Source organism: Gossypium hirsutum, chromosome D11, assembly GCF_007990345.1.
Source record: "Gossypium hirsutum isolate 1008001.06 chromosome D11, Gossypium_hirsutum_v2.1, whole genome shotgun sequence".
Classification (NCBI taxonomy): domain Eukaryota; kingdom Viridiplantae; phylum Streptophyta; class Magnoliopsida; order Malvales; family Malvaceae; genus Gossypium; species Gossypium hirsutum.
Window position 1 is genome coordinate 62088444 of NC_053447.1, and position 71012 is coordinate 62159455.

At 32.4% G+C, this 71012-nt stretch overlaps 6 protein-coding genes, 2 non-coding genes and 1 pseudogene across 24 annotated transcripts; 5 read left to right on the plus strand and 4 right to left on the minus strand.

Moving 5' to 3' along the window:
- The first annotated feature begins 2285 nt into the window (after positions 1 to 2285).
- On the plus strand, positions 2286 to 3266 carry LOC107927280 (wall-associated receptor kinase-like 20). Its single transcript, XM_016858341.2, has one exon. The coding sequence runs from the start codon at positions 2407 to 2409 to the stop codon at positions 3016 to 3018; it is 612 nt and encodes a 203-aa protein (XP_016713830.1). The 5' UTR covers positions 2286 to 2406; the 3' UTR covers positions 3019 to 3266.
- A 685-nt stretch (positions 3267 to 3951) lies between these two features.
- LOC107927219 (probable protein phosphatase 2C 5) lies at positions 3952 to 7618 on the minus strand. 2 transcript variants are annotated; one of them, XM_041104695.1, is made up of 8 exons: positions 7377 to 7618; positions 6392 to 6637; positions 5961 to 6132; positions 5652 to 5869; positions 5427 to 5534; positions 5214 to 5339; positions 4898 to 5130; positions 3952 to 4484 (listed from the first exon to the last, which is right to left on the minus strand). In XM_041104695.1, the coding sequence occupies exons 2-8, from the start codon at positions 6575 to 6577 to the stop codon at positions 4265 to 4267; spliced, it is 1263 nt and encodes a 420-aa protein (XP_040960629.1). In that variant the 5' UTR covers positions 6578 to 6637; positions 7377 to 7618; the 3' UTR covers positions 3952 to 4264. The 2 variants fall into 2 exon arrangements, with proteins under 2 accessions (XP_040960629.1, XP_040960628.1); XM_041104694.1 differs by having other exon boundaries at positions 6392 to 6699.
- A 1877-nt stretch (positions 7619 to 9495) lies between these two features.
- LOC107927185 (kinesin-4-like) lies at positions 9496 to 15651 on the minus strand. Its single transcript, NM_001327273.2, has 19 exons — positions 15412 to 15651; positions 14827 to 14993; positions 14586 to 14726; positions 14258 to 14503; positions 14103 to 14174; positions 13736 to 13804; positions 13132 to 13206; positions 12865 to 13038; positions 12689 to 12770; positions 12507 to 12602; positions 12231 to 12407; positions 12020 to 12126; positions 11712 to 11890; positions 11457 to 11618; positions 11103 to 11356; positions 10846 to 11009; positions 10509 to 10694; positions 9888 to 10366; positions 9496 to 9781 (listed from the first exon to the last, which is right to left on the minus strand). The coding sequence occupies exons 1-19, from the start codon at positions 15530 to 15532 to the stop codon at positions 9676 to 9678; spliced, it is 3057 nt and encodes a 1018-aa protein (NP_001314202.2). The 5' UTR covers positions 15533 to 15651; the 3' UTR covers positions 9496 to 9675.
- Positions 15652 to 33403: 17752 nt separating this feature from the next.
- Positions 33404 to 37637, plus strand: LOC107927257 (uncharacterized). Of its 12 annotated transcripts, none has more exons than XM_016858290.2 (5): positions 33420 to 33575; positions 33934 to 33963; positions 34170 to 35384; positions 35471 to 36437; positions 36626 to 37637. In XM_016858290.2, the coding sequence occupies exons 2-5, from the start codon at positions 33961 to 33963 to the stop codon at positions 36685 to 36687; spliced, it is 2247 nt and encodes a 748-aa protein (XP_016713779.2). In that variant the 5' UTR covers positions 33420 to 33575; positions 33934 to 33960; the 3' UTR covers positions 36688 to 37637. The 12 variants fall into 12 exon arrangements, with proteins under 12 accessions (XP_016713778.2, XP_040960633.1, XP_016713779.2 ...); XM_016858291.2 differs by having other exon boundaries at positions 36637 to 37637; XM_016858285.2 differs by having other exon boundaries at positions 33421 to 33575; positions 36657 to 37637.
- A 678-nt stretch (positions 37638 to 38315) lies between these two features.
- On the minus strand, positions 38316 to 40803 carry LOC107927258 (protein DEHYDRATION-INDUCED 19 homolog 3). 2 transcript variants are annotated; one of them, XM_016858292.2, is made up of 5 exons: positions 40471 to 40803; positions 40151 to 40293; positions 39754 to 39831; positions 39386 to 39636; positions 38316 to 38701 (listed from the first exon to the last, which is right to left on the minus strand). In XM_016858292.2, the coding sequence occupies exons 1-5, from the start codon at positions 40544 to 40546 to the stop codon at positions 38593 to 38595; spliced, it is 657 nt and encodes a 218-aa protein (XP_016713781.2). In that variant the 5' UTR covers positions 40547 to 40803; the 3' UTR covers positions 38316 to 38592. The 2 variants fall into 2 exon arrangements, with proteins under 2 accessions (XP_016713781.2, XP_040960636.1); XM_041104702.1 differs by having other exon boundaries at positions 40151 to 40272; positions 40471 to 40782.
- A 2004-nt stretch (positions 40804 to 42807) lies between these two features.
- On the plus strand, positions 42808 to 46178 carry LOC107927165 (syntaxin-43). Of its 4 annotated transcripts, XM_016858188.2 has the most exons (9): positions 42808 to 42987; positions 43116 to 43328; positions 43941 to 44220; positions 44667 to 44756; positions 44899 to 44970; positions 45131 to 45208; positions 45309 to 45374; positions 45452 to 45532; positions 45615 to 46178. In XM_016858188.2, exons 2-9 carry the CDS (start codon positions 43120 to 43122, stop codon positions 45720 to 45722), a joined length of 984 nt encoding a protein of 327 aa, XP_016713677.2. In that variant the 5' UTR covers positions 42808 to 42987; positions 43116 to 43119; the 3' UTR covers positions 45723 to 46178. The 4 variants fall into 4 exon arrangements, with proteins under 4 accessions (XP_016713677.2, XP_016713676.2, XP_016713678.1 ...); XM_016858187.2 differs by having other exon boundaries at positions 42857 to 43328; XM_016858189.2 differs by lacking the exons at positions 42808 to 42987; positions 43116 to 43328 and adding an exon at positions 43694 to 43839.
- A 145-nt stretch (positions 46179 to 46323) lies between these two features.
- TRNAT-AGU (transfer RNA threonine (anticodon AGU)) lies at positions 46324 to 46397 on the plus strand. The gene has a single exon. It is a non-coding gene; the product is annotated as a tRNA-Thr (tRNA).
- Positions 46398 to 47427: 1030 nt separating this feature from the next.
- Positions 47428 to 51423, minus strand: LOC107927218 (importin subunit alpha-like; annotated as a pseudogene).
- Positions 51424 to 56709: 5286 nt separating this feature from the next.
- On the plus strand, positions 56710 to 56783 carry TRNAT-AGU (transfer RNA threonine (anticodon AGU)). The gene has a single exon. It is a non-coding gene; the product is annotated as a tRNA-Thr (tRNA).
- Positions 56784 to 71012: the final 14229 nt, after the last annotated feature.

Here is a 71012-nt window from a genome sequence, read left to right on the forward strand (position 1 = left end):
AAATTTCTGATCACGCTACCGTTTCCGAAATAACCTTAATCTTTAATTGATTTTAATATCTTAAACAAGCATGCATCAAAATTTTTATAATAAAAATTAAAACCGAATTTCATAAAACCAAACTTAAATCAAATTATTTAAACACATATCATGATAAACATCAATTTGCATTAAAACAATGTTCATCAAACCAATTCGACCAAAGTTTATAACCGTGCCGCTAAAATCAATCTCAATTTATGTAAAATAAAATCATACTTTATTCTCTTAAATTCATTGATATGTATATACATATAATAAAAATATTATCGACTTACTTTGCATCAACATATTACTCCAAAATTGCATTTATAATTAAAACGATTAGCGTAAAAAAACATGAATACTTATAAAAATTTTGTAACCACCAAATATATATATATATATATATATTAAAGCAGCAACATGCTAAAAGATTCATAAATTCATAGCTTATATTGGCAAGACCAGTATCAAAAGCATGACGCATCAAACAAATGGTAAGATATAATGTATGGATTCATACAAGTAAACTAAGAGTAAAATCAAGAACTTCCAAAAGAAGTAAAAAAGGTGATGAGATGCAATAGGGGTTTCCCAAAGCAATATCCAACAAAAGCACCCCCAAAATAAAACACTTCAAAGCCAATGTATTTGTTCTTTTTACAGATCCCCGAAATTTCTTTAGACGACAATGTTTGACCAGAAAATATCAAAACTTTGTAACAAAACACGACTAAAGATAATAAACCCTCAAAATATCTAATTTAAACCGATGATTTAGTAACTTAGACACGAAATTTTGCATCAGTACTTGGGAAAACGATGAAACAAATTCAACTTAAACTAATAATAGAAACAAGATTATTCACCAGAGAACTGATTAGAAGTAAATTCATAACAAGCCCAACCTACGCATACTTTCCAAAAAGAAAGAAATTTAATCAATTCCCAACGATTCAACATGACCAGGCTCGGATGTCACTTATTAAAACCGTAAAAACAATATTTGATATAAAACTTTATTAACCAGGATCTATCATGTCAATTTATCAAGAACAAAACTCAATGCGGAAGCGTATCTAAATCCATTAATTTCTTAGAATCTTTGATCTTGTGGTTTTGATCTTCCAAATTAGCACATAAGTAATTCAAAGAACGTGGCTCTCTTTTCTAAAGATAGGATATTAGAAAAGTTAGGTGTGTGTAATTTGCGGACCATAACTCTAATATATAACTTTTGCACATTAACCTAATTTCTAATAAGCTCATCATTAATTAGAAATTAGTTACTAAAGTATCTACACATATTTGACCCTTACTTTTAATTTGGGCTGACCTTTTATATTAGTAAATAATAACATGTAATTATTCTTGTTATATATGTTATGTCCATATTTTCTAACACTTTCATCTTCTCATGTCTCATTCTCATCTTGATGGTAAGAGAGGGTATTTTTAGAGGAAGGTCAACTTGTCGTGGGTCTCAACCATTGCACACTTTACCTCCAAAATGTAGAATGTAAAGTGGCAAATGTTAACTTAAAGACATTATAGAAGTTGACTTGAAGGGATTGGACGAAACATTCATCAGATCATGGAGGTGAAGAATTTATGGGTGCTATCAAAAGCTGTTCCCTACATATATCTTGTAAGGATCATTTAGGTTCGCCTTACATGATACGGTCTTTTGACGAGACTATTCTCCTCACGAGTCTGTAAGGTGGCTTATTGAATTTTTTTTTTATCTACAAGATTTATTACTTCAACAAGATGTACATGAGGATATGACAGTATTTAAAACTTTTAATCAACGTACATTATGTATTTCACGGTCACCATATATATATTATCAGTGTAAATGTTTTTTTAATGCATATGTAATTATTAGTAGTCATAACAATAAAATATCCTTAGCGGCACTTAACAGTAATCCTTGTCGGCACATTAATATTCTGGTTTCCCTTTCGGTATATGGAATTAGAAGTTAGAACTAGAAGCTTATTATATTCTTATAAATGCTAATCATGGATTGGTTGCAGAGACACCAATCTTCAAATGTACATTAAAATCCATTCATGTTATTCGACCTTTAGCACATATTTAGCAAATCATCTTCAAAGTTCATGCAGGTCACACTTAGCTTTATATATTTTATATATTCAATCCCTCTATAATACTCTTCTAAATACAGCAGATACATGTACACGTTTCGAGCTCATGTTGGATCATAATGCGCTCAAAAATGGATGCACTTTTTATTTATTTATTTTTAAGTTCAGCTTTGGGTGCCACTTTTTGTATATAAATAAGCATCCAGTTCTCAGGCTTTTCATTGCTCAATTATATTCCTTGTTTCTAAGTTTGTCAAACCCTGAACTGATAACAATGGTGCATGTCATAGTTGTTTTGTTTATTTTAGTAACCCAAGTGTCAGCTTACCGTCCTTGTCCCAAATGTGGGAAGATAAAAGTTCCATATCCACTTAGCACTGATGAAAACTGTGGAGATCCCAGGTATAGAATCTACTGCAACAATGGTGCCTTGGAGTTCATGTCAGCTCCAGGGTTTTACTATAAGATTCTCAGCATTAGCCCTAAGGCTAATAAGCTTATTATAAAGCCACCTTTGATCCAGGAAAACACTTGTTACTCATCTGATCTCGATCAAGGAGGGTTGATGCTGGATGAGAACTTGCCTTTCAACATATCCACTCGTAACACTGTCATGTTATTCAACTGCTCCGATAACATTCTATTATCCCCATTGAATTGTTCTTCCAGCAGTTTCTGTAGGGAGTTTGAGGAAGTGGGGGAAGGGTGTGGGTGCAAAGGAACACTTTGCTGCCATTTCTTGAAAGATTCATCGATGACATCGCATAGGATCAGGGCCAGGCTGGGAGGCTGCACTGCTTATACTTGTGTGGTTGATAAACAGCCTGGTGAACCCCTTGAATCTTGGAACTTTGGCATTGAGCTGCAATGGTTGCCTCCTTTCTGATTAGCTTCTTTGACAAAGCTATACTATTCCTGGTTCTTGGAATAGAGTGATCTTTGGTTTTTATGTCATGTGTATCTGTTGGAGTATGATGGTTATGTTGTGGCTTTGGTTGCTTAGTTTCATTGTCATGTCAATTAATAAAGTTTCATGTTAGATTACTTTCCATTGTTCAGTGAAAACAATTTAGCTGAAGTTGCCTGTTCTTTGTGACCCAATGAGATCATTTGAGATGATTTTCCCTTGCTTTATACTTTCTTTTTGACTCACCTTTTTAGCTTTTACGGTAAGGGCTATTAAAACTGTGATTAGCCTTTCTTTACAATATCCCCAAGTTACATGGCACTTAAACCTTCTTGTCAATTTTTGGGTTAAAAGTTCCTCAAGCGATCAACAAAGGAAAATCACACCATGAGTGCTAATATATTTACTAAAAAATCTCTAATTAGTTGAATTTCAATTTGGGGATGGAGTGAGATGATTCCCTTGAAATTTTCATCATAATTCAAGTTCACCCGCCTTTAACGCTCTATTAATTTTATAATAGTCTACAACTATTTTTTACTTTTAAAAACCAATAACTTGTAACTACTTTAATTTTTTTTAAATATATTTTGATGTCAAATTCTTTAATTTATAAGATTTTATAACATATTTAATTTATTTTTAAAAAATAAATAAGCATTTTTATAAAATTTTGGATGAGCCGAAGGAAGATGTCAAAGTTGAGTGATAAAGTATTAAATAAAGTTCAAGGCGGACAAATTCTGTACAAGTAAAAATCAAGTCTGAGTCTGAGCAGGAGAAGGCAAAAAATTGCAGTGCAATGTGGTAATATGTAACAGCAGAGAGTGCAGTTCACAAGCATCAATCAAGTTTAATGATTGACTGAATCACAATAACGTTAGGAAATTGAGAAGATGATGATGTCCTTACTGATGCAGAAAGGAAAGCTGAAATGCATATATTACTTGCAATCTTCACTTCTAATTACAAATTCAAGCTGTTAGCAATCAAACTATGATACCAAATATCTATCACATACCATTCTTTGTTCCAAGTTGGTCAGTAAAACAGCCGAGCACAAACATAAACTCGAAAACAATAACCGCAAAAACACCTAACTCGTTATCTCTACCTTGATTCTTACACGCATCTATGGCACTCATCAGGTAATGGGAAACAAAGCATATTCGCACTGCCACGGAAAAAAAACAATTGCATATTTACTTTGTTACATAACATGATATTATGCGAGCACTGTGGGTCTGCTTGACCTTTTTCCTTCCATGGCGTCTTTCTTTTTCCGACAGTTGGTGCAGAGGAAAGGTCCTTCCCATGGCTTTGAAGCAGGTGAGAAAAATGGCCCAGAGTTCACTGTTAAACCCTCAGCTGGAGGTTGATCGACTTGACAGACCGCGCATTTGAAGAGTCCTGAGTTTGTATTCATGGGAAAATCCTTACCCAACCTGCAAAGTTTTATTACAAAAATCAGTGGGACTAGAGACTCATATATTTCATTTTGTTGGTCAACTAACAACCTCATAATTGTTGCCACATGATATGAAATCTATTCAAACAACTAAAGTGCCATCTTGCAAAGAATCACTGCTTCTTTTGCCTAATAAACAGGCATTTAGGTGCAAATTTGATATGAAATTATGGAAAGAAAAGATTAATTGGTTGCGAGTAAAATGTCAAACATGAAATCTACTTATGGATACACGCTACTAGCACATTTATAAAAAAAGATTGGGGAAATTGATTAGTAACTTCAGCCAGTTTATTCGAAGACAACCCATATTCTTTCCCTACATGCATGTTATAAAGCAAAAGACAACAAAAATAAATAAATTAGAAGGAAAAGTTCCGATGAATGAACCTTTCAGCGAGCATGGCAGAACCCTCCTCAAATAGCTCTTCAACAACTCCAACAGCAGAGAGTTTATTCGTAGTTTTATTTGTAGAAGTTTGAGTTCGCTTCCCAAAAAGAAAAGAACTAAGCGCATTCTGCTTCTTCATAGGTGTTGAAGGTAGGACAGGCTGGTCAGAAGGAATAATATCAACAACCAGGCACGTTGTATCATCCTTCAGGCCCCTTGACCTCAAAGCTTCCTAAAAGAGTGTAAAAAACAGGAATTAATATCAAGGAAAATTGAGTGGATACTATAATGAGAAGGCACCAATCCGGATATCACCTTAACAACCAGCTTTGCTGCAAGCTCTGCCGGTAACCCCCGACAAGAATTAGCAGCCATGTCTGAAGACAAAGCATCCCAAATACCATCTGAAGCAATAATAAGTCGCCCTCCAGAATTTGACAACTAAGACAAAATAGAAAAGAAGTTTTAGGATTTCAATGGTCAGAAGAAAATTAATAAATCATCTGCTATAAGACACAAAGATGTAACCTTCACTTGCTTAACGTGCGGTATGGGGACAATAAACTCTCCAACATCTGTGTCACCAATTGACCTAGAGAGGCATAATCCACCAGGCCAGCAACGGAGGGGACCAACCTACAGATATTCAATCCATAAAGATAAGGAGTTATAAACATCCATAACTTTCACAACCAACCCATCCTCCTACCCAAAAAAGGATGAAAACTCCTTTTGTTGTAAGAGTAAAAATACCTCATTGCCCCCAAAAACATTAAGTCTTCCAACTTCACCACCACTAGCAGTGACACGTTCCCTTTCTTCTGCATTCTCTTCTAGCCTGTGATCTACAGTCAGGAGAGAAACTACACCCCCTTGGGTATCCAATATACATCGAGAATCACCAACGGAAGCAACAGTGACAGTCCATCCATCAATCACAACAAACGTAACAGTTGTCCCAGAAGTTTCCCCTGTCATCAATACAAATGACTACAAAGATAAGCATGCAACAGAATTTGACTGAGAGAAAACAAGTGTGATGAAATAGAAATGAATACATGCCTTTCTGCTGAAACTCAATGTCTGTTTTCACAAAACCTGCAACCAGAGCCCGAGGAAGGGCTTGAAGCCACTCCTCCCTATTGATGCCCTGTGGAATTGCACTCAAGACATTGCCCAATAAGTTCTCCTTTGCAAAAATGGCAGCTGATATACCATTATGCCCATCAAAAATCTGTGAATAAAACCAATATTAGGAATCTCAACAAGCACCAAAAGTAACGTCACATTTTTACATGCTCAACTTGAAGACAAACCATAAGACTTCAGTACTAATCTCTATCCATACAAATTAAACAACATAAATTGCCGTACTAAGCTCCGTTCCAACTCAATTTAGCCCTTTTTTTTATTTGTTACTTCATAACCAAACAAGAGGAATCCATCATGTGTGAGAGAGAGAAGGAAAGGGGTTCGCAGGAGGAAGAAATTACCGCAAATACCGAAAAAGATGTTTCCGGATTCCCAGGAACCCTCTCACAATCAGGTTTAATCAGAAAATAATCTTCTCCTTTTTTGGCCAAAGCAGCCTGTCCAAACTTCACAAAAGGCTTCTCAACTTTTACATTCCTCAATTCACGACCAAGTAAGGTCGCAAGTGGAACAAGAGGTGGTTTCATCCTTTATACTTCAGCCTGGCTCAAATTGGTTAAGGTATCAACATTCCCCAAACTCCACTGCTGCAGCCTCAGCAATCCAAATGAAACAATTTAGCATTACCACATTCAAAGGTCACAAAAACCTGCAAGGCAGATACATAAATTCTTAAAATAACAGTTTAGTTTGACATGGTATATTCCAAATCCTTAACCTTTAGATCACATTTTTACCACACAATCAGCTAAAAGAAACTAAATATGAATCAAACAATTCTAGAGCTTCCCAAACTATTTCAACATTATAGAGATGACACAACAAAGCCAAAGGGATCAAACATAAATACATATACACACAAAATAATCTCAAGCTTTAACAAAAATTAAAGCTTCCATGCAAAAACCACAGTCTAACAAGACCAATTAACAAAAATCCCCTTATACATTTCACCACTTCAATTCATAACATGGAAAAGAGAAAAAAGAATCCCAGAAACTGATCTGAAAATTTTCCACATATAACCTTAATTTAGTTAAATTTACATCAATACCCACAAGCAATGAAGCTGATCAAGAAATAATGAATCAAACAAAGACAATGTACAAATTTAATATTCAAAGCTAAATTATTTATCCATTAAAAAATTAACCCCAAAAACTGTCATTTTTAACCCATCATTTCATCAGAAAAGAAACAACCCATTTTCAACCGTTGGCTTACAAACACAAAGTTCAGTTCAAGATCCACAAAGGAAGAAATTAAGCTGAAAATTGAACACTCGAAACTCCAAAAAAGTGAAAATTGAAGGGGGGGGAAACTCACAATTGAAGACGAAGAGGGAGAAAACCTCAGATCGAGCAGATATAACTATACATTGGGTATTTCTTCATTTCTGTGCATGTACAAAAGAACATTGTCCTTCCAGTGCTTTTCTCGGTTCCGAAAATCAAAGCCCTAAAACAGTGATTTGATTGGAAGAGAAATCTAGAGCGAGAGAAACGCGGGTTTCAATTCAGGTGCTCAATTTTGGACCAAAAAATCTTTTAATGACACTTATGTCCTAAACCTTACTTAATATTTTTTTGATTGTTATTTAAATAGGAATACCTATGAAATGACAAAACAGCCATTGGTAATAGAATATTTAAAATGCTTTTTTTTTAAGAAAATAAAATTTAAATATTGCCCCCCTTTTTTTCTTAATTAGTAAGAATTGTTTAGTGTGATAACATAAATACTTTTTCTTCTAATACCAAATAAAAAAAATTGATTATGCGTTTCAGCGCATTCAAACTCATATCTTTCTATACTGACAATAATATTCATGTCAATCAAATTAAGGGCCAGTTCTTCATTGCTTTTGAAAAGTGCCGTGAAAAAGTGTTTTTAAGAAGTGCTTTTGAAAAGTTTGGTTTAAAATTTGAGTGTTTAGCATTGCTGTCAAAAAGTACTTTTGAGACGTAAAATGTCCATTTTAGACATGTTATTATCAAGTAATAAATATGCATTTAAATAATATTTAAATTAGTTAATATTATTATATTTTAGTAAGAATATAAAAAAATTATTATAACTTGTTGTTAATATTTTAATATATGAAATATAAATTTTAAATATTTTTAAGCAATAAATATTAATTATTTATAAAATTTAATTAGAATATATAAACTATATTTTAAATATTTAAATATAACCATTAAATATTTGTAATTAGTATTTTAAAAAATATTTTTTTATTTTTAATTAATGATTTTAACACAATTGTAATTAAGCACCAAGAAAAAAAAATACTATGTTATTGGAGGGTTAAAAAAGTAATTAAGCACCAAAAATGCTTTTTGGAAATGAAAAGCGAAAATTTTTAGCTTCTCCTTTTCAATTCCTTTTCAGAAATGCTTTTCAAAAGCATTTTTGAAAAGCTAAAAATTTTAGCCAAAAGCAGCTTGTTCTTCACATCTTTTTTTTCAAAAGTAATTTTGGAGTCAAAAGTATTTTTTTTAAGCAATGAAAAACTAGCCCTAAGACTTAATCGACGTAATTATGATATATTTAACTATTTATGTTAACTACCGATTCATCTTACCCTTTTTTTACAACTAATAATTATAATGTAAAAAAGGTAAGATAGTAGGTATAATAAAAGGAGAAAGTGGTATTTGACTTTTGATTTTATTTTATTTTTCATATCTTCTTACAAGGAATAATCTATCTGGCTATATGATGAAAGAAAATTACCTGTCAAAATTTCAGGGTCTAAAAGGAATTTTAGGTTTGACTTATGTGCTCATTCATCCACAAAAGTAATTGTTTTTCGTAGAAGGAAAATTGAAAAAGAAAATCAATAGAAATTTGCTGTTTTTTGGCTGGCAGAAACAATGGGGGGGTAAATTTTCAGGTCATAGGAAAAAGAATATCAAGGAGTTTGCTGGTGTGGCCATGTGTTTATGGGACCTACTTAGGTTTAGCCACTCATTTGAAAGGTAATGTTGACATGCATGGATGATTATTGTGCTTCAATTGTGGCTAAAATCACTCCCCTATGTTCATCAATTCAATATATGATTAAACGATAAGAATTTTATACGATTTTTGAAAGATAATAAAGTTTGAATCTTTATCTAACGAGTTAAATAGGGTATCTGACAAAAGTTCTATACACCATTTTAAATAGTTATTTTTTGAATAATAGATTTCGAAAGATGAAAATATGAATGTTAATGTATTCATAAAAGAAGTAGAAACATTAATACTTAAAAATCTTCATATGGCAAAAAGTAAACCAAAGATGCCAAAGTACTCCATATAATACAATTTCCTCCTTCAAGTCCTTAATGCTACAAGAACAATAGAGGGAGAAAGGGAGAAAAATAAAAGAAAAAAAAAACAAAAGAATTTCCGAATCACATCAAGAAGGTAGATGATCATCATAGGGATTATGATTACCTGCACTAAACACAAGGCAACCCAAAATTGTTGCCACTTTTTATATATGTCGGTATCTCCTTTTCAGTGCAACTAAGTGATAGTACAAGTAAGAAGGGCAAGAAAAGGGATACAAATTTCACAAAGAAAGAAAAAGAAATGAAATGAGGAAGCCAGTTCTCTTAACATTGTAGTTTAATCACTTTGAATATCCAGTTTTCCGCTTTGGCTTGTTCGTATTTGGATTGGCTCCATTAGACGGTTTCCGGGTTGATGGTGAAGGAATTAGTGATGGAATTGCACTCCTGGTTGCATACAAAGAAAAAATGAAAAAAGTGAAGGACTCAGGTAGTAAAGAATGAAAAATGAATGTGTATATGTGAACATTGATGAGTGGTAAAGGCAGCTTACTTGAAATCTGTGCTCTTAGGCTTTGCTACATGATTGTATTGCTGTTTCTTTGGTTTAGATGCCAACCCATTTGGACTATTATTGTTGGTGACTTTCGGAATGCTGGATTGCCAAACTGAGTCGATCTCCGAACACTCATCAAGATCAGAAGAATCATCGGTAGAGCCAATTTCGGGCCGAATTCGTTGCTGATCATGGTCTTGGTTGCCCTTTGTGTTTTTGTTTGCAGTGAGTTTATTCAAGTTTTGTTCCGGGTATACCTTGGTTGGATTCCATCGAGCATTGCCTGCCGCTGGAATTGGATCCTTCTTGTCATTCTTGTTCACCATGAGTGTTTCATTCCACCTGCCAGAAGCTGAATCTTTATTATCCTCCTTAGCACTTGAAGCTGGCTTTCCAAGAGGTGGCCAAAGTGATGGATTTGCCAACATCTCTTGGATTTCCAAACTATCTCTCCTAGATGTGGTTGAAGACTCATTCTGAATCATCAGGCGAAGTAGATCCAAGTTAGGCAAATATTTTCATTGGTGTATACATATATTAATCAATAAAATCAGTTTTAAGTTCTTCACAGTTGAGGTAGGTGATCATTTCCTACGAACTTAGGCAGTTAAAGCATACCTCTGCATTAGTGACACTGCTAGAGTGGTCACTGGAACTTTGCGATTTTGGAAGAGAAGGGGATGTTCCAAGACTTGGTATGATTATTTCTGGGCTACTGGATATGGATATGGTTTGGCTACGTTGCAGTTGCTCAGGCTCTCCTTCCTTTTTCGCTGTGGTTAAGGCAGCTTTTAGACTAGATATCTGCAAACAGTTGAAAAGAGAAAAATAAGGAAAACTATGGTTATGCAAAACAAATGAGTAACTATGAACAGAGGTTTGACAACAGCAGGCAGCCCCAACAGTTTCAAGTTAAAAATGTAGGCTCAAATGAAAGAAAAAAAAAAAAAAAAACCTGTCCTTTAAGCTCTTTCACTTCTCCACTATCTTTGTTTACTTTAGCAGCACCGAGCTCAACTGTGGCAACCCTTTCTGCAAATTTAAGCGTGCTAATTGTTTCTCCAGAAGCTTCGTACTCGGGAGCAATGTGAACAAACATAAGTGTTTTGGCTTGTCCTCCTGACAGATTGGGCAATAACATGATCAGCAAAGAATACTGCATTGGATAACGAAAAGAAACAGTACTTATGTAGGAGTTCACCGTAATCTTACCAAGTGAATCTTGGAGCAACTGAGTGAGTTTACTGTTTCTATAGGGAACATGTGAACCTTTTGAAGCAAGAGCCGCAATCACATCACCTAAAGCAGAAAGGGATTTGTTGATGTACTGTGCCTCTTTTAACCGATCTCCCATCACCTCAGATTTATCCACCCTTTCACTTCCTGCCAGGTCAACCAGATGCATACAGCCATGAATAATGTTTCCTGATGTGAGGTCTTTTCCTTGAACGTGAACTGTCAAGCAGCTGCATTGAAGGACACCACATTATAAACTTAGCATGTTCTAGAACAAAACTAGAAATGATTTCAGTCTGGTGAAACTAAAACCAGCACATTTAAATGGACCTGTGAGATCGACTACTCCTGTCATTCATGGCTGTGGAGAAAACTGTACGATTTTTTTGCCCAAGGTTCATCAAGTTTATGACATCAGATGTTGATGATACACGCACAAGGTGAGCTTCAGGTACATTAATCCCATTTTGAGAGCTGTTACGGATTTCTAGTGTATGTAGGAGTTAAAGAACACTAAAGGGTGTGTGAGGCAGAATAAACAAGATATTACATTCTAGATAAACATATGGCTGATATAAAGGATATCTTTTATTTAGGCCATCAGATGCGAGGAGATCCCTAACTTGCTCATTGTAAATTTCAAGCATTTGCACCGAAATTTCGTAGGAAATAGTTTCTTTCCTCTGGTTTGAGAGTTCAAATAGATCACCCAATGCCCTGTAGTTTACACCTAAGCCTTCCTCTGTGAGCTCTGTAGGCCCAGACTGGATTCACAAATGAGATGAATTAGAGTTACTTATTTGACTGACTACAGTGCATTAGTGAAGAACAAGCTTTTGTTAATCAACTTATTAGCAAATATCACTGCAGTGACAAAATGCTGCATTTCTTACCATAGTATAAGTTTTCCCTGATCCCGTTTGACCATAAGCAAATATACAAACATTATAACCATCTAGAACAGATCGAATCAAAGGTTGGGTATCAGAGAAAACCTCCGCTGCAAGGAATGAGAATTCATGCTCAGGAAAGACTGACAAACTAAAAAGAAAATAACATGTATAGAAACATAGATGGAACAAGTTTTCTTTCAGAATTGCCAACCTTGGGTTACAGAAGGACTGAATATCTTGTTAAAAGTAAATGATTTTCGTCCCTCTTTGCCGGTTTTTGTAGGGGTGAGAACTGTGATAGTTGTGTCATCTATGTGCTCTACACAACTCAAATTGTTCGATTGCCCACTCAAAGATGGCCTTACTCGGCAGTATACTCTTATAGACCCTAAAACATAGTTATCAACGAACACAATTGAGATTTTGATTTGAATGTGATACATGATATATTCACTAAGCCAAACTTTTGAGCTGTTAAGACTACTACCTTTCAGGTCCTGCACTTGATTGTATAACTTGCGGTTTTCTTCAAGAACTCTTTGATATCCCATAGCCGCATAAGCTATACTGTGCAAGTGTTTACCTATTAAGAGAAGCTACGATGAGAAATACTGCATCTTCAATTTAAGAACAAAATAAAAGGAATCATGGATTTATTCAAGTTTGTACCTAGATTGTTAAACTCTTCGCGGTAAGTCACCTGCAAAAGTTCCATACCTACTTTTGTCGCATGAAGACTGTGCTTCAATTCCTACAGGCACAAAGACATGCACTACTTCTTATCTACATCCCTATGGTAGTTAATACGAAATTTATAACTAGAACCAGTGATAGCTGCAAATTACCAGAAGATGTTGTCGTTGTTGTTCAACCAATGTCTTCTGTTTCAAAAGATGTCTTGTTGCTTCCTCATCAGTATTGCACTCCTCATTCGGAAGTTCCTTTTTCTCTGACTCGATTGATGATTCATCATCAATTGTTTCCTCCGCTGGTGCCTCTACTTCTATGTCTACCTCAACCTTCATCGTTTTATTATTTAGAGGATTTGAAAGTATTTAATAGATAATTACATGAAGCAATAACTGAAAACTACTTGGAAATATTTGACCTACGTTACCACATGAAGCAGTTCGAGAAAGAGAATTATCAGGGACCGATTCTTCCGTATCCTTTGGACTACTTTTAATCTGTCAGATAACCCAAACTAAGTTTACCTTTTCTTTTAAAGCAGAAAGCTGAAAGCTACTTGGAAATATTTGACCTACCTTGTCATCACATGAAGCAGTTCGAGAAAGAGAATTATCAGGGACCGATTCTTCCGTATCCTTTGGACTACTTTTAATCTGTCAGATAACCCAAACTAAGTTTACCTTTTCTTTTAAAGCAGAAAGCTGAAAGCTACTTGGAAATATTTGACCTACCTTGTCATCACATGAAGCAGTTCGAGAAAGAGAATTACCAGGGACCGATTCTTCCGTATCCTTTGGACTACTTTTAATCTGTCAGATAACCCAAACTAAGATTACCTTTTCTTTTAAAGCAGAAAGCTACTAAGAGAATTAAGGACCCAAGTATATGAACATTTGCTGAGATTGTAAGACAGATTACACCATAAAGCATGTTGCACACAGCCCTTAGCACTAACTATACTTACAAAAGAGAAAAAAATTCTAAGTATAAAGAATCTGACAGTTGTGAAAAATTAAAGCTGCTCACCAGTTCAGTATGGCTTGCCAAGCGACGCTCGTACTCCTCCGATACTTTCTTTATCATAGATTCCACGATCTGTGGAAGAACCAAAAGAGTTGTTTTTAAAGTTTTCCCTCATTAAACTATTGAACTGATAGATTGAAGCAACTTAACTTGGAAAGTAAAAGGTTACTGCAACACATCTTCCCTTAAAAGATTGACATTTTCTAGATTCACTACTATCCCATTCTAATACTATATAGGAAGACGATTACCATATTTAACACCAAATAATTTCTCCAAAGACTCAGTACTTCTCGGAACCTCATATTCCATCTTAACTAAAGTAATTAACCGAGATATTTTTCTAGAGGAGGAGGAGTAAGGACCTTACCATTGGAATCTCGTCTTGCTTCTTATTTAAAAGAGCTGCACGAACTAGCAGGTGCAAAGAAGGAATGGAACCCTGAAATGTGCTTTGGTGTTTGTCATTTGAATCCTAAGAGTATGAACATGAAAAAAGAAAATAGCAAGAAAAAGGTCACTAACTGCGTAGCTGATTTCCGACTGCTCACTGTTGAAGCTATCTGCTGATTTGTCACCCAATGACATTGTCCTTGAAAAGGTATGCATGAATGGTTCGCTGTTTCTTCGCGTGAATGGTTTCGGTTTCGGGAAACATGGTGGTTTGGAATTTTCTAAATATTTCCATGTACCAATTCCACCACTTCTTTTCCATTCACTGTAAGACTTCAATGCTAGAACAGACTGCACAATCCTTGAAGAGTTCCCACCCTGCAAAAAGAAAAATGAAAATCAAGAAACATTATTGTTTAAATGGTTTCATTCTTACAAAATCTAAAACTTCAATGCTAACCTGTTCCAAATCTGAGGTTTCAAAAGTTGGAATTCCCATTTCTTCAATAGCTGCAATGAAGTTCCTCAGATTCTCTAATTGGTATGGTGATAAAGGAGCCCCATCAGGAATAATAATTGAATCACTAGGCCCTTCCAACACCTAGAATTGACATTAAAAAAAAAAAAAGACCTTAATCAAACATTTAATCAAACAAATGGAATACTATCAGAAAAAAGTTTGGTGAAATCAACATACTTACTTTTGGTACAGATCCTGGTTTAATCTTATTTAGAACAGTGCAAAGGATCTTTCCACTTCGCAACCCAAGCCTGAATTCTTCTTCAGAAGGCTCAGCTGGCAAATCTTTACCAAGTACAACACCAACTGTTTTTCTCAGCCACCCAGCAGCATCATTTCTTTGCAAAGCTACAAAAATATAAAATGTGATGAGATTAAAGCTTTTTTTTCATTCTTTCTTGCAAAAAGAAAGCTCAGATAATCATGGAAATCTATTGCATTTCCAATTTGTTTGGAGACTATTTATAATCTTGAAGAAGTAAAATTTCTGCAAAAATAGCACCACAAACGTTCAGCATTGTCATAAAATCATGAAAACTGGTAATAAATAGATCAATTTCAAGCTCTTAGCATGATAATAATCTGGCACAAAGACTAAATATGATTAAAACCCAAGATTATATTGCAGAAAATCTTAAGATTGATCAATATAAAGAAATATGAAAAAAATGATAGTTCACTAAAATCATAAAACAAATTAAAAACAGGGCAGAACAAATAATAATAATAATAACAGGGCAGAATAAAAAAATAAATAAATCATTACAAGCTTCGTCGGTATTTCTCGAAACCAAATTAGCAACATCTTCAATTCGATTTCCATGCTGTTGAATAACTTCTTCCAAAACTGATATTACGGAAACTTGTGAAATCAATTCCAATCCCATTCTTTTTTACTCAAAAATTACAAAATATATCACAATTTCTTTTTCAAACTCAATTCAGAATTTCAATTCATTTAAATTAATTTTCAAAACCCAAATCATAAAAATATTTTATATTCCGAATGATTTTTTCCTTCTCTTATAATGAAAAAGCTTTGTCAAAGGAAGAGGTTAAAAACAGAGAACTCATAAATTTGTTGTGTTTCTTTTTTTTTTTCTATGATTTTTAAAGAATAAGTGTTGATAATTGTATACAGATAATACAAGGAGAGAAAATTTGGAGGGTTTAAAAACAAATTTCCCTCATTTTCTCTCACTTTCTCTCAGTTTTGTTTTCCCCCTGTTTCCTGGCTCTGTCTCTGCCTCTCTGTTTTCTCCACGGTTTCTCTTCTAATATTAAAGAGAAAAACTATACACCAAACCTGACTCCGAACCTACCGGTTACGAGAGAGCTTCATGGTTTATATTTCTCCAAGTGAGAAAATGATGGACTAATTTTAAACCTTTCTTCTTTTTTATTTATTTTTTTCTATTTTTTGCTTTTTTTTTTACTTTTTTATGTATTTATTTTTAGGTTATTAGAAACTAAATTGATGTTAATCTCAAATTTTGTTGTAATCCAACACCTTTCTTCTTTTAAAAAAAGTTTAATTCTATTTGTATCCCTCTACTATTTTGAAATCTAAAATTTAACCTTCCTACTTTAATATAGTATAGTTTGGCCTCTCCACTTTATAATATTATCAGTAAGTCCAAACTGATAGCACAATTGTTACCGTCGTTAAAGTGATGACGTGAATTTCTTATTATTATGATTTGATCATATAGTTAAAGCCACGTGGAAATTTAATTAATCGTGTTTAACCGATAACAAATTTACATATAAAAAGAATTCATGTCATCACTTTTGAGGACATGAGCCAATAGTGTTATCAATTCAGACCTATTAATAACATTACAAAAGCATATGATGAAATCATGTGAAATTAGAGAGATTAAATCTTAATTCAATGCTTAAACCTTTTGTTAAAAGAAAATGAATGCTTAAGCTTTTCATCAAATAATCTAAATTTAATTTTTTTAATACTATAAAAAATGAGTTCTTGGTATTCTCGATAATGAAACTTGAGATCTTGAAAGTTCAGATTTGAATCCCACCTTATGTAAAAACATGTGTGAGTGATGCCTAAATTTATTCCGACTCAAATCTCGCTACGGATGGATTTTACTTAATTGTATTTGTACCCATCTCCTTTGAGATGATTTCTAAGAAATAATAATAACAATGTACTTGATCTATTTAAACCCCTTTTTTTTTCTTTTGGAAAATAACACATAAAATATAAATATATGTGCTTAAATAACATATTGAATAATTCTCAAAGAATTTCAAATTTAATCCCTTCACTAATTTATGGTTAGATTATGTTATTAGTGGATGCACTATATATAAAGTCTAGATATAGTTTTTATAATCTAATTTGGTAAATTTTAGTTTTTGCATTTTTTTTATCCTAACTCAAACAGTAGCAATTAAATTTGTTAAGTCGAATTATGCTATTAGTTTAATAAGTTGTGGATTTAATCCCTATTTTCTAGTTTAATTATTTTTAGTCCATATAATTTTTGAATTTCTAAATTTAGCCCTGACTCAAATAATAATCGTTAAATCCACTAACTCAAAGCAATGTGGCCTTTTTTCATATTATATAAAAATAACAAGCTAATATGTCATTACACATATTATAGCATATTTGTTGCATAAGATTTTGGAAATAATAGAATTTAACTTAACGAATTTAATGGTTATCGTTTGAATAAGACCAAAATTTTAAATTTTGAAAAATACAATTACTAAATATGACGAAATTATATTACAATGACTAAATCCATAACTTACGCATAATACATAAATTAATTTTGACCTAAAATTTTATATTCAAATTTTATCTAATACATTATTAGTATATTTTAAAATGTTATTGATTGAATTTTAGAATTTAGATTTAGATTTGGATTTCAAATCTAGTGTAAGATTGAATAATAAAATATTTAGAAATGTAGTCTTTGTAATTATTTTTCAAATCCATGAAATTTCATAAATATATTCAATTTTGACAAATTCATATTTTTGTACTTTCCAAGTAATAATTATAGGTTTTGATCGTATCTGTTTTTTTTTTACATAATGTCTAGAATTGTCCACAGCCCCTCTTCAACCCATAAATAGGAGGATAATGCATTTCAGCGCACTCGAATCCATGTCCTCTAGTATTGGCAACAATGCTCGTGTCAATCGAGCTAAAACTCAATTGGCCATGAGATAAATTTTTAACTCATTTGTAAATAGGGGCAAATTTAGGGGGGCTGATAGCGGCCCCGGCCCCCCAAAAATTGAAATTTTCCATTTTAGCTCCTTAAAATTTGTAAAGGTTAAATTGCACTTTGACTCCCTAAAAATGATACAATTTTGATTTAATCCTTTTAAAATTACATTTTTACTATAGTAAAAATTACAAATTAATTTTGACCCCTAAAAGAAGCTTTGGCCATGTTTATAAAATTTAAAAATATATGTATATATATACAAGTTTCTTAACCAAGCTTAATTTTAAATCAAAGGCATTTTTGTCGTAGAAATTCCACTTTGTTTCCATTTTTAGTATGAAGACATTGAACTTGAAAAACTTTACTAATTGCGTGTTTGGTATTATTAAAGCATTAAAATTCAACCTATTTTTAGAAGAAAAAAAAAAGACATCAGCCAAGAGTTTCTTTTAAAAAAGAAATCTTAGGTTATAATTTAAGAAACGATTTTTATGAAGATACAGAGAAAATAGATTAATAAAGGACAATGTATTATGGATTAGCATTTTGATTATGACATCACAGCAGTGGTAATATCTATTAAACGAGAATGGATTATATGAAACTGTGATTCCATGTTATTTTTATCTATTTCCAATAGGAGAATGACAAATCAGATTTTTCCTCTTAATTTTTCAGTTTTTTCCTCCTGAAAAAATTCAAATTCAACTAAAAATGTTAAAAATCAGGAGGAAAAAATCTTATTTGTCTTTCTCCTATTAGAAAATGATAAGGATGATGTGGAATCACAGTTTCATACAATCCTTTTTCTCTATTAAACCCCCATCAAAATCTTTTTTATTTTATGCAATAGCTAAAATATTGCTTTCATGTTCATATTATCTACTACATTGCATGGAACCATTTATGTATGATGTTGACTATCTCATCTAAGAATTGTTCACAAATTAATCTCTATTACATATATATACACACAAATGCCAATTTAATTCCAAGCAATTTAGATAACCAATTAAATTTGTTATATTGTTGCCTCGACTTGGACATGTGACAATAGGAAAAGCGATTAGGAGACACCTCCGCTGTATATTGTTCGGACGGTCAATCAATAACTGACTATCCGCATGCCCTGTACCACCCATAGGAGGAACTATTCATCTTTAGCCACCCGCTATTAAAAGGGAACCACCCACGAACCATCACTCTCTTATAAATACCCTAAGGTATCAACATAATGAGGGGCTCTTCTCCCCTTTCAAAATCCTAATATGCTAAGTTCTCAATCACCTCCACCTAGGCTCTCTACTTTTTCGGCACTTGGCCCCGACAAGAGTGAATCGATTTTCTTCGACACCACCCTCTCTTCACCCTCATTGATATTATGTATCAACAAAATCAATTTAACTATTTTCAATTATCAAATTAAACTCAAACAGTTTTAACTAATGAATGTGAATAGTTAATTGAATCTGTTTTTAATTTTTTTTAAAATAAATCAAATTACTAAATAGTAATAATAATTGAGTTGTAAATGTGGATAATAATGAAATCAAAGTGAATAGCAAGTTGCAATCAAATTCACCCACCAATCAAATCATGTAAAAAAGAAAAAAGGTTGAGATATTGATAGAAACTTAATACACATAATGTAGGAGAACCATCAATAGCTATCTTGTCTAAAAGCCAAAATACACATAGTCCAATTACTTAAATAAAGGATAGGCTGTCCCTTTGCTTATGTGTAAAGCCTAAAACATATGTGAGCATGATTAGAGAAACTCAAACATCCAAACACACAAGATAAACCCTAAGATCATGATTATGACTCCCATATTACTACTTTCAACTTCATCTTCAGACAATACCAAGTTTTAAATTTTTTTTTTTTCCTGCATAGATTCTTTAAAACATGATAGGAGCTCATTAACAAGAACCCCACTTTATCAAGGTTATATATAATGTAAAATTTGGGTGATTTTTGAACCCATCCTTTCATTAAACTCAACTATATTGTTGTTGGCTGCCTAGCTAGCAATCATACTCCTTTTTAAATATTCTTTTATATTTGATGTACTAATCATTGATAAATCAATCAGATGATGATACGTGATTTTAAAATGATTTTAATTTTAATTTTTTTCATTAAAATTAATAAGGTTATGCAAAATCCGGACTCATTTGATAAATAAACAAAATGTTTAAGTGAGGGAGGAAAATAGGAGAGACTATTATGTTATTTTATTTAATATTTTTCCCTCCAACCAACGTTCAACTATATTTAAACACATGGTTCGGATCCGAAGCGGAAGGGTCGTAGCCTTAGCAAATGAAGCTTTGATTTGGTCTAAAAGGGGCCCCCACGAAGAGTAAAAGGGGACTAGTTTAGAGCCCCCAAAGCACCATCTCGGCATGTTTCGGCTAAGGGCAGAAGGCTGCCGGCCCAATCCTAAGCCTTTCAAACATGTGGGCTCCATTGACCCACATAAAAAGAGGCATGCGTACATTACTTAAATCAAAGCAAAAGGTTTGCCCCCATTTTCTTTTTAACAATATTTATTATAAATAAATAAATATCCAAAGGGATGGATATACTTTTTGATATGGGGAAAGCTTGAAATTCAAAGACTCTAATCTAGACTAGGGCTATCCTTTGCACATGCAAAACCATGTACAATGTTCTTCCCTTTCCCCTCCCCAAAAATATAAAATATATAACATTTTAAAATCTTTTTCCCTAGGAAAGAAAACCTTTTAATTGGTAGGTTCTATGTTCATTTATTTATAAAAGTAGTATCCCGGATTTTAAACGTTTAAGTTTGAGTTTTATTATGGGTAATTACGTGTGAGTTGTTTAGTTTATTAGTTAATTTTAGTTATATTAAGTTAGTTATTCATTCAGTATTTTTAATGATTGATTTTAAGTGAAATAATTGTCGCTTCAAATAATTATTAAAGTAATATTATTTCATATTAGTTAAATTTAGGTTAGATATTTTATATATACAAGATTATATGACACCTAGAATGTGAGTGGAAGAAAAATATATATATAAAAGAAATTAATATATATTTATCTTTAAAATTAGAAATGTCAAATTTTTTTGGTAGATAGAAATGTCAATCTTTTGAAGTAATAGCATTTTGTTTTTAAATATTTACTTTTAGAGGTTCTATAAACATAAAGACCTTTAAAACAATATCTGTTTTTTTTAGTAAAAATGATGATTTGGACTTCTTTTCTAGTTAATCTTTGATTAATTTGTGACATAATTTTAGTAAAAAAATTTATATTAGCATAGATACAAGTCATTTGTCATTTTACGGGTTTCAATCGATAATTAAATTAGTATATAGTAAAATTGTTCTTTGTTCTTATTCAAAATGATAAAATTTTGATTTAATCCTTATAAAAATACAGGTTGTTAAAATGGTGAAACTGGCTATCACAAAAATATATAACTTAATTTCGCCTCCTCAAAAAGAATTTCTAGCTTTACCCATAGTAAATATATCTTATATATTTAAAATCAAGTGTATACATGTATGTATATCCTTGAAAAGGGAGTTTACTAATGCCTTTTTTTGCACTTTGGGGTTGAATAAAACAGATGAGATGAAGCTAACAGCGAGCGGTCACAATCTAAGAAGCTTGCAATCATTCTTAGGTACCAACAATATCGGCCAAATTCAAAGGCTTCAATATCTTGTTCCCGAATAAACTTTGTAAAAGCACTTAAAACTCAAAATTATTATCACCGCAATGCATGCAGCTGCTTATATCAACAGTAAATATTGAAAGCAACATCAGTGGTCCCTAATCCATGGAGCAACAAGCTATAGCTATTTTCCTTTCTTTCATTAAACAAAACTTGGGACATGAAATCACATATTCATAGGCATGTCTTGCACCATTGTAAGAGAAACGCATAATTCGTAAACTATATATTATGTAATCCATGGTCTTTGCAACAGCATGTGCCATAGTTCATGTAGAACTGACCACCATTAGTTCAGGTTTAAGACATTGGAAAAATGGGTTACGAGGATGAGCATCGTTGTCGTTTCCCATGAACTCATGGAAGGAACTCTCATTGTGCTATCATCATGATAAGCTTTGAACAATGACTGGTGACCACTCTTGAATTCAAAGAAGCAATTCACAATGATTGGAGATATTGGTTACAATTAAACTAGGAATTATTTATATAGTTTAATAGTTATGTCCTGGTTTTTGAAAAAAAAAAGTTGGAAGGCTTTATTTTTAAGTGAAGTTTTAGTTGGTGGATAATGATGGGAACCTTATAAAAAGGCAGTCTTTTTTCTCCAACAAGAGTGGCTTTATCAATGACCTAATCAAGCTAAATTAAAAGCCTAACTTTGAACAAACTCCTCTCTTTTGCCTCATTTCTCTCTATATATAAAAAAAATTGGAAACCCAAAGTATTAGATTAAATTAATGCAAGAATGTATATTATATATGCTAAATCATGATGCACAATGTTTTCCAAAGTCTCATCATCTTGGATCATCTTTTGTATACAACCCATGTGTCTTAAACAACCCAATGCTTGACATAGACTGTTTATTTGTTTAGTAGCCAAGAAAAATAGAAAAAAAGGGATTTATTTAATTGAGTATTTATTAATTTCCCACATTAGAATCTAAGTGTATATGCATTGCATGCAAATAGCTAATTTAGACTCCATTTGTTTGCTAAGAAAATATTTTCTGAAAAATAAGCTATTATGCGTACCGGATAGCTTCGATCACGTGTGTAGTACTATGTGCAGGCTACTACGTGTATCGGATGAAAATGGTCACATGTGTAGTACTATGTGTAGGCTACTATGTGAACCGGGTATCATTGAATATAAGGTGGTTGCTCTGTGTTAATTCCACCGTGTATCTATTATTATTCCGAAGTGTTCATCAGAAAATCGACTAAGTGTAATTGAATGATGAATATATATGTGGAATTTAATTGAAGATTGACTTGAAATTGGAAATGAGAAATTGGAGTGCTTTGAATATAGGGATGAATTTAATGAATTGTATATGAATTGAAATGAACTATTGGAATGAGATGCGAAAAGTTCAATGGAATTGAGATAGTGAAAAAGTGAAATTATGAAAGAATGCATTTTACAACAAAACAGTTTAGATAGCAACAGTTGTGTGAGTTTGAAAAATCACCAAAAATGGTGGAAATTGAATTAGAGAGTGAATAAGATATGAAATGAAAGCTTAATGAGTCTATTTTTATATAAAAGAAACAAAGCAAGAAAAAGAGTTATATATTTTGAGATATTTGAATTTTAGTGAGGCATGGTCGGATTGATTTTGGAATCCCCTGTTCTGACTTTGGAAAATAATTAAAAATTGTAAAAAAAATAATTATGAATTATAATTTATATGCTTAGAATTCTTAATGAGTCTACTTTCAAAGGAAATAAACAGAAATATCATTCGAATTCTGTATAATGAGATAATTCATTTTTAGTTAGGAGAGGTCAGAGATGTTGAACAGTGAAATAGGGGTGACTTTAAAGAATAAACTGTACTAATTGGCCAAGCCAAAAATTCTGAAAATTTTATGGTAAGAAGATATGTGAGTCTAATTTTAGGGAAAATTAATGGATCTTAATTGCAGCTCTGTAGCTCTAGATAAAAATGATTTAGTGACTCTGACTCAAATAGACAGCTTGAATTTAAATATAAGTAAATAGTGAAATTATGTATAATGCTATTTAAGCATGTCATATACATAAAGGATGTGGGATGGAGAGGAGGAGGACTATAAAGCATATGAATGAATTGTGTATAATTGGTTATATGCCTGATTATAATCAATAAACGTTGAAATAGGAGTGATGCTTATATTGGTGCATTACTGATCATGGTAAGCTCATGAGAGAAAATAAAGTTTCATAGCATATGTGTGTGGTATATTTAGCATGAAATGATGTCATGAGTGGCTCATGAATTAACTCATGTTGGTAAGTTGATGCATAATTATAGTATTCAAATATATACATATTTGTAATATTTTGTTATGTGGTTCAAAAAAAGGGTAATAAATAGCATAATGAAAATTCGGCCATGGTGCTAGTTTATGTTAAAGGAGTGTTTTATGGCATATCTTAAGTAATGAAATGTTATGAATTTTTAGGTTAATTTTCTAGTCAAATAAATGAGAAATGAATTGATTGCGTATTTGTAATTTTGACATATGCTTGGTATATGAAACATAATAATATATGCTTGAATAAACTTTAAGTATTCAAATGACATGGATTTGATGGTGATAAGATTCGAACATTGAATTCATGAAGCATAGGTGATGTATTATTGTTGTGTGATAGCTTGGTTTGAGAAATTGGTTAGGTAAATGGTAAGTGAAAGCATTTATGGATTTAGAAGAAAATTTGGAGTGAACATGAAATTTAGCTCAATTAAATGATTTCATTAAGTAAGCATTGTGTATACCAGAATGTGTTAGTGAAATACATATTTGTAAATTGACATTCGAAGTTCAGTAAGTGATATATGAAATTAACATGAAAAGATTTATGATTGTGATTAATATTGATTCTGACATAAAGTGGATTATTTAATATTGGATTGATTTAACGGATATATTGAGCATATGAATGGGTATGTATTGGGCCTTGTAAACCCTAATTAGCAACTCAAAGATAATAATTTAAAAGTTTTTAATATGTTTATAAGTGTATTTATTCTGGTAATGCCTCGTACCCTATTCCAGCGTTGAATACGGGTAAGGGGTGTTACAATGTGACATCACTAGATTCGACCCTAATGTTTAGGCCGGGTTTGGGGTGTTACAAACAATACAAGGATAAACCATACAACAGATCATGTATCGAGAACATATGCCAAGCTTTAATGAAATAAGCTCAGCAAGAGGGCAACATATGCACAATTTAACTAAAACAAACAGTTTCCTCTGTTCCTTTCTGGAGTTAACAATTAACAATAAGCACTGTGATCAAATTTCCTATAGTCACAACAACTTTTCGGAGCAATCTTACATCATTTAGAAAAGTTTTCTAGTTGTTCAGTAGCATAATCTTCACATCATTTAAAAAAATTTACACTATATTAGAAAAATTAGAAAAATTTACCCAGTTTTTTTTATCTATATTAGAAAAAGTTTTGGCTGCTGATATAAGCAAACTCATCAGAAGCAAGAAATAATAGTGTCTCTACCATCAATTGGTAAATTGTTAAGGTTGGATTCAAACCCAAATCTTTCTCCATATCCCCCTCACTCTTTTTCATATCAATTTTTTAGAATAAATCACAGCCCTTCCCTAATAAGTACAAAAATAAACAGCCCTTTCCCCATATCAATTTTTTTCGTTCTTACCTTCGAGAGAGGAAGATGAACGCCATCGCCGACTGGTGGTGCAGTGCAGATTTTGACAACAAAATAAGAAGATGGGAAAAATCAAATATGAATGCCGTCGTCTGGTTTTGAGAATCATTGTTGGCTAACGACAAGCAGAAGATCGGGGTGTCAAGGATGGAGGAAGGGAAAAAGAAAGGGAAGATCAGGGTGTTGAGAATCATTGTTGGCTTCTTTTCCTAAAAATGTCTTACCAAAATAAAAAGGGTAAGACGTTTTCCTAAATTAAAGGCTTCTTTTCCCATGTTTTGTAATACATTTTACCTTATGAAATTATTTTCAGCCAAACAAACACTAGAAAAGGCTGAAAAGCTTTTCCAGAAAATGTTTTACTGGCAAACAAACAGAGCCTTAGTCTTCCAAAGCGAAGAGAGGAGACTGAGTATCTTTAAAAAAGAAACCCTTTCTTTGTGTCACATTAGAATCTGCTGAAGGAAATATGAAGATAACCAGGGTTTAGTTTAGTTTAGTTTAGGTTAGGTTAATTATATTATTAGATTCTGTAATTTGTGTAAGTTGTGGATTTAATACTTGTATTTTAATTTGGTCTTTTTCAATTCTTGTACTTTTAGAATTTGAAAATTTTAGTCCTAGCCAAATGGTAACTATTAAATTCATTAAGTTTTGTTATTTTCAAAATTTGATGTGTAAAACATATTATTGTATGTGTAATGCTATATTACCCTGTTATTTTCACGTATTACTCACAAAAAATCAGTTAATAGATTAAACGACTTCATTCGCATTAAGACTAAAATTTTGAAATTAAAAAAATACAGCAACTAAAAGTGATATAGTTGGAGAACATAGAATAATCTATAACTTTAAGCATAAGACATAACTGATAGTATAATTTATCCAAACAGATTTAACTGGTACCATTTGGTCAGGACAAAAATTTCAAATTTTAAAAAGTACAAAGACTATAATTGATAAAATTAAAGTACGGATACAAAATCCACAACTTACACAAAGTACAAGGTCTAATAGCGGAATTTGACCTTTAGTTTAATGGTTCATATGGTCAAAAATTCGAATGGGTTAAATCACTATTTGGGGACTTAACTTGGTAACTATTTCTGTATTGAGACTTGCACTTTTTTTCTCAAGTTAGCCCTTGAACTTGACAATTATTCTCATAGTCAGACTTGAACTAGGCAATTGTTCTCACATTGGGGCTTGAACTTTAGGGTTTTCAAGGAAATTTTAGAGGCTGACTTAGAAAAAAAAGTTTAGCCCTAATATGGGAGCAATTACCAAATTTAGGGACTAACATGAGCAAAATAACTTAAAACCCCAAGAACGATTTACCAAGTTAAAGTCCCAAAAAGTGTAACAACCTTATTCGAATCTTCACATCCGTAACCTGTTTCCAAGGAAAGAAAAGTTACGAGGACATTAATGTTATTATTATTAGGGCAAAAGAGTTTATAAACACTAGCATTGTCCCTATCCTATCATGACCAGTTCCCTCACACTGTCATAAACTAGAATGGTCCCTAAATTTTTGGGGTATACAAGGAAGTGAGAGAGGGCTTGAAGACTAGGAATATGGGTGTCATCAACACTCCAAGTGATGATGATGACTGAATTGGACAACTCAACTCTCTTCAAACCTTTGTGGATAGAAAAGAGGTGATGAAATGAGTTGCTTGTAGAGGAAATTTAAAGGTGCATGATTCCATCCAATTACTAAAAAAGATGCATATGAATTGTATAATCAGATCACTTTCATTTTCAATGGGATTTGCAATCTATATATTCTAAACATGGGAAGATACCTTCAACTATAAAAATTGGATATAGAGGACCTTTCAGCTGGTTATAAAAACTTAGATTATTTACTTTAGTTTTTTAGGTAATTATAGGCTCTCTCTCTCTATATATATAAGCTGCCTAAAACTCAGGACCATGGTTTAGTTGGAAGACAGGTTGTCTGAATTCTTATAAATAAATAAATGAATGAATTCATCTTATATATACTAAGCTTTGCAGCAATATATCAGCTTTTCATTTCAGAAATGAATAGAAAAACTATATGAAAAGTAAACATGTTTTGAGCTTGTTTATTATGGTTTCTGACTCTCTATTACTTTGGTGTTATATATATATATATACTGCAGCCAAAATATGGTGCAGAAGTCACTTCAGTCACACTAATATTGAGAGACTTTTGAACAATACTAAAGAAGGCAGGTCCATTGTCTCTTGAGATAAGCTTTGGCTTGGCCAATGCTTCCTGAATTGTATCTCACTTCATTGAAACAGTCCAAACATCGCAATTAAAAGGCATAGTTATAAACATAGTTATGATTAACCGTGTTAATTATTTGGATTAATTAAATCATTGCTTAATTAGTAGGCTAGTTTGCTTAATTATTTACTTAATTAAATTAAGTTTAAGAAAATTGACATTATTTTTCTTACATTTCTCTTTCCCATCCACTATTTGCTCCCCGCAAGGCCCCAGTCCCTTCCTATCAGCCTAATTCAGCCATTAGTAGGCTAGTTCGCCACAGTCTTGAAAGGCAGTGCTGGACTCAAATGAGTGCCTTGATGTTGGAACCTTGTACTTTGGGCCTTTGTGCAAATACCATAACCCAAAATGCTTCTAATTAGGACGCCTTTTAACTATCTAAACCCATTAATCTCAACCTATAATTAATATTAAAATCTGAATTTTAAATTTAAATTTGTTAAATATAATTTTTTTTAATTATTATATGAGCTAATCAAAAGTTTTTATTGCAGTTGTTGAGTAATTTGTTGATGTAATGTAATGAAAGAATAGAATTGTAGTTTTGAAGGATTTATGAATGTAAGAACTGATTAAAATTGTAATTACTGAAAATAAATATTTTAAATTTTATTTCTAAAGTCATCTTTGTTTCTAAATTTTAAAAAAACTAATGCAATAAATGTGGAGTGGGGATGCACTGCTATAGGGGAGTTGGGTTTTGGGAGAAATATTGGTGTGAGACTATGAAGCATTCACACAAACACATAATAATACGAACATGGTAACATAATAAGTTTAAAAAATTAAAGATATGGATATGATAATAAAATATTTTTTATATGTAAATGAAAATATTTTTATATATTTTAGTTTTTTTTTTATTTTTTTATATTTGCTGGATTAATAAAATAATACCCAAGATAGGGCCCTTGGGCTGCCCAAAAAAATCCTTTCATTTTCTAGACTACTTCAAAACTTTGCTTTCCCTTTCATTCTCAATTGTGGTTTTTCAATTCGAGGCCCCTATTCATCATGACTATGTTGGGATCGTCTCCGACCTCCTTTTTTTTTTTTGACATATTCCAGCATGTCCCATGCATATTCAGATGTGTCCGACGAGTGTCCATGTTGGACACACGTACGACATTGATACAAAGAGGGATGAGTGGTGTCCGTACTTCCTAGGTCTGGGATCAATCCTGCAAGCGGAAATGGGAGCCATAACTGAAGGGCTTCAGTTACCGACTGGTGGATTTGGAATGTGACAGTCAAGAAGCAGTGAAGATGGTCTGGAACAGGATCCTTGTGGAATAACATCTGCAGCAGCTGGTGAATCGGATACTTGCTAAGTAGAGATTGGCTCGTGGATTTTAAACATGTGTTGCGTGAGACGAAAGCAATTGCAGATTTTATAGGTCAAATCCTTTAGACGAGAACCTCTACATCTAAGGATTATATCTGGCCCTCTGTCGAGATATTGGAGGTTGCTGCTGGCCAAGTTGAGCAGCTATGCATCAGCCACCACTAGTTAAACCTCTTATGCAGCTTTAGTAAAAAAAAAAATCATAGGCAAAAATAAAATAAGGTAAAATTAAAAACGCTTGCACCAAATAATAACATTTGGAAATATATATGATTTTTCATCTAAAAAAAATATAATTTTGTAAGTAAATAATTTTACTACTGGGTTTTTCACTAAAAAAGGGGAAAAAGTTAGTGGATAATTTATGAACCTAAACTATACATATAAATGATTAGAAATATGATGGTCCCAATAAAATAAACTAAGATGTATTTTCTATATTAGGTAATCATATTGGTAGGACCCCATAACAGCTTGGAATGGTGTGGTTAAACAAACAAATTTAAGTGTAATTTATTAAGCTCCAAAAATGGGAAAATCTCTGTCACCACTTACTACACATATTTTTTCCACTAACCCATTCATGTCTCTACCAGACATATATTTCCACTGACCAAATATGGAACTTCTTTTATATTTTTATTATCAAACAATAGTTAAAACTCCACTAATATTGTTCATAGTAATTCATGTATCCTTGTAATTTTTACATATTTTTTAATATATTTTAAGTTCAACAATAGTATCTGTTGTAAGTTAAAAGATAGGATTAATAAAACGACTGAAATCATAATTCTACTAGATTAAAGATATCCATTCTAGTAAATGCTTGGTCTCCACTAGAGTTGATCATGAGTTTAATCGGTCTATAATTTGGTTGAGGTAAAATTTTAGGCACGTTTTTTAGGTCTGGGTCTGGCTCGACTGATAAAATAGGCCTAAAATGTTAAAACTCAAACCTAACCCGCCCATGCTAAATTTTTTTATATTATTTTTTCTATAAAAAATAAATTTTAAAAAATAATACATCAAATACACTGAAAACATTAAAATAAAAATTTTCCAACAAATTGAAAACAAATTTTTAAAAAAAGTCCTTATATTAAAATAACATAAATATGTGTGTAACTTAACAAACAAATGTCTTTAAAATAGTAGCAAAATTAATAATAAAGCAAAAGTTATACAATATCTAAATAATAACAATATAATAGCTAAATGGTAGCAAAATAATGTGAAAACAACAATATTTTCTTTTACAAATTCAAGTCGAAATGGATTAGGACCAAGCCAAAAAAACTTACCCAAACTCTAGGATATTTTTTAAACGAACTTTTTATTATTATTATCAAAACCTATTTTTTAGACTTATATTTTATTAAATCTTTTCCCTTTTCGAATGAATCTATGAAATCTAATCTCCACACATTCTCAAACAATCAATAATTTGAAGATAGTTAAAGTCCCGAATACATTATCTTAAACTATCTCTTTTTACACCTTATTGTCCAAATATTTTGTAAACATCCTTTATTTTTCTTTATTAAAATATGGAAAAACGTCTTAAAGCACCGTTTTCGTTATGTTATAGATCCATCCATCTTTCAAACCGCAAAATCATCTCCAACTCATCCATGTCCAAAAAATACGTTAACATGGGCATCACGAAGTTGTTTGCTTTTTACAATTTTTTTATATAAATAAAAATATTTTCTAAAAAAAGACACAGTATACTTCTTTTTCTTATCATATAGAGCAAATTAAGGCCAATTATTCCAAAGGAAATATTAAAATATTAAAATATAGTGAATAATTTAGCCTTGGAAGCGGCAATTATACTCTGAATGTGATCACCCAATCGAGCGGCGGGCAGCTATATAAAACAATAGTAGTGGGAGGGAGGGATCACCAAATCGAGCGGCGGGCGGTGCTGCTGATATACCCACCCCTTTATTTATTTATTTTATACAACGCAACATCGATTTACCTTTTTTATAATACAATACACAAGGCTTTATTTTTAACCGTACACGTGTCTAATCATCTATCATCGTCTATATCCTACCGCACTCTATCGTTTGATTCCGTCAACGGCGTGCCTTTATCTTTCTGCAAAGTGAAAGGTCAGTCCCGTAATTTCACATTGTCCTTATCGTCCTTTGATTGATTTCAGATTAGAAAATGTCAATTTGTGTTACCACTTAATCCTTTACTGTTTACTAAAATATTATTAAATAAATTTTAGCCAAAAAATAATTTTATTTCAATATAACTTATATATATATATTAGAGTTAATTTTAATTTAATTAATTCTTATTTTTATTTATATCCGAGGGACAATTGACATCACGAGAGAATACTTAAGAAACATCCATGAATGACCTTCCGCTTGCTCTCTACTTTGCATCACTTGTCTTATTCTCTACATGAAGAACATTCAAACGGCCTCACATGGGTGATTAGCCACTCGGGCATCTCATCCACCATGCCACTTACTTTTAGCGACAATGCATTCATCTTCATATGGACTACTAAAAGACTACTAGACATAACAACCTTATATTGTGTCAGAGTCACAGTGCACTCCACAACAACCCACATACAATGACCTTGTCACCTGACCGACAACACGACCATCATGTCCCGTATTTGTCGGTGCTGTGACCTCACTAAGCACGAGACTTCTTTCCCTATAAATATCTTGTACAAAGATGAAAGAGAGATTGATCTTTTAGCCTTTTAGCAACCTTAAGCATAGATTAGCACTATGCCTCCTTTGTTCTCATATCTTCCTCCTTAGTTATCTTCTTTCTCCAACTCACCGTCTATTGAGGTGAACCGGTCTTTCTTGGCACTACCACTTTCTCCTCATTGTCTCCTCCCTTGTTGATACTTGTATCAACATCTATATTTTAAAAAAATCACATGGCAACTATATTATTATATGCGTACTGTCATTTAACTTACTACTTTCACACTATACTAAAAAAAATGTTATTTTAGTTAATAGATTTAACGACTATCAATTGAGTCAATACTAAAACTTTAAAATTAAAAAAAATACAAAAACAAAAATGATCATATATAAGAACAAAGACTAAATCTAAAACTTACATCTAGTACAAAACTAATAACGGAACTTGACTTGTATATTTAAATACTATTATTTACGTCAAAACTATAATTAAAAATTCAAAAGTGTATGAATTCAATCTACAACTTACTTATAATAAAATAACTAATAGCAGAACTTGACCTTAATTTTACCAAAGGTCCCAAACTATAGTCAAGATTCTAAATTGATCCCTAACTTCAAAACGTTTTAATTAATTTCTCAAAGTAATAATATTATATCGGACATGCGTTTTATCAACTTAGATGTTAAGTTAGACATTAAATATCAATTTAAATAAGATGTATAGCATATTAAAAAATTTGATCAAATTATAAACATGTGTAAATTTATTTTAAGAACGATTTCTAACATAAATATATGCCAATAATAGTAAATATTATTATTTTATAAAAGTCCTTTTAACTCCACAGGGTTAAAAAGTGACATATTTTTATTTTCTTTTATTTATTTATTAATTACATGCGACGATGTCTTAATTTTATTCAAATAATTATTGAAATAATAAATTTTAAATTTTTTTTTCATACATCTCTCAGTTTGAAGCTTCGACCTACAAAGTATTGTTATATACAAATGGAAAAGAAGGATTCCATTTTAAGAAATGCTTCTGTATTTTATTTTTATCTTCCTCAATCCTCATTATTATTATTATTTATCAAATTCTATGCCATCTTTTTAATTCCAACTAAAAACATTTTAATAAATTAAAAAGAATAAACTAATTAAAGTTATACTAAAACCGTTGAATATATTAATAAATAGAGTATTTTAGATTGATATGATAGAAATATCGAATCAGTTCGAAAATTTACATGATAAATATAATTATATTAATAAATTTAATAATTAAAATATTAAAATATTAATCGTGTAAATATATATATAACCAAATCAAGGAAATGATTAGAAAGTTATTGTCGTCCCTTAGTATATGAATAAAATAATAAAACTTAATCTCATGCTAATATACAAAAATTAAGAATATTCTGGGATTTTAATATGTAAAACTTGTATGATTCAAATTATTTTGTCTATAAAATTAAGTTGTGGTATTAAAAATTGATATAATGAAATGACCAAAAAGAAATATTAATCAAATCAAATTAATGTCTATTTTTATTTTTACATAATTTGTAAGATAAAAAACAATTAAAAGAAAATACCGTTAGTGCCCAATTTGGGTGTTTACTGAATCAAAACCCGAAGTCAAAATTACAGTTAAACTGCTCCACAGAGACCAAGGGTAATTTCGTACTTTCAATCTGCGATGAGGCCGCGAAGTTGCGTAGCCCATAATTATTGATCAACGTTTTTTTTTTTTTTTTAAAACTGCTTATTTCCATTTTAATATTAATACAGCAAGAATGTATATATATATATATATACATATCTCAAAAAAGAAAAAATAGCACGTAAAAACAAAAATTAATCGGTTTTATATATACAAACAGCAAAGAAAAAGCTACAGCTGAAAAACAAATTTCCAGACATTGCAAGAAAAACAACACATTTTTTCCCTTTGTTTTTCAGTTCTGTCTTCCTCCTCCCAGGTAATAATTTTCTCTCTCTTTGTTTTTTTTCCCTTTTTGGTTTGATTTTAATGAAAGAAAAAAAAGAAGATATGTAGATATTTAGATATTTATGGATGCTTTCATTTTGTAAATTTTGGTTGGATTTTCTTTTATTTTATGCTCAAGGAATCCTGATTTGAATGGTTGAAATATTGTCCTTTTTATTTTTCAATTGAGGAAAAAAAATTAAAACTTTAAGAAAAGGTAACGGTAAATTTATTTTTGGGGTCTGGTTTTTGGTGAAGTCTGATGAATTTTGTCAATGTATGGTTTACTAATTTTCCTTTTTTATGATCTGGGTTTTCTTTGTTTTCTAAAGTTTTATATGGTAATACAGATCCGGGATGATGGATATTAGGGAAAAATGGTAAATTTTTTCTCCCTTTAAAGATTCGTATTTGATTTGCCTAAAGCTTAAGGAAGAAACAAAGGATTGTGGAATCTTTGAATTCATTTCCCATTTCATGATTTTGGTGTTTAGTTGTGAATCAAAGAAGATTGATATTTATTTGGTCGATTAGGGATTAATAGTTGGGTGTTTTCTTCTTTGTTTGTTTTGGGGTGCAAGGATAGATGGTAAGGGGAGGGAAGGTTGGTCAAAGAAGCAACTTTAAGAAAAGGGTTAGACCAAAGGATGATGATTCGGATGGTTCAGATGAAGATTATGTGGTTTCGGAGGAGGGAGATGAAGAATCTGAGGATGATGTGGAAAAGTATTGTTCTTCCTTAGATGAATGTGCATCGGAAGAGGGTTTCGGGAGTTTTCTTGATGAGGAGGAGGAAGTGGAAGTGGTGAGAAAGGCTGTTAGGTCGAAAGCTAAACGAATGTCTACAACAAGGAAGAGGACGATTGTGGAGAGAAAACCACGAAGGCGGAAAATTGTATTGGATGAAGAGGAGGAAGATGAAGATTATGAGGTGGAGGAAGAAGAAGAAGATGACGATGACGATGACGATGATGATGATGATGATGAAGAGGAGGAGGAGGAGGAGGAGGAAGATGACGACGATGATGAATTCACTCTAGACGAAGAAGATTGTTTGGATGAGGAAGAGGAACTGACTATGAAAATGAAGAAAAACAATATGAAAGTTCATAAGCCAGGGTTGCGGAAAAGAGGTCCTTCTAAACCTAGGAAAAATAGGAAGAAATCTGCTGTTTCTAATAAGCCTTCAAGAAAAGGGGGAAGGAAGAAACACCGGTTGAACAGGAAAAAAAGGGTTGAAGAAGATGATAATGATGATTGTGATTTTGTAGACATCATTCCAGTTGTGAGAAAAAAGAGCAGACTAAACGGAGGACGGAGAAACAAGGCATATGTTGTACCATCCGATTCAGATTTTGTCTTGTCTGGGTCATCTGATTATGAGTATACCATCTCAGACGAAGAGAGAGAGCAAGTGAAAGAAGCCAACCGATTGTGTGGAAGTTTGAAAACCAGTTTGAGGAGTTCATCATCCTCAAAGAGAATTCAGGAGGTTGAGGAGTTGGGCAAGCACAAGAAACCTCCAGGAAGAAAGGGTAAGGAGAAGGTCGAAGAGAAAAAGGCTGAAGTAATAAAACCAGTTTGTGGCATTTGTCTCTCTGAGGAAGATAAGCGAAGATTTAGGGGCACATTGAACTGTTGCAGTCATTATTTTTGTTTCACCTGCATTATGGAGTGGTCAAAAGTGGAATCTCGTTGCCCATTGTGCAAGCAAAGGTTTGAAACAATCACTAAGCCTGCTAGGTCAACAGCAGGAGTTGATTTGAGAGATGTGGTGATTCAAGTACCCAAGCGAGATCAGGTATGTTATACTTCTCATGATAATTTCATCATTTCTTTGGGTTGTTTCTTATTTGTGGTTTGAAATTGCATGTTTGTTGTATGCAGGTCTACCAACCATCTGAGGAAGAACTTAGAAGCTATCTGGACCCATATGAGAATGTTTTTTGCTCTGAATGCCACCAAGGTGGGGATGATGAACTGATGTTACTGTGTGATCTTTGTGATTCATCGGCACACACCTATTGTGTTGGTCTAGGGAGGGAAGTGCCTGAAGATAATTGGTACTGCGATGGTTGCAGGCCCGTAGCTCTTGGTTCCTCTAGTTCCCAAGTCCAAGATTCTTTGCCTGACCAAAGGACAGTAAACAATTTGTACAATAGATTCTCACCCGTTGTAAATGTAGGAGAAAGTTTAGAGTCCATTGGGGTGCCTTCACCTCGTGTACCTTTAACTCCCAGTTTTGTGGGTCTTTCATCTCCTAGATTTCCTGTTGTAGATGTTACCGCTGGTTCCCCAGTATCTGGAGTTGGAGCGCCAACTCTGACAGGTAGGCGGTGGTTACACCGCCAGATTCAAAATCTCCGTTCGATCAATAGGATGAATCTTATGGTTAGTAGGACTGAAGGAATATCAGCTGCCAATATGGGCATTGATCTTGTTAATTCTCACATTGATCAAAGTAGGGAACCAATGGTTCAACAAGCTAGGACAGAAGATGCGGGAACTCAGCCTCAAACACTGTTTGCGGAGAGGTTACAGGACAATCCCTCTTCTTCACTGCAAGGTAGGGACTTCCTTTCTTCAAGGTTGAGCCACTTGAGAAGGCAAGCAGTTCAAGATTCAACTACCACTTCGTTTGGTACATCTGTCAATTTGACGTTATGGCCTGAACTTGCTGGTATTAGTTCAAATGAGCAACTCCATCATTGCAGCAATGGATCAAACATTAGGCCCGATGGTTGTGATTTGCCTTTTTCTGTTAGAGATGACGATAATATTTTGATGGCCAAGGAACAATTGCAGGCAATGGTTGGAAGCCATTTAAAAGCCTTTTCCAACGGTATTGATTTAGGTAAGTGAAGCCCCATCTTCAATCGACTTTATGTGGGGGATATTTTCACATTTCTAAAGAGCACAACCTTTATGCATAAAAAATTACCGTGTCGGTGGTCTTTTAAGTCAGTTTTTTTCTTTAATAATAATTGTTTGTGGATGATTTTTACTTAGTGATTAATTGAGTTCTATCTTGTGTTTTTGGAGACTTTTCAAAGCCTTCTATATGCATATGCAGACAACGGTACTTTCAAGGACATAGCAACTAGTTCCATGCATACCTTATTGGCTGCTTGTGGGCTTGAGCATAGGAGGAGCGAGGTTCACATTGTGCCTCCGTCATCAAATTGTGTGCACATTGAAAGAGTGGCAGCTGGACAGGCGAGCTTAATGAAAGGTTGTTGCTTAACTTGTTTCGATTCTTTTGTAAAAGATGTAGTGAAGAGGATCATGGATACAAGATCCCGACAGTGGTTAAGTTTAGGTCTTTAGTCTTTGGTATAGTTAATGTATCTTTCTTCGTACCTTTAGGTCTTTAGAAGCAAATTTAAAAGAAAAAAAAAAACATTTTTTCACTTGATTTATACTTACAATTCTCTGACATTGAGCCCAAAAAGTGCTCTTTTTCTTATTTGATCATCATAATATATTGTTTGAACGGGCAAAGTCAAGATTTTCTGTACTGCATGCTGAATGCATTTAGTGGTCAAGTTCCCCCCCCTTTGTCTCCTCCTTGTCGTGTGGATCATGTATCTTTGCATCTAGTTTGTGTTAGTAAGTAAGACGGTCGTGCTACAGTTTGATAACCAGCTCAGAGAGCCATTTATGCACAACAATTTAGGCCCAACGGTGTCTGAAGATATAAAACTTCGATGAACTATTTTTGTTCACTGATTGCAATGGGAAAGGTATAACTTCGATGGACTATTTCTGTATACTATTTTTATTTGGACATAGAATGATATACCTGTTAGATACCAGAACATAAATGTTGTAATGGTATTTGATTACTTGAAATGCGATTATAGGCAAAAAAAATGAAGTGAGCTTGACTCTTGGACGAATGCATTATATCATGCTTTTGACAATGATCTTGCATGATGTAAGAGAAGACCATTTTGTATGTTGTCTATGTAGCATGAACTTGGGAGTGCGTTGGTTACGTGTATGCTTAATTTGTTTGATGTTTTTCTTAATATATGTGAAGGAACATTCTCTAGTACTCATGTTTCAAATCTTGTTGGATCTTACTATTGGAAAAGGAAAAAGGGGTTGCAATGTGTAGGATAATAATGAGAAAACATGTTTCTGTACCAATCTGGATGCAGCAGGGAGTTAAAGATCTCCCCTTGCTGTTTCCCTTAAATGTTTCATTGATTTGTAAGAAATTCGTTTCTGACAGTTGTTTCAGTTATTAGGTTTGCTTTGTTCCCTGTTTTAACTAATCTGACTGCCTAGGTTGAAGGGTAGGGCCATTCATCCAGATCTCTTTTCCTTGCTAAAGTGGAAACCTGACAGCTTTTCTTAAGTTGCAGATTTTGAGTGCTCTTCACATGATATGCTTTTCCTCCCCTTTTCATTCTGCTACTTTCACAACTTGCTAATTGATTAAAAAACTCGTTTCTCCATTTCCTCAAAACTAGTATTTTCTTTTTTGTCTTATATACATTTTTAAAAAAGGATCAGACGTGTTTTTAGAATATAATGAAAATATATATTATAGTTTTTTAATGTTTTATGAAAACAGCTAATGACAAATCAAGACCCCTTTTTGTTAAAGAGTTATGCCATATCGTGGTACCACTTTTTGGTAAAAAGGGTACATAAAGCTATGTTGGCTCACGCCATTTCAAGCTAGGGGCTCATCCACATGTCTAAACTTGAAAGCAACACACCATTCAGGGAATAAATTTATTATTTATTATTTTTAATATTGTCGTGACCTGAAATGAAAAGGATGAAGTGGAAACCTGATCAGGCCTAATAACTAAAAAGTCCACACATGCCACATATATATTACACTCATTTCCTACCTTATTTAACACTTTTGCTTAATACATCAAACATATTCACTACAAACAGCGCAGCAACCCATACGGTAGGCGAAGACCCATGCCATAGGCCTCAGCGACCTGTGAACAGCCCGCGATTGCAGCAACCATCCTTTAAGGTTATCATAAAACATCATCAAGAATTGTGGATAACAGCAGCCCTTTAACAAATTCACATCTTTTTGCCTTCTCTTCCTGATCCTTGACTGAAAGAGGAGATGACTGCACATTTCTGCTATCAAAGCCAAATACCAGAATGAGAAAGCAGATAAAAGCCTAAAGATCCCATTAAAAAAGAAAAGCTAGGTCTCCTTGTAATAAGGTTGCTGTACTGGTCCCAGATGAGAATTCTAAATTAGTAAACGAAGGTCTTAATCTCCTTTTTCAAAGGATAGCATAAGTCTCAACTATCCCCACCTAATGACTAGCCAACCAATTTGTCAAACTTGTTGAAGAGAGAAAAATGTTAGAAAATAAAGACAGTGCAAGAGCTGGGAGTCCTTGACTAAAGATGTATTAGTGACTCTTCTTGGTTTTGCTTTTAACAAGTATAATTTTAAGGGTTGAATCCCCCAAGTCAATGACATGATGCTGAACATCTTGTTCTAACTCTTGGGTGGCATAATGAAGATTTGCATGTTAACCTAATGAAACAAAGACATTGCATGTGAACAATTTAAACATATGCTCGATTAGTACCATCTTCTCAAAGAATAGCTTTGATAGATAACTTCTCACTGAGAAACAAAAAGGCCCAAATAAAATAACATTTGCATGCCCTTATGACAATGATTTATTAGTTTGTGCAGAATTTCAAGTGCATAACCAGATAGAAGCCTGTGCACGTTCAAAATATAGGCATCAAGCAACTGGGGGACAGAGAGAACAATCAGATTTTAAACATGCCACAACTTACCTCTCTGACTTATTCACATCTGAACTTTTCGTAGCTGTGTTGGTTTCGCTAGATAACTGAGGCTGCACACTAACAGAATCATCAACGATAGGCAAAATAAACGAAGACAGCAACGGATCAGGTGCAGAGTTCGATGAGGGCGCTATACAAGAAGAACCCCCGAAGAGGGACTGCAGGTTTCCGTCTCGCAGCTCTTTCCTCAGAAGAGAAAGCGTTGAATGAGATCCACTTCTACGTGATCTCCGCTTACGCTGCATATACCCAGTCGTTAAGAAAACAATACAAGGAACAAAGGTGTTAAACAATTTAACTATGAATCCCAAAGATAATTCATAAAAAAACAATAGTAACTTAATACGCGATGATACCTTGAATATATGTCCATGTTGTCGCGTTATATGCGCAACCATATCTACTCCCACCCTCATTGCGCAGACAGGACATACCTGCAAACAGAAACAGTCAATCACAGACACAGTTTAGATTCAATAAACACCTTCCCAATTAGAGTAAAAGGGGCTCACGCACCAGGCAACAGAATAACCTAAAAAGAATAACTACAAAACTCCTTTACGACCAACTTACATACAGAAGATCAATCTACTATTTGCCGACTGATAATAATCCAAAGCTTAAGCCAGTTAATTAAGCATAGAACCATTCTTAATTAGAAGCACTGATCAATGAGAACAATAATGTCAAAATAAAAATCCATTATATACTTGCTTATAACAAATTAAAAAAACAAAAAGGAATTGAGAATACCCCATTGTTAGCCTCCACAGGATGTTCATCATCAATGTGACAGCACAAGCCCACGATATCGAAATACTCTGAACAAAAAGGGCATGGAAACTCCTCTCTTATATCGTCTTCTCCATCCATTTCTTCAAACCCCATAAACATATCTGAATTTCAGGCCACATCCAAACATTATATCAACTTTTTTAGAAGGCCAAAAGAATCTAGTAAAAATCTATATTTTCTTAATGAATTTCCAAGTCCCAAACACACAAAGAGCAAATATTTAAACCCACTTTTTTAAAAAAAAAAAAGGAGAAAGAGAAGAAGATTTTAAGGCCTACCAGATCGTGACTGAAGAGCTGATTGATATCTCCTAGCAGTTGAAGAAAGACAAAGAGTCCATGGATCAGCATCCATTTCTAAATCACCCTCTTTGTGTAGACAATTTCAACCCAAAGATCAAAAAGAACAGAAGTACTTAATTCTGGGTTAAAACTCGAATCCTTTATACTCTGATCTTGGATTCGTAAAGTTCACCAAAATCCAAGAAATTATAAAGGAGGCAAAGCTAGGTTTTTGGGGTTTGATGAAGGAGAAAGTGAGCTGCTTTTTCACCTCTTCAGAAGTGAATTTCGTGGAAGATGGAAACGGATGTCTCGGCGTTTTTATAGTAATATTTTAAGGGTTAATGCACTTTTTGGTGTAAGATTTGGTAAAATTTTCAACATCGGGCCTTATTTTTTTTTCAAGTTAGTCCCTGAAATTGACAATTATTCTTACTTTTATGGCCTGATATTTTTTTGGTCTAAATCTCTAATATTTCCTTGGTAAAAAGTTTAGACAAAAAAGATCTAAGTTCAAATGTGAGAACAATTGTCAAGTTTAGGGATTAACTTAAACAATAAAAAAGTTTAGGCATCAATATGAGAACAATTGTCTAATTCAAAGACTAACTTAGAAAAAAAATAGAATATTAGAAAAGTTACGAATCTGTAATTTGGGAAGTATAGCCATAATATATAATTTTTGCACATTAACACTAATTTCTAATCAGCCATCCATCCATTAGAAATTAATTACTAGATTATCTACACATATTTGGCTCATACTTTATTTAATAACTAAAACTCAATAAATGTTAATCAAATTAGATCACTCTTAATTCAGACTGATATTTTGTAACCATAAATAATAATTATTATATAAATGATGTCTATATTTTCCAACACTAAATAGTTCTAAAAATTGAACCAATTGTTAAAATAGCTTCATCATCATTTTTCATTCAATCGGTTTAATAGTGGGTGAATTAAAAATTAATAAAAATTATAATTTTTTAAAATTTTAGAAAAAAATCAATAAATACAGATAAGGATATAAACCCTCATTTTATAACCACAAATTTAAAACCCCAATTGAGATGATGTTAATATTAATTTTTATTTAATTGATTCAATCGCCTAAAAATTTTAAAAAATAGAAAAATAAAAGAAATTCTAAAAAAAATTATAAATACAAATAAATAATAATTTCAATCTATATTTAACTTTTATTTAGTTACTTGTGCCACGTTTTTATTTTTGGGTTTTGTTTTACGTTGAGTTTTATCATATTAGGCTAAAATTTATGGTCTTAGCAAATAAATTTGGCCAAAAAATAAAGAAACCGATTTAAATCCATTTGGGTTTTCGGTTCAATGATAATTTCGAGCGATTCATTTAAAATTTAGTGTAATATCTCTATCCGAATCACTACACCCATTAATTATGGTCCAATCGATTGGTTCAACCCTAACCATTTGTGTGCAATGAATAAGGGTAAAATAAAATAGAATAACCAAAACCTATAAAACTAGTTCAAACATTTTTTTAATAATATTTTTTAAGTTTCAGTTCCGTGATATTTATTGATTTAAAATAATTTGTCTATTTTCGATTTTATGCTACTAGTTGAATCTTGAATTGTCGGAGCATTTTTTTTTTAATACAAGAGAATCTTGAACTCACGCACCGACTTAAACAACTACGCAAGCACAACCTGCGGATCGATCTCACAATTTTGGGGATGTGATGAACACCCTTGGCCAATAGGCCAAATGTTGAAATTCAGGAGCACCGGTTTTTGGTTTAACCAATCAGTCTTATTCAATTTTGACGAGACATTTTTAATTGAGTCTCAAAATATTAACATTGTATCAATGTAGTATGTCCGTTAAGAAAGTTGTCAACTTAGGGGTTAAATACCAATTCGGATTTGACGTAGAGCAAATTGTAAAAAAATTGTATGTACCGAATAGACAGGTCAAATATGATATGTTAAAGATTATGAATACTATTTTAACATGTCAAATCAAAGTTGCCTATGCCATAAATATACATATCTATTTTATATAAGCTCTAAGTCAAACTTAAGTTCGCATTTAATGGCCAATGTAGTAACTAGTGATTAGGTCGACAATAATGATACTTTTAGTACTCAATTATAATATTTGAAGTTTGAGAACTAGTTTAAAATCTTGACCATAGTTTGAGGATGTTTTGTGAATTAACCTAAAAAAATTAGGTGATTAATGAGCTTGTCTGGATCGGGTCATTAAGTGGGCCCCGGCCCTACAACCGAACCGAGCTAATTAGACATTAAACTAAAAAAGTGATTAATTTCACTAATAAATCAAAGGTGTCATTGGAAACAGTCTAAATAAAAGTTTAAAAACATTCCACGCGCACCGTATCATTTCTTCTTTTATAATTTTTTATATTTGGGGGTTTGAGTTTCCTTTAAAAACCATCCTCAGCTTCGCCGGCACGTGCCTCGGCCGTTGTTCAACCGTCTCCTTAACGGCCAACCACCGGTCTCCGGTAACGTGGCCGCGCCTCATTTTTGCTCCGCCATGAGAATTACGTCATTTTTAGATCTCTAAATTCTAAATCTGAATCTTTGTTTAGATTCAAGTTTTTTTTAGATAAATTATCTGCTTTGCTTTTAGAGTTATGGCGACGAGGAACCGGACGCTGTTATTTAATAAATATAGGGATGCGTTGAAGGGTGTTAGAGCTCCGACGAGCTCGTCAGCTGCAGCGAAGGCACCGTTGAAGACGAGCTCTGGCGGATCACCCGCGGTAGAGATGGCTAGTACTTCGTTTCTCCATTCAAATCGGTCTTATACTGCTCTAAGTTCCGAGGATCCTGGAAACTCAAGGTAATTTTGTATTTCTAACTATTATTATTGATCACATTCATTTCTCCTGTTAATTTGTTGAAATAAGATGGCGGATTCAAGATCAAGATAAAAAAAAAATAGAAGTGTAAACATCTTTTAATTTTGCGTGAACTTATTCAAATGTAAATTAGATAGCTTAATACTAGTGGATTTTGTCTTCTTTTCTAATTTTGTTTTTCTAAATTGAATTATGGAGTTTAGGCTAAGTAAAAGGTTAACAAAGTGGTCAATTTTTATAAAAGGTCACTACTTTTCGAGGAATTGGCAAAAAAAGACCGGTGCGAATAATTTGATTTAATTTTTTTCGATGATCAGTGAATAATTGTTATGAGAAATATTTAGGTGTGACTCGTGAGATATTTTAAATGATTTTGAAAGAGCTACGGAGGAGGAGCTTACTGGGAGGTTTATGCAAAACAAATACAATGAAAGATCAGAGCTTTGCAAATGGGGAAAGTAGATATAGATTACAACTGCGGTTTCTTCTGAAGTTCATCTTCTCTTTCAATTATTTGTGAATTCATATGTTACTTTGTTTGAATGGTCATAAATTCTTAGTGGGACAATAAAGGGTTGCCTACCTTTTTGCAGTAAGGGTGCAGCTACCGTTGGTCTACCACCAGCTTGGGTAGATGTCTCTGAAGAAATAGCATCAAATGTGCAACGTGCAAGGGTTAAAATGAACGAGTTAGCCAAGGCTCATGCAAAGGCTTTAATGCCTTCGTTTGGTGATGGTAAAGAAGATCAACAAAATATTGAGGCTCTTACTACTGAGATAACTAATCTGTTGAAGAAATCAGAGAAAAAATTATTACAGAAGCTCTCTGCAGCTGGACCTTCTGAGGATTCAAATGTCAGGAAAAATGTTCAGGTGAGACTTGGTTGCTATCAGATTCACTTGTGAAACTCTAAGTTCAGGTTAAGAAATCATTTAGGCAAGCATTCGTCTGTCACTTGTTCATTTTGTATGTTTATTCTTTCTTGTTGCTTAGTGATTTGTCTATTGCCTGTTGGCCTAATTTTACAAGTAGCAGGTTTTGGAGAGGCTCCAAGAGTTCTCATAAATTTTCTATCGCATGATACAGTGACAAGTGCTCCTTCCCTATATCACCTTTGTTGTTGAGGCAACAAGAGTTCTCATAATTTTTCTATTGCATGCTTCCTTTCTATATCAATGTCTGACATCCGGTGTTATTCTTTGATTCTCCTTCTGCTCTGACATTTTATCTCAGTTGTTATTCCCTCAAATGATGTGCTACCCTGGATTGTTTTTTTGTTTTTATTTTGTTATTTTCATGGTTTTCTCCTTTTTGGCAGCGTCAACTTGCCACTGACCTTCAGAACCTTTCCATGGAGCTCCGGAAGAAACAATCAACTTATTTGAAGTGCCTCAGGCAGCAAATGGAGGTAATGAAAGAAACTTTCTTCTTGGCAATGCAACATGTTATCATACTACATTGCATTTTGCATGCTAAATGGTCAAACAATTCAAACTTACTGCTTGATGTTTTCAGTGTTATTAAATTATTGATTTCTTGTCTATGGTCAGGACGCAGCTGATCTAGAGATGAATCTAAATGGAAATAGACCTAAAGAAGAAGATGATGACTTGGATGATATGGTATTTCTTTAAACCATCTCCTCTTAATGTTTCCATTATATGATCAATCCTAACTCAGTTCAGTAAAGATGAGTTTAGGGTGCTGAAAAAATAGCATATTAGGCTGCAATGTATCTGATTGCAGTTAGGTGTCAGATTCTAATCATTGACAGTTATGTAGATATTTAGTGAGCATCAGATGGCAAGGCTAAAACAAAGTGAGGTATATACAGTTGAGAGGGAAAGGGAGATCCAACAGGCAAGTAATGCATTACTCACAGTATTTTTCTTATCTGAGCTGCTTTCATAGCTATCCCAAACTAACCATATATATATATATTTCAAAATTCGTTTTGTAGATTGTGGAGTCGGTAAATGAGCTTGCTCAGATTATGAAGGATCTGTCAGTTCTTGTGATTGATCAGGTAGGATTCCATCAGCCTTGGGTAAATCAGTTATGAACATTTTCAGTGTCACTAAATGCAGTTCTCTCTTCAAACAGGGCACTATTGTCGATCGAATAGACTACAACATTCAGAATGTTGCAACTACGGTTGAAGAAGGCCTCAAACAGCTACAGAAGGTGTGTTCTCCTTGTCCAAATATCAATCTAAGTTCAGATGTTTTGTGCGACTCCTCATTCTTGTACGGATTGGACTTTGCAGGCGGAGAGAACACAGAAACAAGGAGGAATGGTGATGTGTGCTACAGTGCTTGTTATTATGTGCTTTGTCATGCTAGTCCTCTTAATCCTCAAGGAGATAATCTTTTGATATGCAAGCGTGGCTTTTCATGACCATTTTTGTTTTGACCCGTGATGTGAGCTGATTACTTGACATGTCCAGAGTCAACAATTACCATGGCCGGCATACGAATGTTGGAAATTTGAATTTCTCCATACACATCCCACTTTAAAAAGTTGAAGTTACCGATTTTCTTTTCTCTTTATATATATATTTAAAGGTTTTGGAGAAAAAGGAGGGGGAAGTGAGGGAAAGGAGGTTGTTTGACTAGGGTTTCAAGTATAGGGAAAAGATACTCCAAAATATGTATAAGAGAGCTTATGATGAATTTTTTTCCTTAAAGCTAAGAGCTGCATTCTTTTGATTGGAGGAAGAAAATGAATTGTTTGAGGGTCCATGGGAGTTTTATAGTTGGTTGCCATATGAGGAGTTGATTCACTTGTATTTGACAAAGAAGATGATATAAAAATCCATTTTTTGTTATAACTTATAATAGATGAGACATTGGCATTCTACCTAATTTTCCGCTTAGAATTTGGTACGATAAGCCTGGCATTTGATGATATGAGCATTGTCATTTGGTTAAATTAATTTAGAATATCAAAATTTGTTGAACTTCAGGTAGCCAACAGCTTTCGTAGCTCAGTTGGTTAGAGCACCCGTTTAGTAAGCGGGAGGTCTTGAGTTCGACTCTCAACGAAAGCAAGTAAAAAGCCTAGCCTTTTTTTTTCTCCTCATTGTATTGAACAGAACAAATAAAACCTTGTACTATATGATGTAAAGGCTTCTTATTTGAACTTCGCCTCGCAACGTTTAACAATGTATAGATCCTTACCTAAAATTTGAATTATGACATCATGTAGTTGGTTGTTAGTTTATAGATTTATGGTCTAATTCTAAATTTCATACTTTTATTTTACAAAAAATTGAAAAGCTAGTTTCTTTACCTTAATATATCAAAATCTGGTCCTTGTACTTTACGAAAAATTGAGAAATTAGTCCAATTGAATAAGATTGTTAAACCTTACCATTAAATCATTAACATGTTAATCGACAATTCAATAATTTATATACAAAAAGATTAGCAACAATCAGTAACTCAACAAGTTATTTACAAAAGAAATTAGCAAAAAACAGTGGTTTAAAAGTTCATGCGTTTATTGATAATGGCACTAGTTTCTCAGTTTTGACCAAATTCCAATCAATTAAAGTAGAGGGACTAACTTCTTAATCTTTAAAAAACTGAGGGATGGAAACTCATAATTAAACCATAAATTTATACCCTTTGTTTTATATTACCGGATAGTGTGCAAGTGGATGCCAGGTTGAATTAAGCAAATTGTACGAGAATCACGTAAATTTAAATAATTTTGGTACGAAAGCAATTACAAATTAGGATAAGTTATTCTAAGATATTGTTTTCAACAAAAAGTTATGTTAATGCAATGTTTGAGGTGGCAAGGAAGAGCTGCTAAGGTTTGCAGAAGAGAAAGAAAAATAAGCTAAGGAGTGTTGAAGTTGATGTTCAAGTTAAGAGTACCATAGATTATGCATTGAAAACGGAGCAGATGCTGACCAGCTACATGGAGATGGAGGAAATTTTCAAGAAATAATTATAAGTGAAACGATGAATGGAGAGCTTAGCAATAATAATAAGATCCTGACTAAACCCTTACAGAATGAAAATAAATATAATGACCTTAGAAGTAATGGAGCAAATGGTCATAAATAAGCACAAAAAAAAGAGTTAAGAATTTTGAAGAGAGAAATGATACACTTTAATTGAGAATGATAGTTTAGGGAATATCCCTCTTGGATTCACCAAAATAAATTTGGTTTTTATTACGGAATGTCATCTTAGAGGATAGAAATTGGAACCAATGGTATAATTGCTCTAAAGCCACTCTTGATTTTCATCTTCCTTGCCTTGTGGCCAACTAAGTTCATGCATACATCATCGATCATTTGTGCATAGAGATTCACTCCTCCCGTAGTGCCCATATTTTTATCAACTTCTCCTACCTTGAGAATGTTTTCAAGCCCTTGTAAGCAAACTGTAACAACCTCTGGATCGGGACAGCTGAGAAGATCACACAATGGCTTGATGCAACCTTGACTTACAAGGAACCTGAAATATGACATGCCCAGATGAGGTAGTTTATCATTATACTTTGCCAATATATGATTCCCTTACTAGGAAACTGTTTTCATACTTGATCTGATCATGAGTCCCACCAGATGTTGCATTTTTTATGGCCCACGCAGCTTGTTTCTTAATATCAAATTCAGCATTTTGAAGCAAATGGACCCAAGGTTCAATGACAACCTGTAAAATTCATACCATTACCCACTGTTTCATTGTACAAATCAACGTGGATAAAACCTTAGATTCGAAATTAATACCTGTATCTGCTCCTCATTTCCAGCTGTGATATTTGAGATTGTCCAACAAGCAACATTCTTGATTCTCTTTTCATAGTTATTTGTCAAAAGGTTTACAAGGCATGGCAATGCCTGATGACTAATAACACACTGTGTAGCAACAAGGTTTGTCCATAAATGATAAAAATAATATAAGAAAACAATATAATCTTTAGTCCATTTTACGAGGAAGGGGTACAAATGTGGGTTTAGTGAGGAAATTAATTATTAACAAAAAAAAAGAGATATGATCAATGGCATAAGATAAATATTTAAAAGGGAAAAACTAATTAAACAGGGTGTCTAATACCTGAGTTTGCACATCATCTCCACTAACAATATTTCTAACCATATAAAGAGCAGGAGTTATCACTGAAAATAGAATAGCCCAAAAATTTATGACTTGGGTCAGGAAACCAACCAAAGTAGCTCAGAAATAGAATAGATTTCTGAGTCAATAGGCAAGAAAATAGTCTAGCTCACATCAAAAGTTTCACCAGACGCCCACATACACCTGCTTCAGTAACAGCTTGAATTTTGTCATTTGTGCCATCAGAAAGATATGAGAGTGCCCAACATGCATCAGTCAACACTTCATCATCATTTGAATGAATAAGACGGGCTAATGGAGGGAGTACAAGCTTAGCCCAAACAGTAAATAAAGGATAAATAGCAAGAAAAAAAATCAATTTAATTGATTACGAGGGTGTTTATGTTGTTTGAGTGTTTGTGGTTTGCTCTGTTTTGGTTTAGACTTGTAAATTGTTACTGCACTTGCTTTTTAGCTTCTAATATATTTATGAATTAGCAAGGAAAAAAACATTCTACATTAAAAAATTTATTAAACCAACAATAGCTCCCAAGGGACTTAGGGTCAAACCTGATCAAAAGGGGCCTCACAAAACATTGACAGTGTTCATGTAGCATTTCTCAGCGTAGAAAGTGAAACAGGCTTATTGAACAGAGCCAACAAAGGAAGCAAAGCACCATGGCCAAGGACAAGATCACGACATCTAAGAGAATCACCAGTAATATTTCCCAATGCCAGGACAGCCTGAATTTCAAAAAAAAAAAAAAAAAGAATACATAAGATGATAAAATATTCCATACCAACTTTTGCTAAGTGTCATTTCATATGCATACCTGCTCACGAACAGAATCACTTAGGGAATCAAGTAACTCAACAAAGCGAGGAACCACTCCAGCTTGAATCACTTCCTCAATAGGTGCTCTACATTCTGTGATAAATGGAAAAAGATTTCACTATTTAAATAAAGTTTATTACAAAATAATTTCCTCACCAATTGAAAGCAATTCCGTAAACCGAGTCGTTGCTTGAAGCTGCAAACTACTATTATCAGACCAGACATTGGCAACCAAAATTTCCAACTGTAGTCAAGGAGTGGAACACGATAAGAACAACCCAATGCTCAATCAAGTCACAAGTAGAACCAATCAATAAAAATAAATAAGTATGACAAACAAAAATTAAAGAAACAAGCATGTCTAGAATGAAAAGGAGGGAAGATCCCCAAAAGTTGAAGTGTAGAGGTTAAGAGGATGGCTAGAATGAAAAGGGTGTTATCTCTCATATGACAATTTAGCACATTTTTCATATAGGTAAAGACCAGGACATGTCTTGCAGAAGTATGTTGAACCATTAAGTACCAGACGACAACCCCTGCAATAATTTTCTCCTTTTAACTCTTCAGTTACTTCATACATCTGGTGACGATGGATGATAAGTCGAAACAAACTCTGCACATTTACAAAGAAATAAAAAGAAAAAACAATCAGAGAATGACCAAACTCATTTCCTAAGGCTTATATATATATTTATATTTCTTAAATACATAAAAAGTTGGGTTACACTTGCCATTCATCATCAAGCAATCACATAGGTTCTTTGTTTACGTTTTTTAATTACATAAAAATTGATGCCTTTTTCTTATTAATAAAATCATCAATTTTTACTGAGAAAAATTATTGTAACATATCAATCTCATTATATATTCATAATATAGATGCAAATCAGAGTGCGGATGACATTAGTCCCTTCATTCTGCTCCACAAACAAAGCTTTGTTTTCCATGGGTGGGGGAGACGAGGATGGGACCTTTCCCGATGTAACTTTATCCTATAAACCAAATAAATTTAGTTCATATTTTTACTATTAACTTTTATTTTACCTTTTTTACAAAGAAATTTAAAAGAAAAAAAAGCAAAAAATATTAAAAAGAAAATCAAAGACATCAATAAATATTAAAAATAAATTTTCTATTTAATTGCGAAAGTTAAATTGAAGGGTGAAAAAGGACTATTACCTGATCAAGTATACATTGAATATGAGCTATGAATGTACAACTTTGACAACAATACACAGGATCTTTCGGATTTTTTTCATTCTCACAAACATACAATAATATTTTTCAGAATTCTTTAATCAATTCGGTCGTAAGTGAATGTTTGTGATATTTACGTGTAGCTGAAGATGGTACAACACATTTTAAATGGAGACTAAAATGGCATTGCACACAGCGATAAACGCTAGCACGATCACAATGCTTGCCACATGCTTTGCAATATGAATCTTGCGCTTCCTCACCTTCCTTATTAAAATATTTGAAAAAAGTGAGAAGGTGATGGTGGCAGTCAAGTTTTAGGGAAGGCGAGAGTTTAGCGCAGTGAAAATCAAGGCTGAAGCTGCACATCTCGCACACATACACAGGGCTACTATAATCACGGTTCTCTGAACAAACATTGCATTTATCAATATTAATGGCAAAGGTTAAGCGACGAGGGTGCTTAGGATGAAGAGAATGAGAAAGTGTCCTGGGTCTCTTATCACTGCACACCTGATGGAGATAGAACGTACATTCTGTACAACCATAGCACACTTCTGATGGCAGTAGATGTTTTTCACACCAAAAACAAACATCGTCTTCTTTGCCTACCTTCCTATATTTGAAGAAGCTCAGCACGTGACGGTGGCTGTGGTGGAAGATTGTCTTTTTCTTTCCATCTTTAGATCCAATGGCTCTTGATCTTTAGGCAGCTGACCACTGACCGAAGAAGCACATTTGAGATCAAGATTGAAATCACATGAAGAACATTCGTATCTATATATAACCAGTAGATATATACAAACATTTATCACAAATGAAATCCTCAGAATAATCCCATTGTAGTTGAAGTCGGTGTTGCAAGTGGAGGGGGTGAGTAATCTCAAGAGGCCGATCACGATTCAGTTTATCCGCACATGAAATGTGCTTCCAAACCTTGCACGAATAACAAGTGAAGGCAGTACCATAGATTTTCACTCCACATTCTTCACAACGATCCTCTGTAACAAGTAAATGGTTTGAAGAAAAAAGATAAGTTTTTTGGTGTTGATTCGAAGAATTTATTTTTCAAATGATATAAGACATAAGTAAATTTTTTAAGATAATAATTTTATTGATAATTACATAAGATCTAATAGAGAAAAAAATATGAAACATTTTCTAAATGATTTAAGTTATGTGTAAATAAATTTAAATAAATATTATTAATTCAAAAGATCTCATTTAAAAGTAAATGAAAAAAATTAATAAAATTAAAAAGTAAAATTATGGTAGTTAGATTACATGTTTAAAAAAAAAACAATTTTAATCAGTCCACTTAAACAGTAAAAAGTAAAAATAAATGTGCCAAATAACCTTAAATCCTTTTATCGGTAGGTGATATACATTTAAAATTTAAAATTTAAATAAGGGTGAGTAAAACTTAATTCTATTTAGAAAAAAAATCGAATTTCGAGTTAATTGAATCGAATTATTTTAGTCAGCTTAATTAAGTAATTCGAGTTTCGAGTTTGGGTCGAGTTGAATTTTATAATTCAAATAATAAATTGGTATAAATTCCTTTTTGGTCCTTATCAATTTTGAAAACGAGCAAATTGGTCCTCTCTCAACAAAAATTACAAAAAGTAATAATTTTCAAAAATTCAAAATAATTATAAAAATTCCAAAAATTATATATACTTTAAAAAATATAAAAAATATAAAAAGAATCACGTAAGGATTACTTGATGCAAACCCATCATCTCACGTTACGAATTCCAACCCCAAAACTTAAAATTTCAATCTTAAGCTTACCTTTAGTTTCTTTTATTTATTTATTTATTATTATTATTATTAAATTTGCATATAAATTAATTTCTATTTTTCTTTACATTTATTTTTGGTATAGAAGATTCGCAATTATAAATTAAAAAAAATGAAGTTTTATAAAATTATTAAATAAGTTATTTGAGTTGATTTTGTTAAGAATAATACGAAAACATAAAATAAAATTTTAAATTTTAAAAGGATATTAAATTAATTAATTTTATTAATTTCAATATTATAATAACAAATTAGTTGACATTATTAAAGGAGAAAAAATATTCAACAATTTATTTAATTGATTTTGTTGTTTTGAAAATTTAAATTTTCAATATTGAAAAATTTTAGAAATTTCGGCAATGGCATAAACAAGTACAATTTGAAAAAATTTTAATGCATTATTTTAGGTTTTATCACTTTTTCATTTTAATCTTTAAAATTTCTTTTACCCGGATCAAGACTTAAAAAAAAGTTTTTTTTTTATGACCAAAATGAAAGCAAACTAGAAGTTGGGTGATGTTGTTAACGATTTAACACTTGAGTGACTAAAATGAAAGCACCCTAAAAGTTGGGTAACAAAATTGCAATGATTTTTTTAGGTGACCAAAATGAAAGCGTCATAATAATTGAGTGACCAACCAGGTAGTTTACCCAATAAGTTATATTATTATGAGGTTGCTTTTGTCTTTTTCATGTTTTTAATTAAAAAAAAACCATTAAAAATCTTATATGTGATAATATTTGAACACTTCGAACATGCATTAATAAAACATTACCTTCACCACTCTAACTAATACTTTATTTAATTTTTTTGTACGTACTAATATGACACAAACTTTTTCACTCACATAATTTGTATCTATATTATTATTTAAATTCTTGACTGAGTTGGTGTTACGAGTCAATCGAGCATCAACTCGGTTAGGAGATTTGTAAAAATTTTCATTTGTAATTAAAATAAGTTATATTAGTCGAGGGTATTTTAATATTTTCATTTTTAAAAAAAATGAATATGGATAGATTTGAACCACTTTATTGATGACTCAAACTCTTGGTGTTGGTTCACTTCAACATATTGGGTACAAGAAGGATCCTCGTTTCGGCACATGGGTAAAGGCTGCTCAAATTGAACCCCATGATGATAAAGATGACGATGTTGAAGGAGGTGATCCAGTTCCACCTCCCACGACAACACCACCACAAGACACTTAGTTTTCGGCCGAGACTTCAGCTATCCTAAGCACAATTGGGTCATTGCGAGATGACATTTGTTCATTACGAGATGTAGTTAGTGGCTTAGATGCTAGGATGACTACAATGGAAGAACACATAGTTTATCTTATGTCTCAATTTCTTCCACCGCAGCCACTTCAAGATAGCTAGGACTCATCTTGCATATTATTTATTTTTATGGTTTAATTGGAAATTTTACATTGTTTTTCTTTTCCTATTTCTATGTTTGTTGCTTGTTTGTTACACTTAAATATTAACTTCCTATTTTGAGATACTTTGGAGCTTAATGTTAATTCTTTGTTCTTCATTGCTTTATATTTTTGGATTAACTATTTTCTCTCTTTAAGCTTTAAAAAGGAGGAGAAAAGGTAAATTGGTTGGTAATTCATTTCTACAATTTTGTGACTATTTTCCAAAAACAAAATTGAGCCTTTAATTGAAATTGATTTTTAGCGAGTTGTTATATAAAAAGGGAGAGATTGTTAAGTTAAGTTTTAATTTGATAAAATTTTTTATATAACAAATATAATATTTTTGAAATAAAATTTGATAAATTTCAAAGTAATTCGAAATATTTGTAAGAGATAATATTTTAAATTTAATATTTCAAGCACTTACAATTTTTTTTGAAACTTGTTCAAATTGATTAACAAATTTTCAAATATTTATCAACTGTTAAAATTAATGCTTCTAAGGATCAAAGTATTGATACCCTATATAAGGTATCGATACCTTTGTTTGGTACCGATACCGATTTGAGTTTCGAAGTTCAAGAATATTAAGAAAAAATCAAAAGTATCGATACCCTTTTCATGGTATCGGTGCCAAATTGAGCTTCAATGTTCAAGAAAATTTGAGCAAAATTATAAAGTATCGATACCTTTAAAAAATTATCGATACCTTATCTAGTATTAAAACTGTTTCAAGGTTCGATGTTTTAAAAAATTAAATAAGAAATTGCCTGAGTATCGATACCCTCTCCAAAATATCGATACCTCATAGCAAGTGACGATACAGTCTATATTATATCAATACCATAGTCTTTAACAATCACTAAATTAAGGCATTAAATGCCCAAAGTATTGAAGAATTCCACGCAGCAAACCATAATCACATGTTTCAATCTTTCAAATTTAAGTAGCACAAGGCTCTTACTAAATATCAACCATTGTTATCCTCAAGATCAATGTCGTCTTGATTAATAATATCTTCGTATCTTCCTTACACTTCATCCAATTAACTTGTTGATGCATAGGTGACTGATTTTGCTCCGGAGGATCAAAGTTAGGATAGCACCTCCTCTGCCTAACAACAAGGTCATATCATGTTAGATAATTGTCAGATACAAATAATAGTCAGATGCGCATATCAGTGGTTTGAGTGGTGTCACCAATATGTCTCGAGAACTTTCACAGCCTTTGTACGCATCTCAGTGTTGTCATGAGACGGTAAATTCTCAATCTTCTCTTGACCCTCTGCATTTCAACCATTTGTGCATAGAGATTCACTTCTCCAGTAATGTCCATATTTTCATCTGTTTCTCCTGCCTCAAGAATGTTTTCAAGCCCTTCGACGCAAACTGTAACTATCCTTGGATCAGGGAAGCTGAGAAGATCACACAACGACTTGATGTAACCTTGACTTACAAGGAACCTGAAATATGTGACATGCCCAGATGAGGTAGTTTATCATTCATAATCTGCCAAGATATGATTCCCTTACTAGGAAATTGTTTTCATACTTGATCTGATCATGAGTCCCACCAGATGTAGCATTTCTCATGGCCCATGCAGCTTCTTTCTTAATATCAAATTCAGCATTTTAAAGCAAATGAATGAAAGGAGCAATAATATTAGCTTCAATGACAGTCTGTAAAATTCATACCATTACACATCGTTTCATTGTACAAGTCAATGTAAACATTAACATTAGATTAGAAATTGATAAAATTACCAGGTGAAATATCAAGGCAAAAAACAAACAACAAAAAAAGATGCAAGTCCAACTGCTACTTATATCTGCTCCTTACTTTCTGCTATGATATTTGAGATTGTCCAATAAGTTTTCTTCTTGATGCTATTTTCAAAAAAAAAAAATTGTTGAAGGTTTAAAAGCCATGGCAATGCTTGATGATCTATGATACATTGTGTAGAAAAAAGATAATCAGGCAATGCTTGATGATCTATGATACATTGTGTAGAAAAAAGATAATCTTTAACAATCTTCACTCTATTTACAAATTAAGAGGGGCCCGTAAATGTGGTTTTGGTGAGAAAACTAGTTATTCATAGAAGCAAAGAAGATAAATGGCCAAAGAAAGCTCCATACTTTAGTAAGGTCATTTAAAAAAGGGAAAAAACTAAGTGTCTAATACCTGGGTTTGCATATCATCTCCTCTAACAATATTTTCAACTATTCGAAGAGTAAGAATTATCAACGAAGTTGATGGGTGTCTATGAAAGCCAGAGAATTTATTTTGGTCAGGAACGTTGGAAGTGCCTTACAATGCATGGTTTAATACATGATTCGACAAACAACCCACCATCTTAATCAAATTTCAAAGATAAATGAAAATGATTTTGCATTGTAAAGCAATAGTGTTGAACATGAAAAAACCTAGCTAATTCATGTCATGGTAGTCCTCTTATCCTCAAGGAGATAATCTTTTGGTATGCGAGCGTGGCTTTTCATGATAATTTTTGTTTTGACCCGTGGTGTGAGCTGATTACTTGACATGTCCAGAGTCAACAATTACCATGGTCGGCATACTAATGTCGGAATTTTGAATTTCTCGATACACATCCCACTTTAAAAAGTTGAAGTTACCTACTTTCTTTTCTCTTTATATATATATTTAAAGGTTTTGGAGAAAAAGGAGGGGGAAGTGAGGGAAAATAAGTTCTTTGACTAGGGTTTCTAGTCTAGGGAAAAGATACTCCAAAATATGTATAGAGAACTTATGATGAAATCTTTTCCTGAAGCTAAGAGCTGAATTCTTTTGATTGGAGGAAGAAGATGCATTGTTTGAGGGTTGCCATATGAGGAGTTGATTCACTTGTATTTGACAAAGAAGATGATATAAAAATCCATTTTTTTTTGTTATGACTTGTAATAGATGAGACGTTGGCATTCTACCTAATTTTCCGCTCAGAATTTGGTACGGTAAGCCTGACATTAGATGGTAATACCAACTTTTGTTGAACTTCCGGAAGCCAACAGCTTTCGTAGCTCAGTTGGTTAGAGCACCCGTTTAGTAAGCGGGAGGTCTTGAGTTCGACTCTCAATGAAAGCAAGAAATTGAGAGCCTTTTTCCCCCCCAATCTGATCATCGAGGAATATTAACAGTCTTATACAATGCCCCATTTGAATTGAACAGAACATATAAAACCTTTTTGTATATGATTCATTGTTTCAAAGTTTTGCAGCTAGTGATGGAAACGCTTCATATAAAAAGCCTTCAAGCACGCCGGCATGAACTTGACTGAAGATTTATCACATTTGCTTCCTCCCTCAATTCCATTCTTAATGTTCCATGAAACAAGGACATATCGGAAACATCATCGTAGTCGAGATACGGAGAGGATATGTCGGGACACAGTAAACATGTATTATATATAATCGAAGAGACAGAGAGAGATGACCGTGAATATATGTGTATCCATTTATTAAACGTTTTTATCCTTACCTAAAATTTGAATAGATGACGTCATGTAGTTCATTGTTAGTTTATAGATTTATGGTCTAATTCTAAATTTCATACTTTTATTTTACAAAATTGAGAAGCTAGTTTCTTTACCTTAATTTATTAAAATTTGGTCATTGTCCTTTACAGAAAATTGAGAAATTAGTTCAATTGAATAATATTGTTAAACCTTACCATTAAATAATTAAAATGTTAATCGACTATTTAATAATTTATATACAAAAAATTAGCAACAATCTGTAGCTCAACAAATTATTTACAAAAAAATAGTGGTTTAAGTTCATGTGTTTATTGATAATTGGATTACTTTCTCAGTTTTCATAAGAAGATCAAATCCTAATAAATTAAAGTAGAGGGACTAACTTCTTAATCTTTAAAAAGTTGAGGGATGGAAACTCATAATTAAACTATAGACTTATACACTTAGTTTTATATTACTGAATGCTTCAAACATAGGTACCTTGGATTAACCAAATTGGTTCTAATTTTGGTATGAAAGCAATTACAAATTAGGATAAGTTATTCTAAGAATTGTTTTCAACAAGAAGTTATGTTAATGCAATGTTTGAGCAGGCAAGGATTTGAAGCGGAGAAGAGCTGCTAAGGTGCGGAGAAGTTGACACTCTGATCACTCTTCAATGCTTAAGTTAAACTCTAATTGTGGTTTAAATGTATACTTGAAACTTTAATTTTGATTTAATCATACACATTTAAAGAAATAAATACATCAATTGTGTTAATAATTTACAATAATTGGATCAAATCAAAATTTCATGTACAAAATTACACAAAATCAAAGTTCATGTATACAATTGCACATTAAACCATAGTTCATGTATAGTTTTGGGATTTATCCCTAAAAATAAAAACCTTATAAACAAGTAAAAATATTATCATTTTTCAAACACAATAAAAAATAAAGGGGATGAAGTTGGAAAAGGTTGAAATGGTGATTTACTCAGTAGATCTACAGTCACAAGAAAAAGAAGAGATGATTTAATGACTAAAAGAAAGGAGAGTGTAATGACTTGGTTTCTAGTGGTGTCGAAAAATATGTTTTTGGGATCCCGTTTTCATAAACTGAGCTCGTAATTATTAAATAAAAATATTTACGAAGTTATTATATAGGTGAATTAAATTTTGGATAAGTAATTTAGTCGAATTAGTGATTTGTAAGGTTTAGGGACTAAATTATAAAACCTAATCGCTATATATTTTTAATTAGAAAATAAATTGAGGACTTAAATTGTAATTAATCAAAGGTTTAAAATAACAATTAGACCATGTCAATTATATGCTAGTGGTCAGTTGATTAAAGGGCTTGTAGTTTAATTAATTTAAAGTTTAAATGATTAAAATATATTTTAATTAGCAAAAAAACTAAGGGAGTTTAAGCTCTCGACCATTATTGGTATGTGCAAATTAGTCCATTTCTTGTAATTTTTATGTTTTTGAGGTCATGGAAGCTTGATTTAGCTAGCCCATGTGCCAATTTATAAATTTATTAAAGTTTCCAAAGATGCCATTGTTGGGTCCTTGAAGTTTTAGGTGTTAAATTGATAGATTTTAAGCTTAGATGTGAAAAGGACTAAATTGTAAAGCTTAATTGATAGTTTCGTACATTAGGGACCAAATTGAATAAATTATAAAATTGACAGTAATAATAGTAAATATGAGGTCCTTAATCAATAATAGTGAAATCGTATTTCAAATTGGAGCTTTAAATTGAAAGTTAGGTTAGTTCTGATTTTAGGGACTAAATTGAATAAATTATAAAATTTGTATAAATTGAAAATTGGATGATTATTGATAGTACTATATGTTTTACGTTAATTCGTAGCGAACATTGACCCGGATTCGTCGAGAGGAAAGGAAAATCCAAAGTTGTCGATGAATAGCTCGAAATTTCCGATTGTATTTTTATGATTCAAGACCAATTTAATTGCTGCATTTTCATGTCATTTTACATTATATATTCTTGAGGTGAGTTATTGAGGATTAATTGAAATGATTTGATATTTTTTAGATTGATTTTCGAGACAGGACTAAATTGAATAAAGTACCACACTTAGAATTTACTTGAGATTTGATAATTGGCATAGAATTGTGTTAGAATATGTTATATAAGTTATGAAATTGTGATATTTTGATTGATTTGTGATTATTAAATTTTTAATTGAACTGTATATAATGAATTAGAAATGCAACACTCTATTTGTAACACCCCTAACCCGAGTCCATTGCCAGAGTGGGGTTACTGAGTATTCCCGTACAATCGAAACATTTAACAAACATTACATATATATTCATAAACATACTTTAATTGAATCGTTTTCATGCGTATCATTCCAAAATCAAGCCTTTGAGACCCTAAAAATACCTTAAAAACATTTTGGGACCAATTAGAAATCAATTGGAAAGTTAAAGAAAAAGTTGCAATTTTTTTTACTATAGGGGTCACATGGCCGTGTGACTTAGACGGTTGCAGCACACGCTCGTGTCTCAGGTCGTGTGGACATTCGAAGTAGGGACACACGGTCGTGTCCCAGCCCGTGTCCATGCCCATGTAACTCACTGACTTGGGTCACATAGCCAAGCCACACACCCGTGTGCCAGTCCGTGTAACTCTCAAAGTGGCCTCATACGCCCGTGTGCCAAGTCGTGTGCTAAGCCGTGCAACTACCTGACTTGCATGCAAAGGAACCTACAGGAGACACACGACCGTGTCTCAGGCCGTGTGGTCTAAAAATCACCTAAAAACAAGCCTTTTTCCAAACCAATACAAGCATAACTAATCAACTACCTAAATGCACTTTAACAAGGGATCATGAAAAACAACCAAACTCAATAAACATGTTCAAATCTTATTTAAACAAACATCTTAATACCTAACCAATGTGCCCTCATTGACACCACATTTAAAACATCCATCCACAACCAATATACCCTTCATAGGCACCTCAAAAAAATTTAAGCAATCAAATAATTGAATGTAGTAAAAACATGACCTATACTCATATTTCTCAAAATAACTACCTTCATTGAGCATTATCATATGAAATAAGCATATAGACAAAAACCAACCAACACCAAAACAACCAACCAACACCAAAACATACAACATAGCATATATCTATGTATATTTACAAACTTATAAACACATGCCCAAAATATTGATATTGCTATGTTGTATGTTTTGGGCAACAAAAAATAAATGGTACTCTTGTTGCAACAATCAAACATTGACAATAAATTATGTCAAACAATGAATTAATCTTTGGACAAACTAATTGTTCACATAAATTACCTTATAACTGTCACACATTTATCACCAGATGTCGTTGAAATTCTGCCAAACATTAACTTACATTTGGGTCAATTAATAAACGCATGAATCACAAAAACATATAATCATCTTGATATTTTAAATAAACTAATCTACACAAAAGAGGTCACTTTGGCGGCTTTTTGTTTCAACTAAACTATTTAAAATATTAGACATCCTTAATTAAAACCTAAAACCAAAATCTAAATTTATTTGTTTCAAAATATTTCTCTTAATTTCATCTTTCAATCAAATTAAAAGATAATAGTATATATATTTATCCCAAAACAACATACAATAATGTTTGCAAATATAATATTAGTTTAATAAATCATAAATCATAAACCATAAACCATAAACAACTTCACATAAGACTTCAAATTTAAACCAAAATTATTTGAATAAAGGTAAACCTCATCTTAAGATATCAGACGCTCTATTAATATTTCATGTTTGGACAAAATATTAACTTGTAAGTGATATCTTGGTGTAATAATCAAACATTGACAATAAGAACATGTCGAACCATAAATCTTCCTCTAGGCCAATTTATTGTTCATATGTAAAACCGAATAATTGTCACATGTTTATTACCATAATTGCACATGTAATATTATTAACCTTCATTTGGGCTGATCAATATTAACATAACTTAAGTTACATGCACACAACATTTTATATTTTAAAACAAAATAATTTATACAAAAAAATCACTTTGGTGACTTATTGCTTCAATTAAGTTATTTTAAAAAATATATAAACATACCAATATTCAATTTTAAAATTTACCCAATAGTCAAAGGTTAAAACTAAAATTTTTGAGTGCACTATAGTTTCCAAAATAACCTAAAATAAGGTTGTCTAAATAACGCAATAAAAAATCGAAAACCTTAAATCTTTAACTCATTTTATTTAAACCATATATGTCAAAACCAAATAGAAACAATGTAGTGGTTCAAGGCCGAATAATTAACAAGCACATGTATTCATAATTTTGGCATAGACAAAACACCGAAGCAATTCACACATATACGTGTATTCAAAATCGAGTAGAAAAACTTACCCTACATATACAACGTAAACCCAAAATTATATTTATGATTAGACAAAGATTCGCATGAATAGTTGAAAAATATTTTCAAGCCAATAAATCTAAAAAAAAATCATAATATAGTTGGCATATCCCACAATTCATACAATAAATCATATCATCATAATTTAACCAAATATTTGGAACAAAATATTATGATTAACATGAGTTTATTTCAAAATATCCAAAAACTGAATAAATATTCATAACATAAAATTAATAACGTCAACGAATATCCATTAAACCAATTTGATAAAAAATCATAATTCGTTCAGATTGACACTGAAGCATCCAACATCAAAATTTCCAAAAAAAACATGGTATATGTAAATAAACAAACAATAGAGCATGCTCTAAGGGGAAAAGCATATCCTGAACTGGTAATCAAAAGTCAACGGAACAAAGAAACTAAAGAAAAATTACAACAAAAACTCAAATTCCCAAAATATGAATAGCATGTTTGTTATGAATTACTCACTTACTATATGCAAATCATAGAGAAAAATCTAAGGATATGCAAATAAGTGACCAAATAAGGTAGACCACCCAAAGTCTCAACAAGAGTATATTTATAAAATAAACTATAATAACCCAAAAAAAAATTCAACAGGCACACATTCGTATACATAATATCACAATCATAAAAATAAAAAAAAGTAATCCACCGGTATAAACTATATGATTGTTTGAAGTTTTTACCTTAACTAGTTTAATGACAAAAAAAAAAAACTCTGACTCAAAGAATTCTTTTATGAAGCACGGACAATTTTAAAAAAAATAATACAATGATAATGATAATTTAAGAATTAAATATGGAAATAAGTATAACATGAAATCATGAAAGAATGGGCCTACAAATTTCACTGTGTCCTTGTGGAAAGGACATAGGACCCAATTTTAATAAGTTTATTCATCTAATTTCTAACATAAATCTCAACTTTTTCTTGGTTGGTTAAGCTTAACCAAACAGTACGGACAAGAGAATAATAGTTTTTTTTATAAAAAATAACCTAAAAAAAGAATTAACTACTTAAATGATCTACTTTTTTAATAAAATATGAAAATTAACTTGAAATCTACAGTAAAAGTTTGTGGAGAGCCAAAGTGTTTAGCGCAACCAACATGTCACGTCAGTAATCTATATTAAAAAATCAATTTTTTGATGGAGCCATGTATAATGGCGTCACTTGTATAAATATTAGGGAATACTGTAATTTTTGAAAGTATGGGAAGGGGTTTAAGCAATTTTACCTTTTTTTTTTGTGGAGCCAAATAAATTCGCGCCACCATATTCCAAGATACTAGTGTCATGGGGCTAGACCTTTCGTCTCGCAATCCGTGTGGCCTTAGGCGATCCGTTTGCTCCGAACTCGCCTAAGTAAGCCTTTACGCCCAAAAGTGAGGATTCTTTTAGAACTCCTTCAAGGCACCAATTTGTATAGCGAAAGCGATTGTGCCAAAAGGAGCTACAAATGAACAACAGAAAGCCAAAGAAATAATGCACACAAAGTGTTTGAGTAAATGCTCAAAGAATTCTATTACTCTTAAGAATTCAGCTTACAATGGATGAGTACAAATGAGGGGGAAGCTCTCTATTTATAGTTGAGCTCCCCCAAAACCGACGGTCAAGATACACTTACATCGATGGACGAGATTAACCATATCCCTTGATTTTAAGGATTTACGAGATATGCCATATCAAATCTAATATAATCTTTACAAGATATGATTCCAACTATCTTCTAAGATTTATTATCAAAATTAGCCTAAGTTGTCATGTCTTAATTATCGGGCCAACCAGGCTTCAATCTGACAGGCTTCTCTAACAGTTCTTTGAATCAGGCCAGTTCTCGTGGGCTAAATGTTCCCCATCTAATCAATATACCTCCATGAGGCGCATCTTGTGTCATGGTCAAGGGCTTTGCACTTTGGCCTGTGACATTCTCCCCTACCCATTCTCGCAACGCCCTCGTTGCGTCTTTTGAATGACACTGCATTGATTCACCTTAGAACTTTCTCGTTGCCTTGGCTTTTTCCCGACTTGTTTTGTGATCGGGTTGTCCCTTGCTTCGGAACCTTTGCCTCGGCTTCCGTCGTCTCCTAACTTGAACCGTTGCACTCGTTGGTACATCCCGTTGGCAAGAAGTCTCCATTCTAACTTGCCCAAATTTTGACTTGTTCTTATTGGAATCCCCTGGATTCTCACATCTTGGCTTCGTACCGCCCACAGTTCCTTTGCCTCATTGCTTCTGAACTTTGAAAGGGCCCTTACGATCTTGTTAGGCCAACAAGTCAGAATTCAAAACACTATCAGAGTGTTTGCAATGTACCTTACTCGCAGCATTTACTCGTCCCAACTGTTTTTGCATCGCTCCTTTTTCCTCAAAGCCCGATGCATAACCCACCTTTTCCAAAGGTATCGGCTCTACAGTCGAATCTGCAGGCTTCATATCGATCTCTTGCGCCACTAACCCTTCCGAAGGGGCTTTCATAGCATTCTATTCTAACGAGTTAATGTTTCTCCCATACGAAACATCTTCAACTAGTTGGATTGACGATAACACCTTGGTCCCAACCTTCTTATCCCGATGCACCTGCACAACAATTTTTGTTGACGGACCGGTAACAATATGGATTTGATCGGCCCATGGTTGTAGAGTTTCTTAAATCCTGTCAAGAAATTTTAAGCCAAGCACATAATCGTAATCATCTAATTGGATTACCTTGAATTCTTCTGTGCTCTTCCATTTGTCGATTTGTAGTTCCACATCACGAACTACTCCCACAGTTGGGGCCTTCTCGGAAGTTGCTATCTTGATCTTCTTATTCGATTTTCTAATCGACAGACCAAGCTTCTTCGCAGCCTTCTCCGATATGAATAAATCTGATGCTCTCGTATCAATAAGAGCACTCTGCTTCTGACTCACAATGTTGATGTCCACAAACATCAACCATTTTCCCCATTCCTCTTCTTAGGAATAAGCACCATCGAATTTACCCTCGATGTCTTCCCCTCAATAGGCTTCGCCTCTTCCTTCCGCTTATCTTTCTTCTTGATCACCGAAATCATCAATTTATTCAGACATTTTCGCGCCATGTGTGGTCCTTGACAAAATAAGCATTTTATTCTCTTTCTATTGTCCCTTAGGTTGTTGGATCCCCGCTTCGCATTTCGTGGTTTCCCATTGCCACTTGTGCTATCGGTACTGTTGCCATCATCATTATGTCCCTCTTCATCTTCTTCATGGTTTCTCTCACCATTGCCCTTCCCATTGGGATTAGATGACTTGAACTTGTCTTCTGTTGGACCAAGCTCAACAAAGGACTCTGCTTCGGCCATGTCTACAGTAAGTTCGGTGATTTCTTGCCTACGCAACTCATACTTTGCCCACGAATTTAAACTATCCTCGAACCAATAAAACGCTTCTTTCTCGCTCAAGTTAGAGATTTAAAGCATCAACTCGCTAAATGCCCGAACATACTCCCAACAGTACCAACTTAGCCCGAGCCTCCTTCTCGGCATATTGTGGGTAAAACTGCTTCTTCAACTCTCTTTGGAACTCCTCCTAAGTCCCAATTACGTTCCTACCATGTTTCTCATCCGTGGACCTACGACGCCACCACAAGAGAGCCACATCAGTAAAATAGATTGAAGCAGTGTTTACCTTAATGGCATCATCCTCGATGCCCATTGCTCGGAAGTATTGCTCCATTTCCCACAAGAAGTTGTCCACATCCCTTGTGGATCGTGTACCCTTAAACTTCTCTGGTTTGGTAATATCTATTGCTTGTTGCTTCGGCCTTGAAGACAACATCCCATTACTCAAGTGGCTTTGTAAATCATGAGCTCTCCCTTGAGCTCCTCCATTTCTTTCTTCATGGCTAACACCATATCGTCGAGATTCTCATCCCTCTCTGCCAATTTTTTCGTAGTGGACTCGACTAATTCATTCATCTTTTTCGCATTGGCATCGAGATAATCCAACACAAAATCTCTGAGTTGCTCTTCCATTGAGTGAAACCCATCCGTGCATCCCTCGACCAATTCAAGCGCCTCTTTCATGTTCTCTACGGATTCCTCGAGATTAACCACTCGATTTTCCAAAGCTGTCAGCATGTCCCTTGAGCGACTTGCTTTTCTGGCCCTCCCACGGGTCTCCATTGGCTCACTCTAACCAACAACTTCTTTCGACATCCCAACGGTGCCTTCGAACTAATAACTCAAATATCACTTGGTTCAAACCTACAGCTCGGATACCACTTGTCACGGGGCTAGACCTTTCGTCTAGCAATCCGTGCAGCCTTCCTAAATCAGCCTTTATGCCCAAAAATGAGGATTCATTTAGAACTCCTCCAAGGCACCAATTTGTATAGCGGAAGCGATTATGCTAAAAAAAGCTACAAATGAACAACAGAAAGCCAAAGAAATAATGCACATAAAGTGTTTGAGTAAATGCTCAAAGAATTCTATTACTCTTAAGAATTCAGCTTACAATGGATGAGTACAAATGAGGGGAGGCTCTCTATTTATAATTGAGCTCCCCCAAAACTGACGGTTAAGATACATTTACATCGACGGATGAGATTAACCATATCCCTTGATTTTAGGGATTTACAAGATATGTCATATCAAATCTAATCTAATTTTTACAATATATGATTCCATCTATCTTCTAAGATTAGTTACCAAAATTAGCTTAAGTTGTCATGTCTTCATTATCGGGCCAACCATGCTTCAATTTGACAAGCTTCTCCAACAGTTATTTGAATCGGGCCAGTTCTCGTGGGCTAAATATTCCCCATCTAATCGATAGACCTCCATGGGGCGCATCTTGTGTCATGGTCACGGGCTTTACACTTTGGCCCGTGACACTAGCCTGTTCTACCTATTTGACTATTGAAACAACTTAAATTTTTTATTTTTTTTCATTTGTTACTTTTTCTGATTCTTTATGCTTTTTTTTGTTTTTCTTTTATTTATTTACATTTTAATTTTTTTATTTGTCCTTTATTTTATTTATTTATTTATTTGTTTATTATTTATTTTATAAAATCTGAAATGTATATTTTAAATATTTTATAATATTATTTTTAAAAATTTTAAAAATTATTTTTTAATATTATAAAATATTTAAAATATATTATTTTTAAATATATGACCTTTCAAATTTATTATTTGTTTTATAATATTATAAATATATATTTTTTAATTTTAAATATATTTTTTAAAATTATTTTTTTAAAATTATGATTTTTTTAAATTATTTTTAAATATATTCAAAAAAATTTAAATTCTATTTAAAATTTAAAAAGTAAAAAATTATGTTTTTTAAATTTTAAATATACTTTTATTAAATTATGATTTTTTAAAAATATTTTTATAGATATTCAAACGTTTTTTTAAATTATATTTAAAATTTAAAAAAATAATATTTTATTTAGAAAAAGTGAAAATTGAATTGATTGGAAAAAAATAAAAAATGATTTATTTGATAAAAAAAGATTAAAAATATATATTAGAAAATTTATATATATTAAAAAAATAATTTGAAAATATATATTAGAAAATTTATTTTTTAAAATTTTATATATAATTTTAAAAAATGTTTGAATATCTTTAAAAATAATTTAAAAATTAATAATTTAAAAAATTATATTTAAATTTTTTAAAAAGTATTTAAAATATTTAAAATATACATTTAAAATATTATAAAAAATAATAAATTTGGAAGGTCATATCTTTAAAAATAATATATTTTTAAATATTTTATAAATTTAAAAAATAATATTTAAATTTAAAAATTTAAAAATTTATTTAAATTTTAAAAATAATATTATAAAACATTTCAAATATACATTTGAAATTTTATAAAACCAATAATAAACAAATAAAAAAAACTTAAAAAGTAAATAAAGAAGAAACTTAAAATGAAAAACAAAAAAATGAAAAAAGACAAAGAATTAGAAAAAGTAACGAATGAAAAAAAAAATTAGGTTGTTTCAATAGGCAAATAGGTATAACAGGCTAGTGTCTTGGAATCTGGTGGTGTCAATTTATTTGGCTCCACAAAAAAAAAAGTAAAATTGCTTAAACCCCATACTTTGAAAAATTACAGTATTTCTTTAATATTTATACAAGTGACATCATTCTACATGGCTTCATCAAAAAATTAATTTTTTAATACAGATTGATGACGTGGCATATTGGTGGCGCCAAACACTTTGGCCCCACCGACTTTTACTATAGATTTTGAGTTTTTTTCGTATTTTATCAAAAAATAAGTCATTTAAGTAATTAATTATTTTTGGAGTTATTTTTGTAAAAAAGCTAAGAATAACAATAACTTTGACTACATGAAATTCTTTAGACCGAAACAGAAAAGTCATATTTTTGCATAAACGACTTCCAAATTTCACAACGCTACAAGCAATTTCTTTGAAACCTTTAATCAACTATAAACTCGATTTTAATATAAATCCAAACGATTTAACATGGCATATAATTGAAATATCATATCTACAAAATCCAAAAAACGAATCAATCCAAAATAATGGAGAATCAATTCATTCCAAAAAGAATAAAAACTTAATCAATTCTCAATAATTTGACACGATGAGGCTCTGAGGTCACTTGTTAGAACTGTAAATAATATCTAATATAAAATTAGAACTGTAAATTAGGATCTGTTATGTCAAATCATCATGAATAAATCAATAACAAAACTAGATACGGAAACGTACCTGAATTCATCGGTTTCTTGAAATCTACATACCTTGGGGTTTTGATCTTCCAAATTAGCACACAAGTAATCTAGAGAAGCTGACTCTCTCTTTTCTAAAGATGGGATACTAGAAAAGTTAACTTATGTGTAATTTGGGGACCATAACCCTAATATATATAACTTTGGCACATTAGCCCTAATTTCTAATCAGCCCATCATCAATTAGAAATTAGTTACTAGAGTATCTACACATATTTAACTCATACTTTATTTAATAATTAAAGCCCAATAAACCATAATTAAACAGTGTTTCTTTACAACTATTCTTGATTTTCTAATTTTTCCTGCAATCTAACTCACAAGTATATTAGTTTTCTACGTAAACATGTGTTGCATTATAAATTTTAAAGCTCCAATGCATTTTAAAAAGTTTTCATTCAACCATAAATGTAATGAAAACCATTAAAAGTTATCTAGTGACAAATGGAGTTATACTGTATGGTAATTGGGCTGTGGGTTTTTCAATCTTTTGTGGAAATTGCAGTGTCAATGTGGGAAATTTTCCTTGGATGAGATGATCTTGAATGGCTTTAATTGTCTTCATCATTATCTCTGTTTCATTAAAACAATACGAGGCGCTTTGAGGAAGAACTGCTGTCGAAAACTGATTCACATGTTCCAAGGGAGATTAGTTAGTGAAACATAGTTTTCCCTAATTGGTGATGAACAGAGGTGGAGCGAAGGGACTGGCAGCGAAGGGACTGGCAGGAAAATTTATAAATATATAGACTATTAAAATTGTAAAATTTCACTTTTGCTATCATGAAAATATACAACTTCATTCCGGTTCCTCTCAAAAAATTTTCTAGCTCTCCCCCTTGGACTCATGAATGTGCTACTTGCTCATATCTTGGGAGTTGATTTCACTAGAATTGTTGTTGGTTCATAGTTTAGGGAATATCCCTCCTATATTCACCAAAATATATTTGATTTTTATAACTAGATGTAACATTTTTGAAAACTAATATAATTTTGAGAAATTACAAGTTTAATTTTTCAAAATAAATAAAATGTGATTTATAAGCGTTAGGTGGAGAAGGTAGTAGGAGACTGAGAAAATTCAAAAGACTAATGTATTGAGAGGTAATCATCTTGGGTATAGATTAAATTATAAGATTTTACAAAATGTTGGGGTCAAAGTGAGAAATTAAAAGTAAAAAAATTAAATTGAATTAATGGTGAAATATGTGAGGACATGGAGAACAATTTTACCAATATTTAGCGGATAATGATGATTATTACTATTATTATATTTTGTTTATTATTATTTGTGACATTTTAGAAGAAAGAAAGAATTATAAATTAAAAAAATGAAGTTTTATAAAATTATTAAATGAGTTATTTAAGTTGATTTTGTTAAGAACAATACGAAAACATAAAATAAAATTTTAAAATTTAAAAGGAGATTAAATTAATTAATTTTATTAATTTCAATATTATAATAACAAATTAGTTGACATTATTAAAGGAGAAAAAAATATTCAACAATTTATTTAATTGATTTTGTTGTTTTAAAATTTAAATTTTCAATATTGAAAAAAAAATAGAAATTTCGGCAATGGCATAAACAAGTACAATTTGACAAATTTTTAATGCATTATTTTAGGTTTATCAATTTTTATTTTAATCCTTAAAATTTCTTTTACCCAGATCAAGACTTCAAAAAAAGTTTTTTTTTATGATCAAAATGAAAGCAATTTAGAATTTAGGTGATGGTTAAGGATTTAACACTTGGGTGACTAAAATGAAAACACCCTAAAAATTGGGTGACAAAATTACAAGAATTTTTTTAGGTGATCAAAATGAAAGTGTCATAATAATTGAGTGACCAACTAGATAGTTTACCCAATAAATTAGATTATTATGAGGTTGCTTTTGTCTTTTTTATGTTTTTAGTAAAAAAACCATTAAAAATGTTACATGTAATAATATTTGAACCCTTCGCATGGACATTAATAAAACATTACCTTCACCACTCCAACTAATACTTTATTTATGAAAATTATGAAAATTTTCTTTTGTAATTAAAATATATATATTAGTCAAGAGTATTTTAATTTTTTTACTTAAACACACAAAAAAAAAACATATTGAGAAATTTGAACTCATGTCAATTGAATTAGTAAAACTTTAAATTTACAACTCAACTACTTTATCGGTGACTCAAACACTTGGTGTCGATTCGCTTCAACATATTCGTACAAGAAGGATCCTCGTCCCGACACATGGGTAAAGGCTGGTCCAGCCAAACCCTGAGATGATAAAGATAACGATGTTGAAAGAGGTGATCCGGTTCCACCTCCCGTGCCAACTCCACCACAAGACGCTCAATTTTCGATCAAGACTTCAATTATCCTAAGTGCAATTGGGTCATTGTGAGATAACATTGGCTCATTACCAGATGTAGTTAGTGGCATAGATGTTAGGATTACTACGATTGAGAAACACGTAGCTTATCTTATATCTCAATTTCCTCCACCGCAACCTCCTCAAAATAGTTAGGACTCATTTTGCATATCATGCATTTTCATGGTTTAATTGTATATTTTACGTTGTTTTTCTTTTCCTATTTTTATGTTTGTTACTTGTTAATTTGTTTCACTTAAATGTTTGAAATAAAA

What these genes read in the sequence shown, in the direction of transcription:
- LOC107927185 (NM_001327273.2), bottom strand. Translation starts at nt 15,532, where the DNA reads ATGGGATTGGAATTGATTTCACAAGTTTCCGTAATATCAGTTTTGGAA. An exon ending in GAGAAATACCGACGAAGCTT is followed by an intron (nt 14,994 to 15,411) that starts GTAATGATTTAT and finishes ATATTTTTGTAG; the next exon opens with CTTTGCAAAGAAATGATGCT. An exon ending in AGGAGTAGTCGATCTCACAG is followed by an intron (nt 11,357 to 11,456) that starts GTCCATTTAAAT and finishes CCTTCAATGCAG; the next exon opens with CTGCTTGACAGTTCACGTTC.
- LOC107927258 (XM_016858292.2), bottom strand. Translation starts at nt 40,546, where the DNA reads ATGGATGCTGATCCATGGACTCTTTGTCTTTCTTCAACTGCTAGGAGA. An exon ending in CTGTGGAGGCTAACAATGGG is followed by an intron (nt 39,832 to 40,150) that starts GTATTCTCAATT and finishes TTCTGTTTGCAG; the next exon opens with GTATGTCCTGTCTGCGCAAT. An exon ending in AACATGGACATATATTCAAG is followed by an intron (nt 39,637 to 39,753) that starts GTATCATCGCGT and finishes GGGTATATGCAG; the next exon opens with CGTAAGCGGAGATCACGTAG.
- LOC107927219 (XM_041104695.1), bottom strand. Translation starts at nt 6,577, where the DNA reads ATGAAACCACCTCTTGTTCCACTTGCGACCTTACTTGGTCGTGAATTG. An exon ending in ATGTTTTTGGGGGCAATGAG is followed by an intron (nt 5,535 to 5,651) that starts GTATTTTTACTC and finishes GAATATCTGTAG; the next exon opens with GTTGGTCCCCTCCGTTGCTG. An exon ending in CAGCAAAGCTGGTTGTTAAG is followed by an intron (nt 5,131 to 5,213) that starts GTGATATCCGGA and finishes ACACTCTTTTAG; the next exon opens with GAAGCTTTGAGGTCAAGGGG.
- LOC107927280 (XM_016858341.2), top strand. Translation starts at nt 2,407, where the DNA reads ATGGTGCATGTCATAGTTGTTTTGTTTATTTTAGTAACCCAAGTGTCA.
- LOC107927165 (XM_016858188.2), top strand. Translation starts at nt 43,120, where the DNA reads ATGGCGACGAGGAACCGGACGCTGTTATTTAATAAATATAGGGATGCG. An exon ending in CAGTTCTTGTGATTGATCAG is followed by an intron (nt 45,375 to 45,451) that starts GTAGGATTCCAT and finishes CTCTTCAAACAG; the next exon opens with GGCACTATTGTCGATCGAAT. An exon ending in GCCTCAAACAGCTACAGAAG is followed by an intron (nt 45,533 to 45,614) that starts GTGTGTTCTCCT and finishes TGGACTTTGCAG; the next exon opens with GCGGAGAGAACACAGAAACA.
- LOC107927257 (XM_016858285.2), top strand. An exon ending in AAGTACCCAAGCGAGATCAG is followed by an intron (nt 35,385 to 35,470) that starts GTATGTTATACT and finishes TGTTGTATGCAG; the next exon opens with GTCTACCAACCATCTGAGGA. An exon ending in TTCCAACGGTATTGATTTAG is followed by an intron (nt 36,438 to 36,656) that starts GTAAGTGAAGCC and finishes ATGCATATGCAG; the next exon opens with ACAACGGTACTTTCAAGGAC.